Raw genomic sequence first — 71,794 nt, forward strand, 5'->3', positions numbered from 1 at the left:
ACAGCAGAGGCTCCTGGGTTCCTGATACCCGGAGAAGGAGGTGGCAGAAAGAAGCTGGAGGAAGGCTAGGGAAGAACTCCAGGGACCCCAGTGGGCCAAAGGGCTCCTTGATGTCCCCCCACGCGTGGGTAGAGAAGAGTTTTGGCAAGGTCAGAGAACAATGGGCATGTAGGTTCCACTGCTGGCACAGACCTTGAAGCTATGTGAGTGGTAAATAGGTCTATCAGCCCCATCCACAGCAGGGGCAGGAGCTGCAGTCGGAGCCAGAGAGTGGTCTCTGCATCCCCAGCTCTACTCTGCTTCCATTGCCTGATCCCTGTGCTGCAGTCCATGGGACAGGGCTAAGTTAAAGCAGGTATTTGACACCACAGACCTTATTTCACTGTGTTATGAAAAGTCACATAGGGCAGTCCTTTTTTCCTAGGCTCAGCATTCAGAGCAAACACACTGCTGTAATCTTTAGCAAATACATTTTTGCTTGCACAATAAATCTGTTCAGAAATCACACATTTCCATTCAAACTAGTCACTAAAGAGTCACGTGTTGGGGCCTATCTCTGCTTTGTGCTGACACTGCATGGGCAGAGAATCATGATCCTTCATGAAAACATATCCCCAGTCTTGAGGCAGGGCTTGGCTCGGGGTCACATAAGACTCATCCACATTTCATATCATGTTTCCTCTTCTTTCTTCACCAACCAGTCTTGAAATATGTCACTTCCGTGCCAGCAGACAAACACAAACCACAAATGCATGCCAAGTGGCTGTACCTATGCTGGGAAATGAAATGAGCCAGGGAACAGTTAAAGGAGGAGCACTGCAAAGCACATCCTCTGTCCCTCTGGCTGAGCTCTCACTCTCTAGAGCAGGAGGGCAACAATCCAAACCAGGACCATTCCCTGGCCCAGCTGCTTTTCCCTAGCCAGGGGCAACAGCTGGGAAAATGCTAGGTGATCCCAACCAAAACCATGCCATGCCATGCAGGCACTAGCAGGAGCTGTCACATACCACTGCCTGTGTCCTGGCACTGGTGAGATACTGCCAGAGTCCCCAGCTGGGACATTACCCAGAATCTGGAAGATACTCAGTAAATGTCTTGTCTGTGAATGCCTTCTGTGAGATTTTTAGGAAAACCACAGAGGCTTTCTAAATCCTTGTGAATCCATAAAATGGGGAAAACAAACCCCACTGTATGTCTGGGCTGTGGAGGGAGGACAGAGCGTTTTCCAGCTCAAAAGTAATAGGAAAACATGACAGGACCCTGACTGGACAAGTGGGCTTATCCCATTGTGCTTGGTAATTTTCATTGGAACAGAGAGCAAACTCATTGAAGTGAGTAATTGATAATCAGAACGGAACTTTGGCCATTGCTTTAAATTACAAATGAAGCCAGTCATCTGCACTTGAAATAGGTATCTTTAAGATAAACAGGAATATATAACTTTGAAATATAAAAATATTTTGCCATATTCTGAAATAAAGTGTTTAGCATTTTGTTTCTTACCGGTATATATCTTTTTTCTTCTTTAATTTGTGACAGTGAAAGATGATTATCCATTCTATTTTTATGACCTACTTATTGCTGCTATCAGGAATGATATCAGTAAATGAACTTCAGTAAAGACAGACTGAAGTTTCTTATACTGAAGGATCTAATAAATGGGGTGGAAAAAAATCAAGAAGTTGTTTTATTCAGTGCTGTGGATTTAAAGATTTTTGAATTCTCAACTCTGATTCTTCTAACTGTCCAGAAATATATGGTGACAGACCTGTAGCTGGGAAGAAACAAACCAAAATACATGGGATGAAACAGAAGCATAGAGGGAGAAAAAGAGGGAAGGAGAGGAAAAAAGAAGGAGGGAAAGTAGGCGAGAAGAGGAACCCACACGTGGGCTGATGCTCTCTCAGGTACTCAGGCGCCCACCTTCCTCTACAGCATTTACAAGCCAGCAGCTCAGCTGGATGCAAAGCACCCCTGATTTTCAGACTTCAGTGCTGGACATCCTCCAAATTTTGCAGCCCATGTGTAGAGCTACTTAGAGATATGTATTAGGAATGCATGGTTTAGCTACAGTTCTTCCACCTACCTGGCCTTCCCCTTACAGATTAGATGTCCATTTAGAACCTGAAAGGAATATACCACCAAGGGCTGTATTTCCACCTTCAGCAAAGCTCTAAGTGCAAGGGATGTGTTGTGGAAAGATCTTATTTTCTGATGGGCTCCCCAGCCCCATCAGGGCTTTGCCTCTGACTAACATAAATTAGATATGTGTAGGCTGTCCTTTGAAACTTGTGCACAAGACTGTTTTGTGACAAAGCTTCTGAGCAGCACTGAGACTTTTGCAAAGGCTGGTGTATGAAAGACTTCCAAATTCATATACTTCCTGGGTGTGGGAAACCATAAATGCATCCTCTGCTGCCATGTGTGTTCACAAAGCTGCAAGAAGAGGGAGAATGAATGCTTGACTCCAGGTGAGAGTCAGCTGCAAAATATCTGTTTTTCCGTGTGGAAGGGTTGGCTGAAGAGACGGTTAAAGAGCAGTATTCCATGACGTCAGTGGTGTTTATGATGTGGCCTTTAATTACCCTTACCAGTAAATCAGTGTGTGCACTTTAGTACCACAAAGTAGGGCATACTTCAAGGGAAATAATAGCTCTGCTGATTAGCTAATGAATATGCTATCAGAGAACTCAAGGAGCCTGTCCAGTATTGCTCACTTTAAATAATAATGCTAATTAAAAACATACTGCATGCCTCAAATCCACTGCTTAACTTTTCAAACAATGAAATTCTCACAATCATTCTTTAAATTATCTGTATTTATTGATGGAAGGATGCTGTCCTCTTCTCTGGCTGCATGTTTAATTCATAGAAGCAGAACAGTACACACAGAACAGAGGAGTGAATCTAATCTTATCTATGGCTGGAAAATGAACCTCCCTTCTCCCTAGGGCTGGGGAAGCCCTCTCCAGATGCACACTGTCCAAGCCTGCTGGCTGAGACACAGCCTCACTGCTCACGTGTCAGGGGCCACCCTACACTGAGGGTGACACCCCAGAGAAGCAGTGTTGGTGGCTTCTCCTTTCCCCCACTCACCTCCTGATGAAGCTGAAGACAGCGTGGCTAATGAGCTTAGGTGATTAAGAGAGCTCAGATATCACTGCTGACTCTCATCAGTGCTTCTACCTTGTCTGCCTACAGAGCTAAGACCCCTCTCTGCTTAGAGGGGTTTTACCTAAATGATCCATTTAATCTGGGCTACATTTCCTCTACACATCCCCAAACTCATGAGGAGCTTATGGGCCAGGATATGCCCTTCTAGAGGGCTCTCTTTAGGGGGCAGTTGTCTTCAGGACAGCCACAATGCCTGTGGGTGTCTATAAACATTCTCTGATGCAAGCAGGGCAACAACAGATTATGCCAAAATTACTGGAAAACACAGTTTGGAAAATCATACATTTCCCTCAGCTCCAATAAGAAGTTTGCTATCAGAAAATCTACAATAGAAGCTATAATAAAAAATTCATTTTCTCAACCAAAGAGGCTCTGCAAAATGCTTGTATTCCTGTCAAAGAAGCCTGGCTGTAATGAATTTTTTTTAAACTAGATACTTTCAACTCATTAATTTAGAACAGCAATTTAAATATCTTCCAAAGCTTCTGTTGAAAGGACTTGATCTTCTGATCACACTACAGCTTCTGGTTCATCCTGCTTTTCTTTTGTGCTGCAACTGTCCTTAATGCTGAGTCTTCTCCCTGCAAAGGTATATTCCCACTGCCTTCCATTTCCATGCCTTCTATCAGTAGAGCTCCACCTGATCCTTACTACCTCATTTCCCTCCCACCCACCCATGCTGATTAGGTAGCACACACATTTCTTTTTAACCACAGGGAGTATCTGGTCTCCTTTCAACAGGACAATTTTTGCTCAAAACTGATTTTCTGGGCCTGAAGTGCAAGCTGTCTCAGAAGCAGACGTACAGCTGGGAGGGATATGGAAGATCTCAGTGTAAATCTGTGGGAATAGAGAGGCAAGGGTAAGATTTCTCAGAATTGTGTATGACTGAAGGCTCAGGGTTAACAGGTCACTCCCACAGGTTTCCCCATCAGTGGAGCACAGTGAAACACAAGGGAAGCATCCTGGCCACCTCTGAGGTTGCCTAACAGGAGCAAGAAAAGTAGAGTGTACACCAATATCACAGTGTCTCTGCCCATAACTGCTGTGAAATATGAGTTTCCTTCAGCTTTTCTCTGAGTTTTTGTATGTGGCTCATTTCAGAAGTGCTAATCCTTTGCTTTAGATAAGGAACTGCTTTGCAGTGTGACAGATTTGATCCCGTTGCCCAATGCTGGAGCAAGGGCTCCAGTTTGTATCCCCAGCTGCCTGCACAAGGATGAGGACTGGTTTATACTGGTTTATAAGGGGGACAGCACACAGTTGTCAGTGCCTCTCCATGTCTTCCCTGATGAGCTCTGATACAGAGAAATTTTAGCATCATCTTGTTTACCAAGCCCAAATCTGCTGGAATCTGTGTTTGAAGTTTCTTACTTTTGCTGAAACTTAGAAAGACAAGCTGTTTCCCCTGAATTTCCTGCTTACACAAAGCTTTCATTTAGTCCCAGAAACTTTATCACTACCCAGAGCAAAGCAAAAGACTGGATAACAAAGTGAGAGCTCTAACTTTAATGATCACTGGCCTCCTTCCACCTAGAGCACATTTAATCCTTTTAAATTCTTTTTTGAGAAGTTGTCTTTTAATTTTCTGAGAGTCTCTGTAGTATACAGAGTAAAATTTTTCTATGCCTATTCTGAGTTTAGCCACATTTTTTAATACCTTGAAGGTATCACTTGGTTCTTGCAATAAGAATAAACATTTTATTAGTCAAACTTCGAGCAATGTTTTTTTTTCCCTTTGGTTAAAATAATAATACTATTTTTCAGCCTCTAGGCTCTTGCCTTGATCTGGAAAGAAAAAAAAAAAGACATGTCAAAGTTACAGGAAACTACAGAACATTACCTTATCATGAGGAAGGGAGTATTGCTTCTTTAGGACCCTGTTTCAGGCTGAAAGGTTTCTAATAGTTCAAAATAAAATCGCATCAAATTAATCTTGTGACATACTTCATTAGCTGTGAGAAGAACAGAGGGTATGCCTTATATCTTGTCCAAGTCACGGAAAGACCCAGGCACAGCGTGCGCAACTGGGACAGGTGGGTCTCCCCAGACCTCACAGGCACCACTTGTCACCTCTGTCACTGATCTACAGGGGGCTCATCATCCCCACTGTTCCATTGTCAATGACCTTCTATTCAGGTAAAATGGAATAATTACAGGCAAGTGTGGATTGTGATAGAAAAAAGGCATAGAGCAAAATTTTGAGAAAATGAAGAATGAAGACACTGCGCGCACACACACACACACACACATACACAGAAGATGAGGATCCATAGCTTGCTAGAGGTCCTTGCAGGTTCTTGGTCCTGATGCCCCTCGAGTCACTGTGAGCAGAGGCTGCCTACCAGCAGCTCCTCATGATGCTGCAGCTGAGGCAGGGCAGATCTCCCCTCCACCAGGCCTCCTTGCTTCTCCCCTCCCCAGAGCCCTGGCCAAACACACACATCTCTGTGCCAGGAAGGATGCTCCTGGGAGGCACATCTGCCAAGCTTGTGCAAAACCCCTTCAGAGTGGGAACTCACCAGGGTCTACCTGGGTGGTTTGGGCTCCTCTCTACTGCAAAGGGATCAGATACGTGACCAGCCAAACAGACAAAGCTCATCCCCTCCCTCTCGTGCCACAAGACTGGGTCCTCCGTAAGCAAGGCACAAAAAGCAGCACTATTTTAAGTGTTATTTATTCCCATGAGAAGAACAAGTAGAATTTGAGTTCCAGTTAAGGTTCAATGCACTAACTAAACCTCCCATTGCACTCTTTTATTTTTTTCAATTGCCACATTTGTGAGGTGACCCACACACCTTTGTTCCTTCTTCAGGCTCTGATCTTCACAGCATTGAAATGTCACAGACTAAAGACTAAAGACTGCCATTTTCAGAGAAGGTTTCCTTCCTGCTTCTCCAAGAGCAGGGGCTGGTCAGCAGCCCCTGTGTCTGTGCTGTGCTGTAAGAGGGGACAAATTTTCAAGTCTTGTTTGTTCAACTCTGAAATTTTTCTTCTATGGGACTCAGGATGTATTTAGGAAACAGTAAAGATGCAGGACAGTTTTGGAGAGGAAGTAGGATGTTTTAGATATGCAAAAAAATAATTACTTATGCTGAAACTGGGTCAAAACACCACAGTGTTTACCACGGCTCTCAGGAAGAGTGCCATGGGTTTTTTAATAACAACAAAAATTCAAGATCTCAGCATTGGGTCTCATCCCAAAAAGCAATATGGTTTCAGACCAAATGGAAACTAATCCAGCCTATAAATCATGATGCAGTAAATGCAACATGCTCAGTCCTGAACCCAGTCACTTTTGGTCAGCTAAGGCTGATCTTCCAGACAGCTTTGTTGCAAAGGCAACAAGAAATTGAGCACTAGTCTTCTTGATACCACCTGCCTTCCCTTCCCTTCCCTTCCCTTCCCTTTTTCCCTTGCCATTGCTCCCATCACTAATTATGTTCATTGTTTCAGCTGAGTTATATTATTTTTTTAATTAATCCAGCTTCACCTTCTAGCCACTAGATTCTTTCTCTGCAAGGTCAAAAGCCTCTTAGCACCTATCATTTCTCTCCATGAGGGAATTTACTACACCCGTCACGTTTTAGTCTTCCTTTAGATACTCTAAGCTAACTGGTCTTGAAATTTATCAAGACCAGATATTTTCCTCAGTTCATAAATCCTTTTAGTGATTCTTTTCCCTACCTTTGCCAATTTTTAAACACCCTTTTCAAATGTGGATGCCAGGTCTGGATGTAGCATTCCAAAGTAAAATTGCGTCCTTACTCCTACTCACTATTTTCCTGGTTATTTGTTCAAGGAGTACATAAGCACTTTTGGCTACAACATTGGCAACTCTTGTTTGATTGCACGTCCACCTAGGCATCTAAATTTACAGATCAAAGGTTGGACTTGATGATCCTGAAGGCCTTTTCCAACCTAAATGATTCTGTGATTCTGTGAAATTCTACTCCCCTCTCCTAGATATACCAACTTCCATCAGATAGCTTTGAGGAAATATTAAGAAGTGTTTCCAAAACATGTTACAAATATGTAGTGGAGGCCTCAAGCCTTTTGCAACATATGGAGCAGAAGGCACATGAAAATGCTCCTCAAGCCTTCAGTTTCCTTCTCACTGGCCCACTGCAACAACCCTTGCCCTATATTTAATACTGAATTCAGTGTATTTGACAAAACCCTGGAATGTCCAGTGTATACAGACTTAGAAACTGGAGGATCTGTGAGGAATGAAGTTCGTGACAGATGGATAAAGGAAGATCTGGAGCTGTGATTACACAGAAAGAATTGAAGTCCATTTTGAGTTTCTGCAGCCTGTGCTCAACTAAGGCTCTCAATAGCAAGGACAGTATGTCACTCCTAAAATCCCTTTTTCTCTCAGAAAGGAGCAGAATTTATATTATTTTTGTGTAGGAACAGACACTAAATCACCTGAGTTCTATATGGCAAATGTTACAGAGCTGATGGATGGCTTTGTCTAGCTCTACAGCAGCAAAACAAAAATCAGCTACTTTGGCTCCTCACTTCACACCCAGATTTTTGCCCTCTGATCATTCACAGGAAACAAAACCCAACTGCAGTTCTGGAAAGAGCCAGACACCCTTTACTCCCTTTGGGCAGCCTGTCCAAGGCTGGTTCTCTTTGCCTGGGGTGGTTCTCCAGAGCACCAAGCCAAGCCTGGCAGCTGCACCCACTCATACCACACCAGCACACACCCTCACTGCCTTGCTGAAAACACCACTCTGAGCTACAGTAGGGACCTCGTCTTATTTCAAGAACTTTGAACAGAAGAAAATATTATTCTGGATGAGGGTGTCAGGAATACTACTAAAACAGGACCTAGGGAAGATTGGAGGCCAGGGTAAACACACATGGACGGGAGCAGTCTGATCTTGAGGGGCTACTCAAGCAAATTTGAGCCTTCTAATATTGCTTGAGTGGGGACTCTGAAGCAGATGCCCTGGGACATTTGGTATTTAAATTTTACTCTTTCCAGAGAAAAGGTGCTAACAACAAAAGTGGCCATATGCCTTTTCCCTCCACCTCCAAAAGTCAACTCTCAAGCTTCATTCTGGCACTAAAAAGATGCTCTGGGGTCCACCTAGCTTGTTCAGCTTCACTAGTAACCAAAACTCATGGTCAAGCTCTTTGCTCTTTTGCAGCCCAGCCCAGGGCTGTCACTGCAGAGAAATGGTGATAAGTGAGGAAAGCTTTTGGCCAGGCCATCCAGCAGTGATATACCGGCAATATAAGAGCCAGAGCAAAGTCCAGCTCACACACTCAGAGTTGTGCTGGCTCAGCAGGACTAAAATATAAAATAATTCTTTAAAAAAAAAAAAAAAGCTTTATTTTGTCTAGGAGTAGCAGCTCCAGCAATCAGTACATTTGGAAAGCAGATTTGGTAAGCATGGAAGTGTGTTCTCGCAGCCTTTTTGTATGTAAAATCATAACACAGAACCTGGCTTTAAGGTCCTCAGCACCTTTTCACTAAGCCAACATAGTGCTGCACCCCCTTTGACTCTTACAGAGGGTTGAAAACCTGACAGTTGTGCTTCTGGTCCAAGGAGGCAAAGCATTCCTTTCTTGATTTTTTTTTTTTTTTGCTGATAAGAATTAATTGGAAACACCTTCCCTCTGAAATACTGGGGGTTTCTAGCGGATTTTAGTCTCCTGATATCACCCAAAAGAGCATTTTCATCCTCTAATCCAAGAGGAAGGTTTTCACATAGGGCATCTTTATATACCCCCTGCAGGACTTACTGTCTGCAGGAACCACCCTAAGGTAGACCCTGGGCTAAGGTGGTGCTGAGAAGGGAGCAGGGCCTCCTAGGAGCCCTCTGAAACAGGAGCCACAAGGTTCCAAGGCAACGTGGCGTCCACAGGCCACCAGCAAGAGCATCAGCAACCAGATAACATTTCCTGCTGGGTCAGCAGCCTGAAACTGGAACACGCTGGTCTAAACCTCCTGTTCTATGGTAACTCCAAGCAATGCAGCTCTGACACGCCCAGCAGGTATGTATTATGTGCTAAGCTTTTCAGAAATGGCACACTGAACATCACCCCAGCACGAAAAATGGAAAAGAAAAATAGAAACAAGAAAGGTTGCTGACCCTAGCTAAGGTTGAACACTGCAACACCAGTTAGCAATAGCTTTTTCATCCATTTAGATGCCGACACTTGTAAATCACAAGTGGCATTTTAGCCAGTAGATGCTTCAAGAGGAAAGATATCCACCTTCTTGTCCACACCTTTAGTTTTTCAAGCCTGGTGTTTCTCTGCATGGCTCAATTTGCACTCAGATAGGTATTTGTTTCTGTAAATCACCAGATCCAAACCCACATGGCCCCAGGGCTAGCAGGGCTGGGGTATCTGGCTACATTAACCCACAGGTACCCAGGATGTGAGGTGGCCCAGCAGTGAACATGGCATGACAATGCTGTCAGGAAGGGTAAGTGATCCCCACTCCTGGCTGGCCACAGGAGTCCAAACCCCAGGAAAGGCTGAGCCTGATCAGTTTTTGCTAGGATCAGTTTTCCTCCTGAGGCTGGGCTGCTGCATTCATCCCACGGTCCTCACAAACACCTAGGTGTAAGGAGGCAGCCCCAGCTGTCAAGTTTGGAAAACCAAGAGGCAGATTCTCAGCTGGTGCAAGTCAGCATAGCTTCACTTCAGGCCAAGGAGCTTCCCCAGTTAGCCCCAAAAGAAGGTCTGGCCAAGAAAGACAAAGGAACACACTGCAGCCACTCCATGGGTATGGAGGTTGGGCATTCCCAGTCCAACAGCACTGCTGCCATAGCTGGAAATCACACCTGGCAATTAGTCTGGCCCAATGATCTGAGCAATTAAGAGAACCAGTCCTCAACCAGTCCTCAGAGCCACCAAGTGGAAAAGGTTTTCCACTTTTCTGAGTAGCTAAAATTCTCCGTCTTCTCTTCTCAGCAGCAGTGCCTTTAGTTTTTGCTGCTCTTCACCTTTGGCCACAGGAGGATGCCAGCAAAGCACTCAAAGCCTCTGCCACTCAGCAGTTACATCTGTAGTGGGCAGATAAATAACATCCTGATATTTGCCTACTCAGGGAACTTGGGTGACACCCTTTAGCTATGGTGTGAAGGGCAAGCAAAACAATAATAGTCCTCACAGGGCACGGGCTCAGTTCCCCAGACTTTCACCACAAAAGCCTCACGTGTGCCCATGAGGAGCCTGTGTTGGTAGGTGGAAGCCTTAGTTTTACAGATCATCAGAAGGTGTAGTGAAGGGAATTGCAGAAAAGTCACACAGTGCAGACTTAGACAGGCAGAGCAGGCACCTCAGCTGGAGACCTTCCTTGTAGCCATCAGACACGCCACCTGTACCAGGTACATTTCCATAGCTTTTAATGCAGCTTAACAATGGTGCTGGAGACAAAGGAAAAGGCACACGGTACAGAAAAAAATATCCTAAAATGATACCCTTTTATTTGTAAAGCTCTGATGAAACAACTTTCCAAATGATGTCCCACTTAAAAACCAATGAAAACCAACCTAACTATGCATCAGTCACACTATACAGATTGCATCCTACATTTTCAAGATGCCTAGATATCTTCTGTAGTATTTACATATTATCAGTTAGGTAGTAAAGTTTCATTGCAATTTGTTTCTTTCCACCACACTTACTCAATGGCAAAAAAACTCCTTGGGCATGCATTTGCATTTTTGTACAACACTTTGGAGCAAATGGCTAGGGCAATTTTCCTGAGAGAAGGCTTGTTCTTTGAAACTCTTGCTTTAACAACTGGAAATACAGAAAGTGGATGCATTTTTGTTGTGCTAAAAAGCCTAAGGATGCCTAGTTAAGTTTTTTCTTTTAAATTATTTACGTACCATTAAGTTAAAATGTTTACATTCATTCATTCGTATAAAAACCGTTGTTAAATCTTATGCAAATGATTTAACACTGATTGCTGCAACGCAAATTGCACTTCTTTAAAAAAATTATTGTATATATGGAAGAAAAATATCTGATTGCTACCCTGTTTACAAATTTTGACTGACTCTACACAGTTCAGCCAGGAAATATGGACTTTCATCAATCTCAGTCACAGTGTACTTTAAAAGTTATATCGCAGTCTTGAAAAGTGAGTAAATATTTTAAACCAAAAAACACCAATCCCAAAATCTCCTTAACCAACTGGACCTTGTGGGACTTGTACCAAACGTTGTGATTTCTTCCAGGGACATAGCTGGGCTCTGAAGAGCAGAGCAAGGCACGCTGAAGATGGAGACCACGGAAGGAGAGGTCTGACGGGGCGAAGACATCAAATCTTCGGTGCAAGAAGTCTGCGTCAGCTCAAGCTGTAAGCACTTCTGACACTCATTAAAAAGTATCTCACTATCTCTGGTAATTAAAGTCTTTGCTACTCCCTCCCAGACACTTCCACCAAATTCTTAGGGGAAAAGGCGATGAGAGAGTGAAAACAACTATATAATCAGAAAGGCAGCGCTGCTGGGTAAGTTGAGGATGTATTTCTGGAATCTATCAATAGGTGTGGGTTTATCTCTTCTTTTTTGTTGTTGTTTTTTCTTTTCCTTTTTTTTCTTTTTTTTTGAGGTTTTTTTTGAGGGGGGTTTTGAAAGGTTTTTTGAGAGTGTAAGGCTGCATTAGCTATCCCCGGTGGGATTTGCTTTCCCTACATTTTCTTGCATAGATGAGGAACTGGATGCTTTGGCAAAGCCTCTTTCAGAAGTAGAAAAACACCTCTGCCACCAAGGCTCAAAAACTGTTTCAGAGGAATGGTCTTTGCCAGCACTGTCACTGCCGCTGCCGCGACCGCTCCGCAGAGGAAACCGCGCGCAGACGTCTGGGGGCTGCCAGGATCCAGCTTCCCTCCCAGCAGGTCACGCCAGAGCCAGGGCACACCAGGGATCCTGTCTCACGGATGCTGTCACTTCGGCCGTGGAGCTCAGGCTGACTCCTGTGTACAGCCCGTCTTGACCTGAATATTTAAGGTTGCTGCTTTCGGGACTGGTGCTCTCTCCTGGGCCAGACATCACCGACGAGCTCGCCTGCAGGGAGGGGCAGAGCAAAGAGAGACTCATTGAGCAGGTGAGAGCAAAGACAGATTCATTGAGCTTTGCACACACTGGGGCGCGGGTGAGAGCAGAGAGCACAGCGGGCCTGAAGCACAGCCATCATGGCAGGATTTCTGTACAAAAACAGGGTTTGCCCTCTGCTTGCCCCTGTGCCTTGAAATCCTGAAACAAAAAAATGTCTCAGCATGAGCCCAGCCTCCCAGCCCTGCTGATGACAGGGATGTCTGTGCTTGGAGAGGTAGAAATGAAACCATGTGATCTGCAGAAAACATGGAAATCAGCTCATGATGAAGAAGGAAATGTGCACGTGTCCCACTGCCCCCTACTGAAAAGACATACTTGCCAACACCAAAAATGTGATCCGGCAGTGGTGGCAGCTCTAGTTTTTCAGCCCCATGGGAGAAGCCCAATACATCCTAATTCTCCAGGAGGAGACATGGAGCACCTTCTGGAAAGCAGCTTTCTTTGGGCTCTTCAGCCCTTGAAATGTTTAAAATCATTCCTAACCCTTGAAAACACCAGCCAAAACCACTTTATCCCTGTAGGACTGGCCACTAAAGGAGATGCTCTTTTAATCTTCAGTGGAGAAACACTATGCCTTTGAAGCAGGAGTATTTTTGTTCTGCTGACTGCACAAGACAACATGCAGGGAAGCTCTGGTAGGCACGGAGATGAACCCCTGAACCACACTGGAATCAGTCCATTTATTTTAACAGAGAAATGGAGAGTTAAAAAGACAAAGGAACAATCATTTTTTCCATGAGGCTGAGCAGATCTGCTAAAGAGGAAAAATTCGCAGTGCCAGACAGAGAAGGGGCAACATTTTCACCTGATAAAGGAAATGTTTAAGAGCTGACTTCATGCAAAATTAACTCTTGGATGTGTCAACTTTAAAGACTTAATTTACTTGTTAATGGATAGTCTTTGGATGAAATTCCTTAAAAAAAATAGGAAAGAAAAAGGCTGTCCTAAACTGTGACTGCAGAAGCTTCCTGCCTGCTGTTTAAGTACGAAGTATACATATTTAATCATTTTACAAGAGTAGAGCTCTTGGCTCTCCTGGAGCTGTGCCAAGCGAGCAGTCCTGACATAGGAAAAGCAAGGCTTCATTAATTCAAAGGTAATTTCCAAATGGTGTGGAGCAGGGGTCTTGTTGCCGTGCTTAACCCAGGGAAAACCTTGCCTTCTGAAAGAGATACTCACTGTCAGCAGTCATTTTTGTCTGAAATAACCTGGACTCCAGTATTTTCTCAACCTTTTATTAAAATGATTGACCAACAATATTCTTCCACCCAGTAATCAACCCTGATCCCGCTCCATTAGGCACTACACAGAAATGCAGAGAAGGAAAGAAAAAAATAAGGTGTCCCCCAAAACCAGCTGAAATATCTCTAAGCCTGAGAAATAAGTTTTATCACTCCCTTGAACACAGAGTTGTCAATCAGTGACAACGAATCTCTCTATCCTCTTTCCCTGTGACTGTGCATAGAGAATTCAGTGAAGCAGGTTCCATGCTAACCTTTGTGTACAGTCATGATGTTGCATCAGCCTAGCCTTTCAAAGACTTCCTTTTCTTTCTAATCCCTCAAATATTTCTGTTAGCACAATAGATGTAATTTTTAACAGCTTCAGTTTCCCCCAGTTGAAGAAGGGTTTAAATTAGTTGAGCAGTGTTTGCTAAACCTGAGCTAAAAATACTAGGAAAGTGCTTTGAAAGGTTCCCATTTGCCCATATTTGCCACTGCTGTTCTGGTAGGCAAATATCTTATCAGTACCTGTTTTTTCCAGGCTTGGAAAGTGTAATTCACCTTTTCCTGATTCAGCCCTACAAAGGTGGGGTGCAGGGACCCACAGTTTCCATATGGGGTTATCAGGTACCCCTCCCTCGGGCACCCCAGAAGGGAGGACATGGAGGCACGTCCCCTTTGAAGACTGCCCATCCCTGCCTGGCCAAGGCCGGATTCTGGCTCTGTTGAGCCAGGACGGGCAGGACCCGGGCAGCACTGCCAGGCCTGGAAACCCCACCCCGGTAACGTCATGACAAATCCAGGCAGCTTGGGCAGCTCCCAAAGTGAGACATGGAAAACAAACTTTGGCTCATGAAAAGGACATGACGGAATCACAGTTCTGTTCCTGAGCCTCCCTACCTTTGCTCTTACTTTTCCAGCTTGAAGGGATGAAAGATGACAGAAGTTGCACTTAGTTATTGGAGGACTTTTTTCAGCTGAAATAAATAAGCTGAACAATGCTGATGAATCAATGGGGTCTAATTCATGGCTACCGGCTCTATCTATGAAAAGGTAATGCCTTTATTTTTATTGGTGAAATCTGATAATAGCATAGATAATCAGCTGAAGGTCAGCTTTCAGAGGAAAAAATGAATGAAGCCCGCTGGGAAGAGCCTGCCTCCCAAACAAGCAGAGAGGTGTGTTTGTATCTGCAAAGGTTCTTTTTACCCAAATCAGGAGGAGCTGGTCATGAGTCAGCCCCCAGGCAGGTTGTCTCTATGTGAGGTGGCCTTTCTGTAGAAGATCTGCCCACCATGTACAGAGGAAGACCTCTGCCAGAGCCACAGAGATAACTAGATTGCACCCAAACCTGCCATCAGGATTTAGGGGCAAATTAACTTCCTCAAAAGCTGCTCCACATCAAAACCAGGCTGCTCAGGCTGCGCTTGCCAGCACCCAGGGAACAGCAGCAGCAGCAGCTCTGGCTGAAAGACTCCTGCTTTCTTCTACCCACTCCTTCCTGTGCCATCTGCCCACCACAGAGAGCAGGGAGAGGGGATGGACACTTTCCCCTCTGGCCTTTCCCCACACCTCCGCAGCCACGAGGGAAACACGCTGGGCAAGGACAGCTGGAGGGGGTGGTGAAGGGCCTTGAGCTAGACCTTTGGTCTATCAGATAGACCTTTGCTCTATCCACTTGACACGTTCAAAATGCTCCATGAATTTTGGACATTACATTGAGTCAGCAATAAGCTGAGTGTCAGCTGAGACTCTCTTCCTCCTCAGCCTAGTTTACTTTCGCAACACTTAAATGATATCTACAGTCAGTTAAAACACATTTGCAAAGAATTCTTCCACACAAGAAGTGTTGTGGCAAACTGGTGGGGTCCTTCATTTTCTAGCCTCAGCCTCCCTGCAATAACTTCCATCCCCACAAAGAGCACGTTTTCCCAATACTATCACTCCCTGGAATCCAAAGAGCAAGTCTTGGCACTGCAAAATGACAGCTTTTTTTACTGATGTAACGACCCTCTTAGTACACAAAGCTGTCATTTCTTGCTAGTCCAATTGATCCTTTTGTTTATACTGCAGACGTGTAAGTTTACATATCTTCTAATCTCTCCTTTGTATTATAGCAACATAAATCTGTGGTTAATACTTCATTAATTTCCTAAGGGAGGCAACTTCCAGCATGGCTTGGAAAACTGATGACCCACTGCTGTCAAGGGCTGTATGAGTAACTGGCTTTATTGCTTTGGCAATAAAACAAAACCAAGCAAAAGGTATGCGTCCATGTGCATACAGAATTTTGGGATAGAAGCAAAAATACTTTTTCTTTGCTTTTCCCCACTGAAACAAAAAAGCTGGATTGCTTCCTTCTGTTTGATATAAAAATGAATGCCTTTTTTTGGACACATATACAGAGAGCAAAGAAAATTACTCAATGTAAAAGAAAAAGATTCAGTGTATGAAACTGAGTGGGGAGAAGAAAGTAGCTTCCCATTTTGTCCAGGACTGAGCACTGATGCAGAAGACATAGGAGACCAAGAAAAATTTAAGCTAGAGTCTAGAGTATCATATCTCCCAGCATACTGCCCTGTCTGCCACGCTCTTTGGTATTTTAGGTTGCCATGTTCCTCATGCCTCCTGTTGATCTTATTCCACCTGGTGTAGATAAATATTTACTCATACCAGGACTGAGGCACCGTGTTCCCATTTTCCAGGTGAAAGTCCTACCAGCCATGCTGGTGAGCCTTTCTCATGGAAACTGTCCCAACGCCTACAAAATTATTCCATACAATTGGAATATTATCATCAGATAATCTGAAGGACCCCTGGACATTCAATTCCCCTATATCCAGGTGGTTAGCATATTGTTTTAAGATGTTGAATCTCTGGTTCATCCAGACTCTAGGACATACTATGGAGGCTGATTTCCCCGTAGCCAGCATGAATGTCCTACCAATTTACTGCCTAAACAGGAGCAAACGACACCACCTCTAATCAGCTCACTCTTCTTCTGACAGGAAAAAAAAAAAGAGAGAAAGCAAATGCAGGAGAAGCCATTAATCCAATCCACGTCCATTTGTCCAGCATTTTGGAGACAGTTAAAACTGCATTTTTCCTCCTAGCTCACCACATGCCAAGGCTGTCTCAGTCAGCTCTCCCTCTCCCACCCTACAAAACTGAAAAGCCAGTCCTGAACCACTTCTCAAGGGAAGTAAGCACTAGTATTTCCTCCTAAGTTTTTTTGTGGTGTGAGGTTATGGTCCTTCTGAGAAAACTCCAAACTGGAGGCAAAGGATACAGGAAAGTCTTCTGAAAGAAGAGTTCCCCTGGTACTGCTGAGTTTTTCTGACATCAGTTGTGGCTCAAGGAGCCTCCATGTCCTGCCATAAAAAGTAGATTTTTCAGCAGGTTTCATCATGCCTTTATCCTAATAAGGGAATGAAGTCCTTCTGGTTATCACACTTGTTGGAGCCCCTGCATGGAAATGGATGGGTTTGACTGCAGACCATGCCCTTCATTTAGCAATTTATTTGGTGGAGCTTTTCCCTGTACAGTTTCAGCAGCATCAAAGGGAGAGCAGGTATAGATGCAGATGCAGGCTGTCTGAAACCTTCAAATCTTCTTTTTATGGGGACGTAAGGCAACTTCATATATCATGCAGCTGGACCCTTTCCATATTAGTAACACAGGACACCCAGTACTTATACTGCTTAGGAAAACAGAAATAGGCCTAGATCCTAGATCCAGATGTGAGTTTGGCAAATAGCCCCTTTACAATGGGACAACGAAATATCTCCGATCCAAACACTTCTACATTTTGGGATGTTTGAAATCAACTTTGCCCCCACAGCAATTCATTAATCGTATCACTTAAATGTTTAAACTTCAGCTAGAACGTAAAATCAACATTTAAGGTTCTTGCTAATTTGTCTCAGAATTGGCATAATATAAGATTCCCTTCATGAAATGGATAGTCTCAAAGACATTGCCAAGAGTAATTGCTGCCCTACTCTTTTTCTGCCCTCCCTTCTTTATTTTACTTTAAAAGAGATAAAGAAAGGTAGGGCAAAAAGTGAATGTTACTGACACAAATGAATTCTGCTGAATTTCATTTCCATTAGATTTCTACATAACTGGAAACTATTTTGGCAGCCTCCCACAAAAGGCATAATAAATTGCTTTTGTACCAGTAGAGGAATTCGTCTTCTCTGTTTCATTTAGCAAAAACATTGCTGTGAATTTCACACAACAGTTTCTAAAACGTCATCAAATTTCTCTGCCTAATGTCAATTTGGCATTTTCCCCCTCTTCACAGAATAAAGGCTAGAGAAGCAAAAACAGAGCAAAACAAAAACAAGTTGCCATGCCCGTTGTGTAACGCACAGGGAACAAGCCAGGTTTGCTATTCAGGCAGGTGCCTGTTTATCAGCAACATCACCAACACCACTGTCAGGAATCAACATTGGTCTTTTTAAAGTGGCCAAAGATGACAGAGCCTGGATTCATCCATCTGAGAGTTTGTTTTTTTCCTTCCAGACATGAGCTGGAGAATTTTATTCTCCTTATACAAAGCCATTGCCTATTCTAGAAATAATTACAAACCTTTGATCTACCAATAGGTCAACTCAAAAGGAAAAAAGAAAAAAATAATCAAGAAAACAGAAGTCTAGCAGAGCATCTTTGCTTCAGCATGTGATCAGGTTACAGGCTGCCTTGCTCTAAAATGCTGACATCCCTTAACTCACAACAGCTTAAATGGGCTTTATGAGTGCACAGTCCCTTCCATAGGATTTAGACCCTTTAGAAATTATTTTGCATCCTTTGCAGCTAGTGTTCATGTTCCTAAACTAAGTCTGGGACAACAGGAGCCCATCTTAACAGCCACCATTTTCTGCTTTAAACTTCCAGCTTCCCAAGTCCTCACCCCTTTGAATTACAGATGCTTGGGCAACGCCAGAAGCCTGAGTGAAGAATGTGACCATGCCCGTGACATATCTTGACAACTGCTCCCTTGAAAATCCTCTTTTCATTCACATACATCTGGGACTGGGGCACAGAGTTGGGAGATCAGTAGCCCTTCAAAAAATTTGGGATGGACTCAGAGGGATGCCCATACATCTGGTTGCCACTGTAACTTCCTCTCTTCAGCACATGTTACAGCCCCTCTCCATCACTTCCACTCACTAGAATTTTTCACAAGGGGGTATTTGCAAGTGCTTTGCATATGCAAGGCACATCTGATCAAATCATGGTGGGGAAAAGGCTATGCAGATGTTACCATGCTGCCTGCTGGATATAAGGGGACAGATTTTGCCAGCTGTTGCACAGGTGTCCTCTCCCAGTCTGATCTACCATAGAAAAATCAGGGAGAACTGTAGTCCTGTCACTGGGGATGCCATCATGTAACTAAGAGCAGCCTCAGGGTCCCTCCTGGGAGTTGTTCCTTGTTGCTAACAGTTCTCAAGGAGTCTTTTAGCCCTCAGTCCATGCCCCTGCACCCCTCTCCTCTGGTACCCACACAACTCCATCTGGCAAAACCATATTAAAAATGGTACTACTAAAATTATAACATAAAGATTATTAATAATGTGTTTGATGTGCCCTTCTAGGGAGAAATACCACAGAAAGGAAGTCAGGTTTTAGCCAGCCAAGAAGGCAGCAGCATAGTGGAAATGAGATCTCGTCTGTATGGCCTCTCCTTCCCCGAGCAGCACACAGCTGTGCTGCCACAGTCTCGGCTGGGATTCCATGTCTACCTGTTACATAAATCTCACCACATTGCTCAGGATCACTGGTACTGCTCAAGGTAACGCAAGGAAAATTTAAGGAAAATTTGGCTACATTTTTTCCTTTGCAAAAATCAAGGGAGAGCCTAAACAGTGCATAGTAGTTCCTTGGGGGAGTCTGAAACCCAATTCTGAGACTGCAACAGTTCACTTTTCAGTTAGGGTTTCTCTTTTTTTTTTTATGTGATCTGTTTATTTTACTGGATTGACAGGGTTTTCTCTTGTCAAAGACAAGCCTTTTTAGTATCATCCTAGTCTCACAGGATCCAAACCCAAAATCCAGTGCCTCTGAAAATGGGTGGCCCTGTCAGTCCACAAACAATCGCATTTGCTAAAAAATGAGTTTTTCTTCCCCTTGTACAATGAAACTTTGTACATCAGAAATTAAACTATTGAAAGGAATTTGAATGTAGAAAATCCAAGACATACTGAAAAATAGCTATTATAAACAATGTCTTCTTTTCATTAATAAAGAACTAAGGAAAGCCACATTAGAAAAGTTTCTCAAAGAAACGATGTGGCAGATTAAGGGATACAGAAGGCAGAGAAGTGAGTGTGGATATGGATAGGTACAGCCAAGGGGTTAGAAATTAATCTACATTAAGCTTCACAACTTTAGCAGTAGTATTTATCACACATGCTGAGTGAAGAAAGGAAGTTTGTGATGGTTGGAGTACATGATGTAAAATAAGGATCAAAGCAAAGCAGGGGATGATCAGCACTCCTCGGGTGCTCCTCTGGAGCTTGGTGCTGCCAGATGCTGAGCATCTGGCCCCTGAAGAACCCTCTGCGGGCAGAGGGCTGAACCCCCATGCACTGCAATCAGCAGGGTGCTCCAGCCTGGCTTCAGCTGAGGTTGGATCAGGGTTTAATTGCACATTTTAGTTTAAAACAAAAGCCTGTATGATTTACTTCATACAGCAGGATAATGTTTTTCTGGATTTTACCCACTGAGATAATGCATTAAAAAAAAAAAAATATATATATATATATAAATTGGCTTCTTGAAAGGATCAGTTGGGCATGTTTTATTGTCTTCTGTCCAAAAGAAAACCTCTGAAATGAAAGAACCTGAATATTTAAAAACAAAATGTCTGTGGTTAAGCTGCGGCTAACTATCATAAAAATTATATAGATCTTAATCAAGAAGGTTTGCAAAGTACTTCAGCTTGTCGTTCTGTTTACAGCTATATGTAATATCCTCCGAAAATCTTGTTCTAGTATCAGCTAACAAAACTGGAAAGTTTGTTTAGATTATTGTTCTGCTAGATAAGATAAAAGCTGTGATAACATTGCCCAGTGATCAGCCTGCCTGCAGACAGACACTCACCCCGGAGGCTGCAGTCTGTGCGCCGGGAGAAGCGGTTTTGCTACAGTCATCTGAGTTGGTAGAAGACGTGGATGTCGGAGTCATAGGAACTGCAGTAGTACTGTTACCTGGAAAATTGGGAATTGCTATTAAAAATAAATATTTTCCAGACAGAGAAGAAAAAAACAAGACAGCTACAAACTATTGCAGCTACTCTTTCTTATATTTTATATTTACCGGAGCATGCTTTTGATTTATTTATATTCTTAGGTTTTCGCTTCCTCGTCTGAATTCCTTCTTTTTTCATAGCAAGAGGCCGAGGAACCTGAAAAAATTAAATTTCCACACCAATCACAGAGTTGCATAGGTACTGTAATCAAAAATCAAAATGCACTACAAGATCAGATGTTGCAAATGTCTGTATAGCAAGTTAATTTTCTGTGTTAGAGTACAATTCTTGCTATTAAAAATAAATATTTTCCAGACAGAGAAGAAAAAAACAAGACAGCTACAAACTATTGCAGCTACTCTTTCTTATATTTTATATTTACCGGAGCATGCTTTTGATTTATTTATATTCTTAGGTTTTCGCTTCCTCGTCTGAATTCCTTCTTTTTTCATAGCAAGAGGCCGAGGAACCTGAAAAAATTAAATTTCCACACCAATCACAGAGTTGCATAGGTACTGTAATCAAAAATCAAAATGCACTACAAGATCAGATGTGATGTTGCAAATCTCTGTATAGCAAGTTAATTTTCTGTGTTACAGTACTAATTCTAAAAAATATTTGCATTTTATTTGGGCAAAACAACAGTTTGATTCAAGGGGAGTCATAGCTGAATTAAGACAGCAGGGAAACTTGTTTTATCTATGCAAACGTCATAATTTTTTCAACCCCTCAATCAATCCACAGGAAAACACCACAGAATTAGGGAAAACCAGCATTATTTGGCAGTAAGCCATAAGAAATTAAATTGGATGGGGTATATCTGATCCTTGATTTATTATTCCTGTCAGCTAGGAATTATCTCCACTGCCTGATTCTAGAAAGAAAAAATGTGTATGAGAAAAAAAAAATCATCCTGTGGACCAGCTTTGCAAACCAGATCATCACAAGGAAATGTCTTAGGACAGAAGCTTAAGAGTAGAAGAATTGACTTAGTATTTGTTCCTATGATCTGCCCATAATACAGCTTTACAGTATCTAAATTTATATTTATAGGGATACATTTATATTTAAATGTGCTCAAAAATCATCCTTGTGTTCATCACAGATAATCACACTACAAAAACACTGCCTTAAAATACATTTTAACACCAGTTTGAGGAAAGATAATTTGTGTGTTGTCTATCTCTATTCATGTGTATCTCTATAATATTTAAACCTGTAGTATAATTTGCATTTTATTGAAGGCTAGACCACATCTCAATCATTCCTAATGCTCTTGCTCTTCAAACACTTATACTTGGTTGTAACGCAATCCACAGGGGTCTCACCGAAAACACGCTCTATCACATTCAGGACAGAGCTTTTTTTCACTCTATTATTGCCCAGCAAAGGCTGAAATTGCCTTTAAAGTTTTTCTGGTGTAGCTATGGCTGGAATTACACCCTTTTGCTGGCATAGCTATGTCTGTCCATGAAAAACTGTCTCATTAAAGGTCTAGGGATTTTTTTCCCTACTAAAGAGCTGGTTTAAATCCCAGTGGCAAAAGCACCACTGCTGCTCATCCAGAGGTGGTTTCTTTATACAAATCTATTGAGAGAGCTACAGTGGCAAACACATAACTAGTCAAAAGCATAACAAGCCAAAGTGGTGCAATCATTTTCCAACGTCACACATTTTTCTGTTGCTCTACGCACTTCGCTGGTGGATTTTTGGAGGACCACCCCTTCCCCAAAGCAGCGTCAGGGCTGGCAGGGGATATCCCTTGGTGAAGCAGCCACTCACCCCATGGAGCTTCATGTAGAGGCCGCAGGCGTTGCAGACGGGCTCGCCCTCGGCGTTCCTGCGCCACAGGGTGGTGGTCGTGGTGTGGCAGTTGGCACAGGACAAGCCCATCCGCCGCGACGAGGGCTGGGTGGAGGCAAGCACAGGCAAACACGGGTGTAAACAGGTGGGCAGCAGAGAATGATTTACGTCTTTATGGTTCGTAAAAAGTCCTTTAACACATGGCGGGGATGGAAGGAGCCTTTTTTTATAGTATCTGTCAGCAGCAGCCCAAAATTAGAACAGAATTATCCTCATATCAGAGTGGAAAGACAGTGTGAAGAGGTACCGAATATCTTTCAACCCTGAGCAGTTGCAGCAGAGGCAAAATTCTCATCTGGGAGCTGGTGACCAGAAATCTGTTCAGACCACCAGGCACTGGGTCTTTTTCCAGCAGGGCAGCTAGGAAATATCTTCACTACAGGTCCAGTGAGCTGAACAGAAGGCACATCCCTCCCGTGCTGCCTCTCCAGCCCGTTCAGTGCCTTCACCCCTGTATGGTGGGTGAAGAGGCTGCTCTGATCCTGCCACTGATATTCCTGACTCATTGGGAAAATCAGCCGCTTTAATCACCTGCCCTCGGTGGCACCACATCTGGGGAAAACTTTCCTGGGCATCCCAGGGGTAACACATACAACAGCATTACTTTCATAAAAAGATCTTTTTATCATCACCCATTTTATCCTCATACAAAAAACCGGCGTGCCTTGGGAGCGTGTTTTACAGAGCAGAGCCTCCCTCGGCCAGCAGAAAAGCTGGTGGGTGACAACAAGGTTCCCACTGCAAACAAGCCATTTATGACACTCTTCCGTGGAGTTTGGAGCCAAGATGAAGCAACTCTGTATCAGAAATAACCATATAACCCAGAGCTTTATGGCTACAGGCTGTATATCATAAGTGAAGGCAGTCCTCATAAACATGTGAAATGAAGGTGAATGGGTTATAAAAGTCCCTGTAACAACTGATCTCTTTTACGTTCATCACAAGCAAAGAATTCCAGCTACATCATAAATCTAGTCTTTTTCAAAGTATCGCATTGTCAAAAAAATACAAAAAAATCTGTGCCTAGCTCTGTGTCTGGCAGCTGAACAAGTTTACACGGAGAAGTCAGTTTTAGAGGATTGCATTAATCTTATTCTGACCATAAAGTGCCCATAACTGAAATTACTAACTTAAGGGTACAATGCCCTTCCTCTTGAATCATTTACTGCTGGGTTGTTAGACATAACTGGGTCACCTTTGATACCACAGGGCTGCCTGCCACTGGGGGAACCGATAAAAATGTTTTGAGAATGAAGAATATTCCAGAGTAATAACTGAGTTTCTTGAATATTGTCTTTTTGAGTGTCTTTAGCAGTAAGCCATCATTTTACACCACAGCTCGGAAAGAGCTCCAGATTAAATACAAATTTTGTAATCTTGAATCAGTAATCCATTATTAACTGCACAGAAAAAAAAAGCTAACCACCCAGCCAAGTGTTATATAGGCTGAAGTACACAAATACAATTTTTAGTCTTAAAAATCCAAGTATCATGAAAACAGAATTTTTCACCTAGTTATTAAATATGTACGCACACAGCTCTCAAATTATGCCCTCAACTCAATATGTATTTTATGTGATCACATTGAGTAAAATAAAGCTGGTCATAACACACATGCTTCGTTTTCTTTCTCTGCAAGTGAAATGCTGTCAGCTGTTTCACTCTGTTAAATCTTTCTCTTTCCTATGCAGCCTGGTCTGAACCTTCATACGTTTTATTCCAATAGCTTTTGCTCATTCCCGTATCTAAACAGACATGGAGTTTTGGCATGTTTTGAAGCTAAAATGACTTTTCTGATGCAGGAATTTTATCAGAAACTTTGGGGCAATCTAAACATGTTTAGCGTTTTCAAAACATTTTCCCTTCTCACCTACATATTTCCAACTGTATGAACACAGAGTCACGGTTGATTTATAGTTATGGCCAGGGTACTCGGTAGGGATTGTTACACAAAGCTATTTCACAGTTATTTCGCTGAGGTGTCAGACTGAAATCGGGCTGTAGTTTGACTCTGCTTTAGTCTTCTCACCCCCACCCCTCCCTCAAAAAAAAAAAAAAATTATGAAAAAAAGGACACAGAAATGCTAGAGCAGGGTGTCAGCTACTTGAAATCTGCCTTGGGCCAGGGTGCCACAGCAAGCTGGGCTCTGACGCTTGAGACAATCGGCAGATCTGGCCCCTCCGCTGCCTCTGTGCCCGGTAATGAGGTAACACCTTGTGTCATGAAATTTACCGGACGACCAGGTAGGAAAAACAGACACCCAGCATCAGTAAACCTCTGACTTAAAGTTAAATTAACTCTTTGGCTTAAAGAAAGGTCCTTAAGCAGAGGTGGGTTGGTTCCCAAGCGCTTACTGTCTGCTCCGATCATCGAGTGCTTGGGTCTTGTTTCCCCTCGCTCCCCTAAGAGCACTAAATTCAAATGGCTGTGAAATAAAGAACAGTAGGTGTTTCAGCCCAAGCAAAACAGGCATGGAGCAAAGCAGCTGGCATGATTGAAAGGGGTTTGAAAGGCTGATGGGTTTGATACACTGTCTCCATACACAAGGGTCCAAACATCAGCTTGGATTATAGTGGTGTGATTTATTGTGGCTCGCCCAGTAACAGCCATTACTGAGGAGCGTATTCTTTCTGTCTGCTGACCTCCACCCAGATTTGCTAAACATAATGTGCAGTTCCCGCTTGTTAAATTTTCTCCTTGCCTATTCAGTGCCAGCCTGTGTTATAAACAGGGGTTCTGGTTTGTACTATTTATTTCCCCCCCTAGTTTTAGGAGTATATTTTTAGAAAAATTGCCGCTCATTTCTTAGGAGTAAAACAAAACAAAGGCTATTATCATTGTTTAAACAATTGGTTTTCTTTGAATTATATACAAAACTTGCTTACATTCCCAAGGATCGAGCTCTCAGCAAACAAAGCAGGTCTGGAGAAATTCCTAGCCCTCTGAACAAACATTTTCCAACCTTGATTTCTTTTTTTTTTTTTTTTCTGTTGAAATGTCTAGTATCACCAGCACAAATTTCTTCCAAGCCACTGAATCCCCCTCACAGATGGGGCTCATAGCCTGAAAAGCCCGGCTGGCCTGTGCCCGATATGCAGCTCACAAGGGGGCAGAGAGAAGTTTTGCCAGCTCAGAGAGCCTGGAAGTGGGTCCGAAGCGGTTCCCAAAAGGCTGCCGGCCCTGTCACCACTCACTGTGACCAGTTTGGCCTCCAAACCTGATCAGGAGCCCCACTACAGTTTTGCAGCCAAGAGGATCACCAGGCTAATACGCGGCTAGTTGCTCTCCCCCGTCTTTGCCCCAAATTTCTCCCTCAGTACAGCTGACTGGGGGTCCTTTGGGCAAAGCTCCTCTGGGCCCCCTCCTCCCTCCCTCCCTCTGTCCCGACTCACCACTCTCTTTTGGGGCTTGATGAGGGGCCGGCTGAGGCCGTTCATTTTGGTGTAGAGCCCGCAGGCGTTGCACAGGTAGTTGCCGGTGCCGTCCCTCCTCCACAGCGGGGTCTGGATGGAGCCGCAGTTGACGCACTCCCGGCTCTCGGACAGGTCCTCCAGCAGCTCTGGGGGCAGGAGCAGAGGGGAGAGGCGGTGGGGCACGGCCGCGGAGCCCGGGGTAGCCCCGCCGAAACCCGGGCCCCGGAGAGCCAGCAACCGGCCCTCGGAGAAGCGATTCCCCGGCAGCGACGGCGGCCATGCGGCGATTTTTTTCTACAAAATCCCTGGGGTTTTTATTTTCCTTTTTTCCTGGTTTGTTTGTTTTGGTTTTGGTGTTTAGTTTTTTTTCCTTTTTTTCCCTATTTATTTAAATGTGCCAGGCCCGCTGCCGGCCCCCGGAGCCCTCGCTCTCCGAGCCGGTGCGCCCCGGACACCGGCCCGCCGAGCGCTCAGCCCGGCCCGCCGCCGCTCCCGCCGGGATTTCACCCTTGGGAAGTTCGGCTGGGGTCCGCTCGAGGGGCGAAACCCCCTCCGTGGTGCCCACAAGACGGAGAGGGAGGTGCACTCGCCTTTAGAGGGGAGCAGAGTGGGGAGCGAGGCGGCTGTCAGAATAGCCGCTTCCAGAGCCACCCTGGGAGCTGGATGTTAGGAGCTTCGTTTTGCCCAGTATTCCCCAGGGTCGAAGCTTGGCAAGAACTTTTCTACCCTAACTCTTATTTTAAATGCCTCGGAACTAGTAAAGCTTCGAGTTTAGAGGCAGCGTTTGGGGCCCTGGTGTGCCAAGGCAGCGAGGGGCAGTGGCCGCTTCGCCTCGGCTGTTTGGTCAAATTAGAGCTGGTTTGTAGGAAACAGAGGAAATGGAAAAATAAGCGGTATTGTGCCTCCTGCTTTCATAGCTACTGAGCACTGAGGGGAAAAAAAAAAGTATAAAAGCACGGTGGGGGGGAAAAAAGGAAAAGTAAAAGAGAGAGAAAACCCACCTATAAAAGCTAATAGTTGCACCCATGTGAATCCCTGTTCTGATTCACCTCTCCATATTTCCATATTTCAAGGAAGGGGGGAATAAATACTTTATATAGACTGTGCCACGTTGGGCAGAAATAATAAAAGGAGATATTTGGATTTTCACAGCAGCTTTCGAGTCGAGTCTGGGAATGTATGTTTCAGACTCAGAGCTTCGTCATTGATTTTTTTATTTCCTCCCTTTGCTACCTGCCTAAATTCATCATTGGGTTATTCCCTAACGTTTCACTGCACAGCCAAAGCCAGCTCGTAAAGGTGGAGCAGCTTCGGAGACGGGGCTGCGGTGACACGGCGGGCACTGAGCTGAGAAAGATTCGGCCTTTTGGCCCGCACCCTCCCAAACACGCTCCTCTCCTCCCTTCCTTGGCGAATTATTAGGCGCTAAAGAGGAACGGGCACACGGCACAGCCCAGAGAGCACAGTTCAACTTACGTTGTCAGCTCCTAGCTCTTAGCACTTCGCTAAGATTTATTAATCTTTGCACTAAAAGCACCATTGAAGACTGTAACCAGAAAAAATGTTTACGACGTCAAGGACGCTGGAACTTAAACAGTATTTCGTCTCGGCTACTTATTTTATAGCATTGCCTTTGTGCCTGCAGAAAGAAATTCTGACGTGACAATATTTCTCGGGCATTTTCAAATATTTTTCCCCTTAGAGAGTGAGTACTACACTTATTTCCAAAGAAAACAAAATAAAGTTTTAATTTTAGATACTGTTTTAGCCTCTCTGAGTACCGTTAAGAAAGCTTTATCAAACTGTCTAATATTTAGCCGCAAAAAATACATTTCGGCTACAATTTTTCCACAATTTTGACACGGGACAACGCGTAGCTTCGGCTTTGCTGCCGCGTTTTGCCTCACAGGAGCAGAAAATTCTCCCGGCCCTGGAGCTCCGGGCTGCTTCGCCCCGCGTTACACCGCGTTGTGGATGCCCTGGCACCCGTCCTTTCCCTCGTGGAAAGGCTAATCCCTACCCCTCCGGCCCCCAGCACCGGTGGGAGGGAGGCACAAGGGCGGGAGAGACCCGCTGGAGCAGGGGAAGCTGCTGTGCTCCTCGGCTGCCTTGACACTCCTGCCTCCAGCACCCGGCAGTGCCCGGCTCCTTCACGTCTCTGCTCCTTCTTGCTCACCCCTCTCCTCTCCCTGCCGTGGGATTTTCCAGCCCCACGTCTCTCCCGACAAAATTTAAAAAAAATAAAAAGAAAAAATTAAAAACACGAATGATTTTTTTTTACTCTCCATCACCTAGTTTCACACTATAACTTTTAAAAGTCCAGCTTAAAACTCAACTTTCTTGTTACCCTGAGATGTGGCTTCTCCTATCACTGCTACAACTGATTTTCTTCCCTCTGTCAGGATATTAAACACCAAGTGGGAGGATTAAAATAATTAAATTTACAGGGTGTCATCGACAGACAGGAGGAGCATTGTGTGTACAGCCCTACAGAAAGACAAAAATCCATGGGGTAATTTCTGCAACACTGCACTGAAAGAGAAAATCACGGTGCCTATAAAATATATGCACCTGGTGGGTAGTTTATGCTTAAAGTGAATGAGGATCAAATCTGTGTGCATACACATATTTACATAAATATGTATATATACATAATAAATATATGCAGAGCATGTATATATAAATACATTACACAGCCACACACACCTCTCTATAAACCTCTATTTATATATACATAGATTTATTCTAAAGCTGAAGAGATTGCAATAATCGTTAATCTTTCTACCTCTGACTAAATCATCGCAGCTCAAACTCCACTTTCACAATTGATTTAATGACACCGAGAATCTCCTTAACTAAAACAAAAAATAAGCATGGGACACCTCGGAAATGAAAGCAAAGCCCCATCAGGAGATGCTGTATTTTAGCAGCAGTTTACAAATCAAGTTTTCTCATTCATATACGAGATTTTGCTTCGCTGATTTTCTTTTTTAATGAAGCAGCGAAGTTGTTTTATAGTTGAAATAATCCAAAATGGGTTAAGTGAGCCCCTGCAATTTTCCTCTATGATACAAGAACGATTAATTTGCAGTGAATTTGTCACCGTTTCTTGTCCAGATGGCCGCATTTAGGGAAAGCAGGAACGCACCGATTTGGGAAAATTAAAAATTAAGTTTACACCGGGCAATTCGTTTCGGCATCTTTGGGTCGGTAACCCCGGCTGCCATACCCCAAACAACGCCGAGGTGTATCTTTCCCCTAACTCAACACAGACGGCGGGAGCTACCTCCACTCCGGACCACGGTCCCGGGACCGCCGCTCGCCAGCGAGCCCTGCCCGGGGCGGCCCCGCCGCCGCTCCCGGAGCCCCCGGCACCCCGCCGCCCCTGCAGCCCGGCATGCGGCCACCCTCCCTGCCCTGCCCTGCCCGCGGCTCCTACCTGCGCTGGGTGCCCGGACGGGGATGGGGGCGGCCCGGCCCTGCAGGCAGTGCAGCATGGAGTTCTCGAAGGGCGCCGTGGGCCAGGCAGGGGCGAGCTGCGGCCCCACGTAGGACGTGTAGGGGCCCGGGTAGGAGCCATTGAGCGGCCGGGCCAGGGGGCTGTACTGCTCCCTGGCGCCCAGGCTGTTGCTGTAGGCGCCGGGCTCCCGGGAGGCCCCGTTGGCCACCGGCGGGCTCGGCGAGTAGGGGAAGCGGCCCGAGGGGTGGGAGCCGCCGCCGCTGCTGTACGAGGGGCTTTCCGCGGCCGGCTGGGACCAGACGGCGTGGCCGCCGCCCGGGTGGCTGGGCTGGGCCGCGCCGCTGCCCTGCAGGTAGGGCAGCGTGGGCAGCATGGAGCCCACGCGGGTCGTGGGCACATAGACGGGCGAGCTGGGCGTGGAGTGCATGAAGCCGCCCGGAGATCCGTCGTAGGGCGTGGGGCCCTGGGCGGCCGAGATGGCGAGGGTCTGGTACATCTCCTCGGGCTGCTCGGCGCCGAGGGCGCTCAGCTTGGGGCCGCGGCTGGACCAGATCAGCTTGTTGGTTTGGTCTAAGTCCGCGAAGAGCAGGATGTCCTCCCAGCCGGCGCGGCCGGAGGGGTGCGGGGTCCCGAAGTGCACGTAGGGGGCGAGCAGCGACCTGCCCTCGGCGGCGGGGGGCGGCCGGTGGCTGCCGTCGGTCTCCGGCCGAGGAGTCTTGGAGGATCCGCGTTCGCCCTGGGAGCCGGAGGAGGAGGACGGCGAAGGAGGAGACGGGCGCGGCTCCCTGGTGGCGAAGGGACAGGAGGAACCGCCGGCGTCCGCAGCGCACCGCTTCACCGCGCACCAGCCGCCTTCAGCCACGGCCATCCAGGTCCCCTTCTAGCCGCTGGGTGTGGATGGGGAAGGGCGAGGAGGGGAGGAGGAGGAGGAGTGGAGGGGGGGATCCGCAGGGCAGGGCGGGGAGGGAGGACACAAAAGAGCAGGGAAGTGGGGGAGAGAGAAATAATAATAACAAAGTTTGCAAACAGGACAGCCCGTCTCCCTCCCGTAATGAGATTCATCAGGGCTTATCTGGCCCCTCTGAGCGCTTAATCAGTCATGTCGCCTCGGCGCTGTTGTCCCTCGCCCCGGCGGAATGGGATCAGGCAGCCCAGGTCAAGACGAGCCGGGAGACGCCAGTCCCGCGGGGCCAGGGCTGCGGCTCCGGCCCCGCTTCCCGCACGGCGGGAGGGCTGCTCCCCGCTCCCTTCGCATCCCGGGATGCGGATTTGAACGTGAAGCACGCCGGGGCAAAGGTGGGCGTAAGGGCGTGGGGACGGAGGGGGGCGAGGGGGCATTTTTCCCTGTCTCTGCCCTTTCTTGGCTGCTGCCGTTGTTATGATTATTTCAATGAATGAGTCATTTGACTCGGTTCCACCGAGAAAACAATTAGTAAGGCGATCCCTTTAAGGTTACTTCGCCGGAGAGCGATGTTAGCCCTTCCGCGCATCGCCTCGCTTGTTTGCCTATTTCCAGCCCAAGGTCACGGAAAGGAGGAGGAGGAGGAGGAGGGAAAGGCCCCTGAGGGACGGGAGATGCGCACGGGCCGGGCCCGAAGCGTGCGGGGCGCGGACCGAGGCCGGGCGGGGTGTGCCTGCCGCAGGGGCCGGATCCAGCCCCGGCTGGGCACTGCCCCGAGCCCCCGCACACCTTGCAGCGCTGACACCCGTCCCGAGCCCAGAGGTGCCAATTCGGGGCTGCCGGCATGAGCAAGGCCGGACAGACAGACACAGAGAGCCCCGTGCCCAGCCCCTAGGGCAACGGGTAGAAAGCGAAAGGGGACGCAGAGAAGTGACAGCAAGAGAAGGCGAGGCTCTCCGTTCTCAGCCCACCTCGGGGCACTCCAGATAACCACAGGCACAAGATACAGGACACACACACACTCAGAGCCCCCTCGCAGATAGGCACCAAATACGTCTCTCCCTCCTGCGAGATAACTGGAAGATAAGGCTCGGGCAGATAAGAGCTGCAGGCAGCGGCATCGGATGTTTGCCCACGCATCTGTCTCCCTCGGGCTCCCCCAGCCAGGGGCAGCCGCCGCCGCGCCGCGCTCCCCCCGGAGCGCCCGAGGGCAGAGAGGCAGCGGCAGAGGAGCGAGAAAGGACAGGAGAAACCGCGGCGAGGCAAGGAAAGAGAGGGGCCAAACCTGATGCCGGTGCCCCGCATGGGGCCGGGGCGCGGGGCCGCGGCGGGCGGTAAATCCAGTGCGGCGGGGGCGAGCGGCGGCGGCGACTCCGGCGGCGGCGGCCGGCGGCTCATGTATAAAAAGGAGAGAGGAGGCGCCTCTCGCAGCCCTGCCGGAAAACTGCAGGCAGCCGGCCCTGATTGGGCTCGGCCAGCCCTAAACAAACACGGGGCTCCGCAGGGGTGCCAGTCCCGGGGCCAGCCGGGCCGCCGCAGCCCCGGGGGCGGGGGCGGGGGGGCACCTCGGGGCGCCCACAGCGAAGGGGCGACGGAGCCCCGCTCGGGGAGCACGGACGAGCAGAGAGGGCTGGCTCTGCCAGATACCCCAGCCTTTTTTCTTTACCTTTTTTTCGTTTTATTTTTTTTTTTTAATTTTATTTATTTATTTTTAACCCAGAAATAATACAGCCAGATACCCCAGCCTTTTTTCTTTACTTTTTTTCTTTTTCTTTTTTTTTTAAATTTTATTTCTTTATTTTTAACCCAGAAATAATACGCACTCTTCCCTCCTTCCTGGATATTTTTTTTAATGGTGAATATTCAACTTCTGTAAGGTTTTTGTTTTTCTCCGCGCCTCCCGGCATGTCAGCGAATGTCCCCTGGCAGCGGCCCGGGGGGAAGTGTGCCTGGCTTTCGCCCTCAGCAACAGGCGAACGCATCCCTCCATCAAATCTCCTTAGTTTGTGCTCGTCAAAATGCGAGCTAGCCGAGATGAAAAAATGTGGCTCCTCCTCGAGTTGCCCCAACCATCAGGTGAAGCCAAAGCGAGCTGTGGGATGTGTCCATCCCAACAGCTGGCGGTAGGCATTTTTCCTCCGTTTCTTTCTTATTACCCCCCCGCTCCTCAACCCTCTTATCTCAGCTGTGTACAAACTGATATGGTACTTAGCAGGAAAGTGACTGGAAATTAAAATAACTTCGTTCACCAGAGGTTATCAGCTGGATATCTGTCATCATCAGTTTGTACAGAAAGTCATCTGCGGCAAAGGGCTGGACTAGAGCAGAGCCGGGCTCTCGGCAGCCGGCAGGCATGAGCCCTCCCGACGGGAGCCGAGCCCAAACCTGCTGATGCGCTCTGCTGTCGCTCCTGGGGTAGGCACGGCTTTTCTTTCGGTCTTTCCAGGCTCGGTGAACGGGAGGTGAAGAATTTGCAGTGCTGGGGGTACGGTGAAACGCTGGCTGTAGCGAGCCGCTCTGCCGGCGTGGGTGAACCGATTGTGACTTGGAAGTTTCTTGTGCGCGTTAATTTTTGTGCTGTAGCGCGGCAGGGGTTTGATCGGAAAGCAATCACTTCCCAGAGAAACCGTTTCTTTATTAAATGGTATGATTAAAGGTGATACTTCTTTCTTGTCAGTTGTCTCTAAATAATATCGTTAAATAATATCGGTGACCCCGCAAGGCTGAAGTGACTTTTTTTTCCATTTTACTTTTAGGTGTATTTTAGTGAGTGCAATAATAAATAGAAAATAAGTTTTTGCAAGAGAGGGCAGTGATTTGTTTTCTGCCCGGCTCGTCTTCGGATCCTAGCTTGAAACGTAAAACGTTTTTGCCGTGGTTTTTACCTGCAAATGAGAGACAAGAGCAGTGCAAGCCGCGGGAGTGGATGCCCACGCCGCTTCTCCCCAGCTTGGGTGCTGCCACTAAAAATTTCTGTGCTGAAAAGCGCCGAGCTTTAAACCTCGCCTTTCCTTTCAGTCTTTTGCCCTTCTCCAGTTAAACAGGGGGTGTTTAAAACACGTGTAAAGGTGGACATAAAGCGACAAATACTCTGAGGTTTTTTGGTTTGGTTTTTTTTTTTTTTTAAAGCGACGGGCTTTGCTCGCTGGGAGGGGTTTGCCGGGGCTCATGCAAGCCCATGGGGGGCGGTGGGGACCCGCCTGGGCCCGGAGGGTGCCTGCCCGAAAGGTGAGGATGGCTGGGAGGGACGGCCACGCTGGCCTGGCAGGCGCCTCTTTCCCTGGCTCCAAAGTGACCCGCGTTTTACACTCAGGCGCCTTGGATTTTTCCCTGCCGATTAGCCTGTTTACGTTATAGCCGGGCCACAAGCTTCATTTTATTTCCTCCGATAAACACGATAAGAAAACCCGGCTTAAACTGGGAGCAGCGTGGGAAACCATTCCCAGTCACCCCTTTCCTCTCCACTCCTTTTCGTTTCGGGTTTTCTGTGGAACCGCTCAAATCATACACTCCTAACTCTTCATTACGTCACTCCTCTCCCAAATCCCGCTCTGCTGACGTAGCTTTCACCCCGGGGCTCCGGGAGGCTCCCAGGTATCTCCTGCACCATGCCTGGGTCAGGTCCCGGGGGTGCAGGGGCAGGGACATTTTTGAGGGCAGGGGTGTGCTCAGCTGCGGGAAGGAGGTGCCAACGAGGTGACCACCGCTCCTGGTCCTTGTGGCCAAAGAGGGAAGAAGGCAGATTGGGGGAAAAAGAAAGTTTCGTATCCAATTAAGGCAAATTCCCTCGCGGGCACTTCAGTCTCCCAAAAAAGGGTTGGGGGTAAGCCGTGTGCAAGCGCCGGGCTGTTGCTCCTTCCCCCACTCTCGGGTCTCTGCAAACGTGATTCCCTTACCAGGGATGCACTGGGGAGGAGGGGAGGGCTCGGTCCGGCCGCGCCCTCGCTGTCCCTGGGCCCGGACAGTCTCGGGAGCAGCGGGCATCCCCCCAAGCCGGCCCGGCCCCAGCGCTCCCGTGGGCGCCCGGCGGCTCCGGTGCGAGGGGTCACTTTGGTGACTATCGCGGGCTGGAGTGTATTCTTTTCCGAGACGTGTTTATGTAACTTAATGTACTTTAGAAACTGCTGGGGAGTTTAGGCCGGGCTGATAAGCGCCGCGGTTATTACGGGCGACGTGCCGGCACCTCTCCCCCTCTCTTCTCCCCTTCGCTTATCCGCGCTACCTAAAATATACTTTTATCAAGGCCACCCCTCGATACGGACTGTTTCCATTGCCCAGCGGCTGTGACATTGAAGCGGACATATCGATCGGGGCACGGGCGGCTCTCGGGAGCGCTCAGCCCAGCCGGGAGCTGCCGGCCGCCGAGGGCTCAAGCTCCCCCGCAGGAACGGCGGCAGCAGCCGGCGGAGCATTCCGCGTCCGCCCGGGAGGAGATGGATTTCAGAGGGATAGGGGTCTTTGACATCAGCCCTGTTCTCGGTCGGGTGGGAGAGCCCGGGGAGCTAAGGGCAGTGGTCAGCCAAAATTGACGCCCAAAGCAGCAGGATCCCCTACACGCCACAGCACGAGCAGGGCGGGCACGGTGAGCGTGCCCTTTGCGATAGATCAGGTGTGTCCCAGGGTGAGGACGGACCTCCAAACTATCAATGATGAGGAGGGAATTTTTTTGCTTTCCCCGAAATTCCTAACGAAGGGCTGCCTGGTGCTCAGAGGCCGAGCCCCAGCTCCAGCCGTCCTGGCCGCAGACAGCAGGCTGCGGGCCCCGTGGAGCAGGACACCCTGACCCGGCTCGCAGAACCTTGCCCGCTCCCTGCCGGCCGCTCAGCTCCCCCCAGGCTGAAGCCGTGCCCGGCGGCGGGGAGCGGGGCGGGAGGATATTCCCCACTGGAGTCAGCGGCCTCCCGGTCAGCTGGTGACCTGCTGCTGCGTGCTTTTGGGTGATTTCCACCGTGTCTTTAAACACTTGACTCTCAAACAAGCATCAGGCAGCAGAGACCCCGCACGAACATTTATGCAATACGTGCCCAAGTGTGCGCTTTCTGTGTAGTTAGGGTTTTTTTGTTGTGTTGGTGTTTTTTGTTTTTTTTTTTTTTTTTTTTTTTTTTTTTTCGGTTTTGGGGGTTTTTAAAAATAGCGATATGTAGCTTCTTTTTATTTGCCCTACCTCCAGTCTCTGAGGTCCGGCTAGTTAATGATTTCGGCCTTAAAAAATAAATAAATAAATAAGATCAATCAGCAAAACGCGCGGAGGAGGCTCCTGTCGCCGCGTAACCCGAGTCCCGGAGCCGGCGCTCCGCGGTTCCCGCACGCCGAGCCCCAGCGGGGCTCGCAGGATGAGCGGATGCCCTCCAGCCCCGGGGTGACCGGGAGGCAGCCGGGACCCACGCAGCACCCTAAAAACCACGGTTTAGCTGCTTCTGTCCAGCAGGCGCATACACGATTTTTCTCTTTCCAGCACATACGCAGGAACTTTGAAAATGAGTTTAGGATTATTTTTATTTCTCCTCGGCCGTTTTAAATGTTTTGGGAATCGGTGACTAAAATGGCCTAATTCTGACCGTTTTATCAACGCGCACCTCAATGCCCTTGCTAAAAAGCTGTGGGGCCGTGTTCCACTCACTGCTTGCGGGGATGAATATTGTGTATTATTTTTAACCGCATCGCCCCTTTCTGCGCACAACCGTAGATAAATCAAGTGCCTCGACTCTGAGTGCGAATCGCCTTTCACACCTAGTGAAAGAACTCGTTTCGAGGCAACAGGGCCAGAAGGAAAGGCTCCCAGCCTGGCTCCCGCCGCCCCGTCGAGGGAACAGGGAAGCGGGGGGTGGGAGCCGCCGTCGCCCGCGGCCGCGGTGGGAGCCGAGCTCTTCCCGCCGCCGCCTCTCCCGGGCCGGAGCCGGAGGGATCACTGTCCGCTCCTGTCCGGGCGCTGGGCAAGGCTTTCAGGGCTCTCTTCTGCTGGATCTGACAGGAAAACCCGGGGAAAAGTTTCTTGCTGCGAGAGGTCGTTGAGGGAGAGAGCCGGGAACGCGGGGCACGGCGGAGCCGCACTTCTCCTCCCCAGCGCTTCAGAGCCGAGCTGCTCCTCATGCTCCCCCCGTTCCCTAGCACGGATGTTAGGCAATATCAAATCCGATCTGCAATTAGCTATCCTGCCTCCGCCCCCACGCCCGCAGCACAGAGTTAATTCTTTCTCACTTAAACCCACCCCTCCCAAAAGAACTCCAACAAAAACGAAGCTAAACAAAACACCTAAAAAAAACCCACCCAACCAAAAAAAACCATCACCGATTGTTCCCTGGAACGGTTGTCGCCACCGTGAAGGAAAAAATATTGGTTTCTGTACGCATCGAAACCTGCCGGGAAACCCCCCACATAGCTGTCTTCTTACTTCTCTGTTCAGGAAATAAAGGAAACCATCAGAACAGGTCACAGTCTTCCAGTGAAATGTTTTCCACAGATCAAAATGAATATATTCTCTTGGAAGCATTTTTCGGGAGTAGCTCCGTTTCATGCATGCCCTCGCTGAGCTCCGGCGGGGCCGCTCCGTTTCTCTTGGCATGGTGGCAACCTCTCGCCTTCCCTTTTGGAACCGCTTTCCCCGCCATTTACCTGCCTGACCGAAATGTCTGAGAACACGTGCCAGTAATAATCATAATAAACCCCCAAACAACGACATTCGTAATCTTAGCTAAGCAAGACGCTTCCCTCCATCCCAACTAATAATGTTTCACCTTGCTGCTTTCGTGTGAAATGTCAAAGTCTGGGGACTTTGTTCCTCCTTGGAATGAAAGTAGATTTTTTAAAAGTTAAAATAATATCTTCCAGAGCGAGTCTGACCAGTTCTGTACATGCAAGCGCTACTAGATTGGAAAATCAAATCAAAACAACCACATCACAGAATGAGAGATTTCAGAGTTAGCAGCTCGGGGTAATTAGATAGCCTATTAATAGCCTTGCTCCTGGCTGCTATCAAAAGTAAGTGGATGGCTCCTGCCTCGGGAAGGTGCGAGCAAGCATGCCACGGGAGGTAGGATGGAGACCGAGGAGGTGGGGAGAGGTTTCCAACGAGACTTGTGGGGCCCCACGGACAGGCAGAATGCGTGTACCCCCCTTGGCGTTGCCTGTCATCCCCGCAGTCGCAGGCTTCTCCCTCCTTTGATAGATGGAGGTGTCGGAGGCAGTCGCGGGGGCAGGTCCCGGCCGGGCGGGTCCCATCCCCATCGGCCCGGAGATAAGCGATGCTGCTAATTCACCTCCGGCGAGGCGACGCCTTCGTTCCCTTTTGCTTTTCTTACCGTCCGTGTTAATGGCTTCGCGGACACAGCCCTCTATTTGCAGCTAGAAGTATAAATGTACACGTTCGACGTGGGAATACCGCAATTTCCATTTCGCTCATGTAATCACTGCCAGTGTTTATCCATTTCGCCTAAGCCTCCACGACAAAGAGGGCGTGCAAATAATCCGCACTTTTCGATTACTTTAGGAAAAGGTTGGGTTTATGCATCCGTTATTGCTGCTCGCATTGAATTTACAATTCAATAGTAAAGGACGCCAGTATCTGCAAACAGGCAAAAGAACAATTTAAAAGCCGATCGTCCCAAAACTAGGTGGCTGCAATATTGTTCCCCTGCTGGTATTGATTGATTTTAAGAGGTCACAGATGACTGAACTTTAAAGAGTCAAACGACTTTCTTTTAATTCCAATTAGATGAGCAAGAAGTATCATAGTCCAGTATACCTAAGGGTTTTCTTGCTGTAATTTCTTACATTTTTAACATACACATATTGTAATAATTTCTTCTTTTGTCTTTCTTGATGGACAAAATAGTTTGAGTATTAAAGATGGAACACAGTAACAAAGGAGATAGGAGTAATCCTGATGTTACTGAGGTTTGAGATTTTTTTTTTTTTTTTTTTTGTATTCTTAATATGGGTAGAGTTAGCAGCCTTTTTCTGAGTAAGCAATTCTCAGAGTAAATAAATGTGTTGTATAGAGTGACTACTATTGCCAAGGGGAAAAAAAAATGGACCTATGCACTTTCAATAAACTCTGAAGAAAATACTATGCCACAGTGTTATGGGATAACTTCAGAGAGTTGCTAGCATTCATCAGTAACCAGGATGATACCTGGATGATACATTTAGCATTTGCCAATGACAATCAAACATAAGCCTAGCAGCACACAACTTTAATATTCACCTCTGAAGTAATAACCTAAAACCCCCCAACAACACAGTTTTAGTATAAATTTACACAGGTTATTTGCTTTGTAGCAGTACATTTTCTTTGTAATGTTACTGTAGGCTGGTTTGGTTTTTTTTTTTTAATAGGGTGTGTGAAACGGGGCTTACAAAGAAGCCCTGCTTCTGTGTCTCTGCTCATTTATCCAGATCCTAAAAATGTCTAAGGCTACTAATTTGGCTGAAATTTGTCCTTGTTCACAATGACTTAGACATGAAGAGCCAGTGTCACAGCCCTCCATGGAAACACCTCTTGCAGAAATAAACCTTGCCAGTGGTGCACTTCTGAGGTTACCAGCAAGAATTGTGGCTCGGCCCTTCAAGTCATGATTTTTACTTCACTGAACTGGCTTTAAGCAGATTCTTATACAAACTTCAGATGGATATTTGGTCAGCTAATGCAGAGTTTTCTGCTATCACAGCTTGGAAGCTGTTGGTCCCAAACAAACCAGCTCAGCAGCTACCATGAGCTCCTATAATGAACTAACAGTAAACGTAGTGTAAGTTCTCTCTGCTTTTTATGCCAGGCTCTGTCAGATTTAACAGCACCTCTTTATGACACAGATGCCATGCCATTGGACACCAAAGATGGCAGATCCAGCTCCACGGGCAGCACACCCTTAATTCTGGGGGCCAGTGACCCCAGCAGAAAGGACAGCCACGAGCACTGACATCAGTGGCATCTCATGGCGTCACAGATAAATCCAGCAGAGGTGGGGCTGTCAGAGCCTAGGAGTGTTGGGAGATGAAAACTCAGCAGTGCTTAGCTGGCTGGAGGGCTTTTCCCTGGCTATTTTCAGCTTTTCCCCAAACGCCCCATAGGTGACACCCTATGCAGTGCCACTCCCCACAGATCACCAGCTGGGCTCTAGGGACACAGCTTTACCAACCAGTACTTAAATCAAGCGTTTCAGCTTCTACACTAAACCAAACTCTTTCCCTCCAAAAAATGTTTTATCGATCAAAACATTTCATATTATCCAAAATTAAGACTTTTGTGTGGTTTTGGAAGTATTTAGTTCTTTAAAGAAATTCAACTTGTAATTGAATATGCAACAAAGTTCATCTTGAGAGGGCACAAAAGGTCCTCTGTATTTGTTTTTTTTTTCTCTTTCAGTTTGGCAACAGGCTCACATCTGGAGTGGTAGGAAAGGTCTACTATGCCTGGACCAGAAGCCAAAACTTCAACATCTCATCCTTTCTCAGCCGCCAGAAACTACAGCAAAACCTCTAGTTTTCTCCTTGGTCAGCAGGGCACAGAGAAAGCAACAACCCCTGAGCTGGTTGAAACTGCTGCCTGTGCTCTGGGTTGAAGGCTTTAAACTTTTTTACTTTAAAGGTAGAGGCTTGCATGAATATGCTCCAAGATATTTCACTCACGGAATTGGAGAGGGATGTAACTCAGTCTGAAACCAGGATTTATGCTGCACTCTTATTTTAGTTCCTACTGCCTAAGAGAATGGTTACTTCTCAAATCACAAACTGTGACCTGTGCTAAGTTTTCAGATTCATTTGGTTTTGATAGCTTCAACAGAATTGTTGAATAACATTTCCTTCAGCAGGAGTTTTCCAAACAAATTTTCTTCCATTTCTGCTTGCAAGAAGTGGAAAGAATGTATTTTCCTCGTGCCTGCTTGGAACTACATGTACCTCTGAGGTCCAGAAGGTGACATATCTTTCACAAGTGATTCCCCTAGCAAGCATAGAGAGGAGAAACTAATTGTTGTGTGCTGTAGCTACCAGGAGATTAAAAATAATCTGTGCTGAAATAAATTAACAGTTGCTCAGCATTTGGACTTGTGGAGCACAGACCTGACTAGGTTGAGCCTAGGGAGAGAACTGGAAAGCAAACTTCTCAGCTGGAAAAGGAGATCCCCTAAATTTAATGGCGTTGGACCAAATGAACAGGAACACACCTGGAAGACCTTGGCTGAATGCTAAATGTGAGTATGGACCCAAACCAACACTTTTTCCATGTGTCAAAAAGACACTGTTTAATGGATTAAATTATTTTGTCAGTCCTCCATTTGGAAGGCTAAAACCTGCTGTGCAAAGCTCAAGAAGTAAATAAAATCTGGTGATGAAGGACTAAACTCTGATGGGAATTTTCCTGGAGGAAGTCCTGCTGAAGTTGACCTGCTTAATTAAAATGCAATAAAATGCAATTTCCTTTACATCATTACATGCTAATGTCAACCTTAGAACCACAAATTTGTTGAAACCTGAGCAATAGAGTTCACCTGTGGTTGCCTCTTGGTAATAAAAAAATGTAAAGAGATGATTTTAAGGAAACATGTTCATATTTAAAAATAAATTTGGTGGTCTAAATGAAGAGTACTGATATTACTAAAAAGGGCAACGACTTAATTGTTTTTGTTGATGTCAGTTATCCATTTGTAGGCCATCAAACTATCAACTGGGGTACTTTATTGACTGCAATATATACTGGATATGTGCCATATTATTCAAGAAAGACAATACACTGCAAAAACAATACAGAGAAGAGGTAATTTGTACAGAGTTCATGAAACAATTATATAATCTAATTACAAAACTGACTCACTATGTCCTTGGTTCTATTTATTAGAAGAGAATTGAAGGACATACTAAACATACTCAGAGTCTAGGAATTTAAATTGAAATCCTGCCTGCACACCCAAGCATCCAGGAACTGATGTGATCCAGAACATAGATCATGAGTCCCAAAAGAAGGATGCCTTGATGCAGGACTCAGGATACAACTTCATTTTCCTGTGTGATGGAAGTTAAACTACCGCCCCATTTTCCTGAGGAGTGCTTTGGAACTCAGTCAATATCACAGAAAAGCTTTTGATCATGTTAATGACACACAAAAAGAAGTGTAATTAATGATTTATTTCAAAAGGTGACAGCAGTTTGAAATCTGCTCCTGTTTTATGTGTTTCACTGGTACAAAGCTTCTGGAGAAATGCATCAGGAACATTTGAATGCAGGTGAAGGTGTTCCATGTTCAAGCAGAAGCAAATCACTGAGGTGCCTGAACATGAGACATCGCCAAGGCTTTGCACATGTCACTCACTCACAGAGAAGATCATCTCAGCACAGAAATGACCAAAGCCTAAACAAAATAAGTTGCTGAATTATTCTGTGAATTTTCATGTTGTAGCTGCGCTGCAACTGTTTGAACACTTTTCAGATGTTTTTCCTTTTAAGGAACATATAAATATTTCCTTTCCTCATCCTGTAAGAAACTTTATTAAATAAAATCTGGTTTTGCATATCTTCTGTTGTTTTTTATTCTTAATTTACTGTGCATTCTGTGTTTGAATATATTTTAATGGGTGACATCTAAACATACCATAGTAAATTGTGGAGGAGGCTAGTATTCAGAATGATTACAAGGAGTATTTGTTTATAAAACAGGAAAAAACCTCAGTGTCTCTTTATTTGTTTTTATTAATGGTAATGCTGGCTTGCATGCAATAATTTTTGTATGAAAGCTATGAGAATCTAGGAGGCAGAATAGCTAATGGAGAGCTGGGACACCTGCGTGTAATTTTGAGGTAGGGAAGTCATAATTCTGCATATTGGAAGGTACAATTCTGCAGCACACTGCCCCTGGTGCAATCCTGGCTCCAGAAATCCTCTCCCTCTGCCAGGAGGGACTCTTCTGCCTGGAGGAGTCACTCCAGTGCCAGCACAGCAATCCACTGCCTTCTCCCAGCTGTATTAATGAAATTCCTTGTGGGACCACACTGGAAGAAAGACCATTGAAGTGATTACAATTAAAAATAGCTCTTCCTCTGCTCCTCCCACAAAGAGTTTATTTTTAACTTCCATCACTTCAGTGTGCTGATTTAAGCACTGCTCTACACGCAGTTGTTTTGGCACAGCTGAGGAGGTGACAAACTGCAGGCCAGAGGTGGGAACAAGCATCTGGGGCAGGAGCTGGCTGCAGCAGCTCAGCTGGCAAAGGCAGTGTATCATGGGACTATGGTGTGATAGTTCACTGTATGAACTTAAACTTTGCCTTTCCTGAGTGTTTCCATAGCCATGAAGCATCTCTGCTCCAAATTCCCAGTACAGGAGAGCCTGTCCAGTGTCACTTTCCTACCCCAGCCTGGCTCACTTACATCACAGATTTACAGCCATGTGAGCTGTATCACTGGGAAATAGAGTGTATGTGAAGCCTCAGCTGAATCCTGAGGCTGATGCCCTCAAAGACATGTAGATAGCTAACTTTCAGGCAGTGGGAGGCTTAAATGGACAGGGCTAGGAGCAGGCATAAGGTCAGAGACCATGCCTTGGCCATAGGACAGTGGCCACCTACCCACCCACCCACCCTCCCTCCCAGGTCTCTGCTCATAGCACAGACCTTTCATGTTTGGCTTTCATGCAAAGCTTAATGTTGTGTGGGGGACTCAGGACTGAGACAGAACTTCTGGCAGGTCATTTGGGCCATGATATAGGATTCTTCCATCTTTTCTTACAGCACAGGGTATGAGTCACTTGCTGAAGCCTTCTTTCTTATCTCTCCAACTTCTTGACATTTTACGGACCTCAGGCTATGGTGGCCCTTTGACTTCTTCTGTCCCCTGCTTTTGATTTTGGTCTTTTGAGGACTTGAAAGCCATGACCTAATTTGAATTTTTGTTAACAGCTGTATAAGTGAGCACTTGGGTGAACTTGCACAGCCTTTAAGCAGCCAGGAAGTCAGATAATATCTAATCTTATCCCTGTTAGGGTAAAAGAGTGTCTCTAGCACGCTATTGACCAATGCTTTCTAGAGCAGACATCAGTGCATCATGTAATCTATCCTACAGTTCCCTCTACTAAAAACAATTATCTGACTGGCTCACACGTGAAGGCATCACAGCATGACATCATCTAGAGCACACTAACCTCAGAGGAAGAAATATCAATTCAACTGAGTCTGGAGCTCTCCTTCAATGCCTCAAGTACTCACTTCATGCATCACAATCTGAGTTTTGAGCCTCCCCCATGCTCACCAGACATTACTTTTTCTTCCAGTCTTGAACCAGGCTAGCAACCCAGATGATTTTTCTAATCATAGCTGGCACTTCTGGCAGATTTGATATTTCAGTGTCAAGCCCTTCAATAAGAAGACCTTGTTGGCCTTCAGAAGCATAATGCTTCTCTTCTGCTCCATGCACACTGTTTCAGAACTCCCTGAGGTTGTGTCCCTGAGACCCTCTTGTAATGTAAATACATTTAAAACAAAATAACATCACTACAGCTCTAAAGTAGCACTTCCACGGCACTCTTGATGGCATAAACAAAATTCTGAATGAAAAGGCAACCTTGAAAATCATCTAGCTCACAAAAGTATGGTTTTTGTGATGGAATGGGGCAGCCCAAGCTTGGCTGAACCATGTTGGACCACAAGGATCTCCAATCCTTCAAAAGCTTGGTAGAGTCTTAGTCCTTAATTGTCTGCAGAATTAGCCTTGAAACAATTTCTTTAAAGTCTCTCACCAGTTTCAATAACTTTACCTTCACTGGAGTATCCTTCTCTTTGCCTGTGAACCTCAGTCGTGACTCTTCTGTCCTCACTTTGCAAAGTCGAAGAATCAAACAACCTGTACAGAGTATATAGAATATATATATATGTATATAGAGTATACAGAGTATATAGAAACCACACACTCACTGTGGAGAGCACATTACATGGTATGTAAAAGGTTTAAAAGATCATTACACTTTCCTAGCAGTCTTTACATATCCATCTGGTTGGAAGTTATTTCAGAGAATACTCATGCTACTCAGAAAAAGCCATTATCAAAGCCAGCCAAAATTCCAAGAAAAAAAATAAAAAAATAAAAAAATTAAGGGGCAGGCAGGTAACTAATCCATTTTGAAGCTGTCAGGTTATGACCTGAGGAATGCTTTCACAGGAAGGGCAAAAATGAGGTTCTTTCCCTAATGAGGAACAACACAATTATTTAAAAAAGGAAGGATAAATGACCAACATTCAGTTGCCGGCACAGAAAACATCCCCAAGAAGAGGACTGATCAAATGTAGTCACAGTGGATGGCTACAGGCTGCCAGACAGGCAGTGTTGACTCAGAGCTCCCACTCCTGAGCTCCCTTTCTCAGTTGCAGCTTATGTAAAAGACTATAAAGGAGGAAAACCCATGAAATAATGAAGATGAATGCAATAAATAGACCTGAGCCTGTCTAGTTGTTTTAGTGGTTAATGCCACTAGAGAAACCCTGCAGGGCTTTAAGCAATTCTTAGTGATGAAGATTTATGAAGCCCTTTTAAAAACTTCATTAAGGGGTCAGAGAGATTTAAGTGGCCTCACAAGCTCTGCACTAAGCCAAGAGATTCACTTTGCAGAAACTCAGCCAAAGGCAGTGAGGACAGAGCCGGCTTGCAAGGGCTCTTCACACACTCTGGGAACAATGCTGAGTGCCCTGTGCAGGACAGCTTAATGCTGAAGTCCCCAGCAGGGCTGTGGCCACTAAGATGGTTAAAGGAAGCTGCTTAGCAAAAGTATTTCCTCTGAATAACGTTAAGGCCAGCACAGTCTGGTAAGCAAGCCAAGTCTGTATACACTGCTCACATAACTTTCTTATTTCAGTTTCCCTCAGATTGTCTGAAATATTGTAAAGCTTTTTTCTTTTTTTTTTTTTTTTTGTAGTTGGGATGGATTTTCCTTCTTCAGACAACAAGTGCTGCCTGAAACCAGAATCTTACCTTTCATACTGATGCCTTCAAGCAGTTGTTTAGGACTGTGATTATTTAGATATAAATAGCAGTGCTCATTAATTTAGCAATCACTCCCAGCTACGAAAATGCAAATTGAGTTGGCTTATTTGTGTTTTTCAGAAAGAGAGAAGGTGGTGGCGGTAGGTGGGAAGGGGAATATTCCCCAGGTGCTGCTGTTTATCACCTTTTTGTCTCACCCTGAGCCAGGGAATGTTTCAGCTGCACCCTGCAGAGCTTTGCTGGGCTCTGTTCCATCACCACTGAGGAGGGTGTGCATCACACACCCCTTGTAAAGTTGGTTCTTGGACCGACAGCTTGGGTCAACCCCATTAAAAAAATAAATCCTGGACTTCTTTTTAGTAGGTATGCAACAGAATAATCTCTGGTAGCTGGGAAAGGCAGCAAACTTTGACAGAGCAAGAGATGAAGGCTGCTTTTGTGGCTTCACAAGTAAAACTGCCACTCCCTTTGGCTTGCTGGAGCTGCCTGGCCGTGGGGAAGCAACCATGATGGAGCAGGCTTCATGATCTGTCATAAAATTCAATGTAAACTGAAGTAGAACATCTCCTTCAAAAGCTGTGTTTCAGCTTGACTGCCCACCTAAACACCCTTGACTAGGTACTTATAACCTGATATTCTGTACTTCTTATGGCTTGTGGGAGGTGCCACAGAGCCTCTGTGCCTGGTGAGGAGGAGAGGAGCCAAAAGAAAGAAGGTAAAAAGAGAAAGAGAGTAGAGCATGGAGAAAGGGAGACCTGAAAAATCTTCAGCAGGAAGAGAAATGCTGCGCTGCACCCTCAAAGACCTCCCTCACCTCACATCCCATCCCTCAGATCTGCCAGCAGCAGGCTCGTAGAGAAACCTCTTCCAAAAAGGCTGGTTATTATCTCCAGCATGTTAAACACCTTGGAATCTAAATGCATCCAGCATTAATTGAAGGGAGCTCCTGAATTTTTGCAGTGCTTTGTTGGACAGAGAATCTAAATAATGGAATCAACTTAACAACTAATTTTTAGGATTTTAAGGGAGCTTTTTCATGGCAGCCCTCATTCACTTTTTACATTCACAGAGCTTAAAGCACCTGCTTTACAGTAAATGAGAGGGATGGGTGGAACCCCACCCTTGTGAACAGGGCTCCTCAGTTAGATTTTGTGGCAGAATGGCTCAGGTCTGAGGTAGCCCCTGGGAAGGCTTGAATTTATGAATGATTCCACAGGCAACTCTCTGCTTGAAATCAAGCAGTAGCAATAGTTTCCAAATAGTTATCCAACAAATGATTCAATATTAATGAACTGCATAAAGAACTTTTATCTACCAGTACCTCCATCCTGCAGCTTCTCAGTATCCACATTTGAATCCAATAGTTTCTGATGTGTTCCTGAAGGTACCAACAAAGTCAGGAGGTGTCTTCCCATCTGCAGGAGCAAGCACAGACCCAGGAGTGAGTGGATTACCATTATGGCTGGCAGGAAAGAGAAGCCTCCCTCATGACAGTGAGTCACAAGATTATCGCCTTGACAAGGAAAACTACAACAGAAAAGCCAACTGCATAATATCCCAAAGAAAGCAATTAAGTGGTTTCATTGATAGAGGTTTTGGATGAGCTACACACTACAAATAACAGCTTCATTCAGGCCATTTTGATGACAGATGCTACAGATAGGAAGAGCCATGACAATTATGTTTTGCCATGGCATTTTGAGAAACTGGGGATCAGGAATTTTTCCAGAGTGGGAAGATTGTTTTGCTCCCTGAAGACCTTGTTTTGATTTCAAGCACTGCTGAGTCTGCACTGTTGCTACATTTTTTAGATACCTTTTTTATTGCTCCCCTGATTGTAGGGTGCAGGAAGATTTCTGCAGTAGACAAAGACTCTTCTGAAGCACATGCTATAACAGCGAAAGGAATCTGCTCCAGACCTTCCGTAAATACAGTTAGCTCACTGTATCTCAGTGCCTCAACATGAGGAACATTGTTCTTACCCTATTGAGACTGGAGATAAAGGGAGGCAAAGAGAAGCAGGGTGCTTCAGGCACCCAGTGTGTGAGTTCCCGGGTGCCAGTGTCACCCTGGGTGCTGACATTTGCCTACACAGCCCTGAGATGCAGAATGGTTCCTCCCTGATGCTCCTGTGTAGCTATTACCACTTGTGAGATGCCACTTCCAATGGCTCAACTATGAGAGTAAACCTGGGTCTGCTCTGCATTGGCCAAAGCAGGCAAAACTCTGCCTGCCTGCTTTAGGGTGACTGTGGAGAGTAAAAGCACTTGGGCAGCTTAACAGAAGTGACAGAAAACAAACTCACAGTGAAGTGTACCCTGATCCTTCCTCTGGAGCTATATTCCTAGTCTGTCAGAGTAGGAAATGTCTGAAGTGACAGGAATCCATGAATCAGGGGGGCATTTTCCGTTGTTACCATGGCGTGGCTTTTTTGCTTGGCTTTTTTGGTTTGGTTTTGCCCCCCCCCCAACAAAACAATAGATGTCACAGTAAATTATTTAGGGATTCCTAATGATCCCAAATTAGCACTCCTAAACCTTCTGCTTGTTTCAGGTTTGTGAGTAAAACAAAAGATAAACCAAAGAAATACAGTTCTGAGTTCCCTTGAGTCAACAGGAACCTTGCCAGCACTTGATTTTTTAAAATCTGGTTTCCTCAGCTGAAGTAGTCATGCAAAATTAGCAACCTCAAGAAGGAAAGTGCAAGTTTGTGTTACTCCTGTTATACCCAAAAGTGGGTTACATTACCCATCAGTTCCCTCAAGCAAAACCTGCACACCTGGGAAGCACTGTAATTTTTCTTTTTGTCTCCCTTTGATGAGACATCAGAAACAAGTGAGCAGCAGTGTTTGCTGCAAATTTCCTTTTGAATGTTGTCATGGCTTTTACCTGGGGGCTGTCAGCCCAGCCACCTCATCTTCCTGCAGAGAAAGGAAGGAGAACATTACCCTTCCCTTTCACCTCCATGTGGGAAGAAGCCACAGGGAAAAACCGAGCTGTGTCACCCTGGATTGCTGTGACCAGATTTATCAGGGAGCTTTTCTTACTGGAAAGCAAAATGCTGTGACTGCTCATCTGTTTGTGCATGCACCCTGGGCTGTGTGTGGGAAATGGGGTGGGCAGAACCTCTCCTGCCCAGCACAGTGCTGTGTGTGGTTCCCCCTGCAGAAGAGAATTACTTTTTCTGTGTATATTCCACATATTAAACATGCAGAATGAAGAAGATTGAGGGTCATCAAAGCACAGTTTCCAAACAGACTTGGTTCTGGGGGAGCACGGAGCATAAGCAGGACTGAGAGCATCTGCCAGTGGCAACCACCTCAAACTACTGCGTGGCCCCAGGTGCCACCTGCTGCACTGTCTGGAAGGAAATGGGGTATTTCATGAAATGAAGGGAAAAGTAAACAATTCTTCAGGTAATGGACTTCAAATACACAAACTGGGATGCTGTAAAGAGAAATGGAATATTTTGTCTCCTTTGACAGATGGAAGGTACAGGATCCACCAGAAAAAGCTGGAGAATTGCCATCACCTGTGCTCCTAAAAGGAGGTTAAACACTTTAAGAGAAGTCAAGACACAGCAAAAAAAGGATTTTGTGTCCCTCTAAGATCCTTCCCTAGAGAGTCCCTCTGTGGCTCTTCAAATGTGTGATTATCTGCATCTGCCAGTGGACAGGGCAGTCACAGGGGAGAGAAGCTGCTTTCCTCAAACAAATGATTCATTAAAAATCAGCAACCTACTCCAGGAACAATCCACTATCAGTGTTTTGCCTCAAACTTAGTCATGAAGCCAAGAGGAGTTAAAAAAGGAACGACTGTGGCACAACAAGGAAACTCTTTCAATCATTAAACCCTACCAATAAATACTGGCTAGCGCTGGAACAAATCTTTATATTTCTAGAAATTATTCTAGCTGTGGAAAATATAAACTGTGTCTTCCCTGCAGACACAGCCAAAACTAATCAAAATACTCCTCATAACACAAAGGAAATACCTCTGGGCTGCGATAAGGACTGTGAATGTGGCTCTTTTACGTCTCCACTAGCTAACAACAATAAGATGGCCCGGTGGCACTGTTTTCAGCACGGAGATTAATAGCCAGGGAGAAACCGAGAAGGAGAAAGTACACTTTCAGTTTTCTTTCCGATGGCTAATTAAAAAGGCCATATCTGAAGGGAAATGCTGTGGAAATGAGAGCTATTTGGATGTGCCTTCCCCCATCTACTATCACTCTGCTTTGTGAGGAATGCTTTATTAGTGCTAATCTCATCTCTGTGCTTTGACAGAAGTTACAGTTTCCTTCCTTTGCAGCCGCTAAGGCTCAGTTCTATTACAGGGTTTGTTTAATGGGAGCTTTATTATTTTACTAAATTACCTCATCTTCTGGGAACAAACTTAACCTTGCACTACGAAGCCAAATGTCTTTTTAATGATGCAAGTCTGTTTGGAAATTGTGCTTTGATGACTCTCAATTTTCTTCATTCTGAATGTTTAATATGTGGAATATAGACAAAAAAGTAATTCTTTTCTGCAGGCCTTCCTGGTCCACTATTTAAAATCAATTTGCTGCAATTATTACGGTTAAGACTGGTGGGAAAAAACATTCTTTATGGTCAGGGACCAGAGAGGAGCCCCTCGCATCTCTAGGGAACCCATCTTCAGTAAATTGAAAAATTATACAGGATTGATGCTAAAATACTCCATATTGAAATGTTTAAATTCTAAGATAACATAAATCTCACTCCTATGTGCATTTTGGGACGCAGCCTTCTTGTGCTGCTTTGAGACTCAAAGAGAATTTCTGAGTAACAATGAGAAGCTACCATTAACCCACATGAGACTGTGATTTGATCCAGAGTTTGTAGTCAGGCCAATGAATGGGATTTTCTAGTACAATCTGTAGGACAGTGGATCTCCTGGATCCCAGTGAAGCAAGGCTTTTGCTTACAGGGCAATTGTCTGAGTACAGAGGGTAAAGCAGGGTACTGGCCTATTTTGTTAACATCTGATGATGTACAGGAGAGGAATTACTGTGTTGGTTCCTGGTTGATTCCCTCCCAGATGCCTGTAAGTTGCTGCAAACCCACACAAAAGACTTCTTGACTCTAGAAAAATGTGTGTCTGTGTTTAGGGTGTGTGCAGTTTGGGTACTTCTGAGGCTGTATTGCCCAGAGGTCACCTCTGGGCAAAGCTGGGGGCAGTGTTTTCTGTTTGTGTCAGACTTGAGTGGGAAGAAATACATGAAAATCAAACAGAAATATGCTGTTTGCTAGTGGGGTAGATACACTGTGATGACCTGTGTATTTAGGAATATTGTTAAAACTTGTGAACTTCTTTCCACGTCCCCATTCAGAAAAGCCCTGAATTGTCCTGCAGTAGGAGCAGAGGTCTGGGCACTGCCTCCACTCACTGAGCTGTAAGACCCACACAGCCAGGCACTGTCCCTTCTGTGCTTCCTGGAGACACTGAGCTGCTGCACACCTGCTGCCTGTGTGCACACACGTGTCCCTTGCCTGTCACCTGTGAGAAAAGGTGCAGGCCTCTGGAATGGTTAGGGAATCAGCACTGGAAATGTTGATCCTTTGGGAAAGTGGCAACTTCTTCCTTGCAACTCCGTGTCCAAGAAAATTGTCCTGAAAAAAAAATGGGGAACGTGGGCAGGTTGCTATCCCAGAATAGCTCATCTGGGATGCCAATAGGTTCCCAAGGAAAAAAAAGGTACCAGGACCAGATAACAGGCTGTGCAAATTGTTCTGAGGGCTCCAGACAGCTCTTACCTGCATCTGGTGTCAAATTTTTTTCCACATTGCTGAGGATGTAAAAGCAGGGTTGTTGTGAGTAGGTCACTTCAAGCACAATTTTCATTCTGCCTTTCTCACCCTATGAAATAGTCCTGGCATATCATATGGAAACAAATTCCCTAATGGCAGACACAGATTTAGCACTAGATATTTTATTTGTTGTTAGACATTCAAAATCAGCTAAGAATCACCCAGAAGAAAAACTAAGAGTTTTGGTACCTGTTTTCCTAATCCTCAGAAGCTGCAAAACTTTTGTCTGAGCTCAGATGAAGGGAACTGACTCTTTCCCTGGATGCTCTCATCAGACTCTTCTACCATAATACATCCCAATCATTACAGATCAAATTGTTTATGCTTTTTCTTGGTGCCATGCCAATAAAATCACCTCTCATTCTCTTACTGTAGTTTTTTATACAGAGATTTCTGCACTTGCCCCAAGGAATGGTAGCTAGTTGACCTGAAAAGACCACATATAACCAAGTGCTTCCCCACCCAGAATCTTTTTATTCCCTTCAGCTCCCCCATTCCTGTAATAGCCCTGAGTTCCCACATTGTTATGAGTCTCTGAAAACTCCTGCCCTACAAAGGAGGATGGCCAACTTTCCCCTAGGCAAGCTTTCATATGTGTCAAAAACTTTTCCAGATGAGAGCCATGGGACAACACAATGCCGTGGGCATCAGAATGCTGAGGGAGGAGTTCTGGCAAAAGTTCATGGTTGGGGGATAACAGGCATTCCCCACTACTTTCCTTTGAGATGGGGATGATTTCAGTGTGGACTGGTTACAGTGTCATTTAGCCATGTTAGACCAAATCCACTGTGCCAGTTTTCTCCCCCCAGCACCTGGGATTGCCCAGGATCCCCGTGCCAGCGCAGCCCCGGTGTATCTCTGAGCTGAGCATGGCAAGAGCCTTTGCCTTGCACAAGGGCTCCCCTTGGGCCCTGAAAACTGCAGCTTGACCACCTCTGCTTTATTCCATCTCTGAGTGTGGAGTGTGAAGACAAAATGCCCACAAAAAGACACTGAAAGTGCAAAATATATTTTACATGCTAAAAAATATATGTATTTTCATGTTTTCCTTCTCCTGTCCCTCAGTTTAGCTGTGATTCTACCACTATAATTTTATGTCACTGCTTGGAAATTCAGTTGACAGACAAGGTCCTGCTGTGCTACTAAACATAAACACTTCACCTTCTTGTTATGTTAAGCCTTGGCAGTACTTTTTTTCACCATTTTTTTTTTCCTGCATGGGAATGCAAGCAGCTGAAGCCCAGTGAGAAAACATGAAAATAGATTTCTAGAAAAGTACCAAAAGGGCTTTACCAGCATGACAAGTTGCTTATCAAGAACTATTTTAGGAACGTGAGGAAATGAAACTTTGATGAGAGGGGTCCAAGAGGGAAGATTTACTGAGGAGCTGAAGGTTCAAAGCAAGATGACAGCATGGCTATCAGGAAAACTTCTCTGCACCTGTTTCTCCCCCAGCTGCCTAACCATACTTCCCCTCCTTTCTGCTGGCAGCTGAGCAGCCGAGATCTGCATCCTCTTTTGTACTAATCCTCTCCACCGTCTGTCTGGAAATGTTTGCCAGTCAACTCATCCCCTCCTCCTCCTCCTGAGCACAGACATAAGACGTAGTTTCTGATTTTAATGCCCAGCTGTGCTCCAGAGACCTCATATAAATCCAAGTCACACTCTTGGAGAACAGGATCATAGCCTGCCTCAGTTTCCCAGCTGTAAGAGGAAATCCATTACAGCTTTCTTTCCTCTGCATTGCCAGTACATTACCAGGTGAGTCACCAGGCTCCTCAGCTGGTAGCTCCTTCCTTAATCTAACATCAAGTGAGCCACCTCAGCCTCAGCTTACAGGAGCTGTCCTGATTTAATGGTGCCCAAAGTATGTCCATTGTCCATTATGCTGTGAGTCACAGCTCCTTTAAGGATGAAGTGCAGTCTCTCCCTGTGCTACTGCTTTGCCCATGGGCACTTGGTAAGGTCTCCTCCGAGCTGCATGGCTAAACTGTAGATTTCACAAGCAGGAGTCCTGCCTTCCTCCAGCACACTCCTGCTGGAGAAGTGCCCAAAGCTCTCACTTGCTGTGCCAGATCCCAAGATCCAAGAATATTTAATTTCTGCCCTTGTGCTGTGATACGGCAGCTGGAAAGGATGGTCTTGCTGAAGTCAGCAGAGCATCATACGATGTCTTGCTTTCACACCAAGAATTATTTTGGAGGCAGTTTAGGATGATGAAGAAAGATGCCTCATGACACAGGCACAAGAGAGGCTGATCTTGGGACGTGGCACGTGGGAACTGCCTTGTGCAGGCTGGTGAAGGGTCATGGGCAGTTTGCAGAGGAAAGCAGACCCACCCAGAGGACCTGGTGGGATGTCCCCTCCTCAGCCACAAGGCAGGGACACCAGCACATCTCTGCTTTGAGTGGTGAGGACCTGGTACAGGCCTTCCTTTGAAGAATGGCTCACTATTTTGACACTTGTGCTGCAGCAGGCAGAGAGGGCAGATTTGGCTTCTGTCTAAGCAAAGTGCAGTTCTCCCTGAACTTGAATTATATCCCATAATGATGGATTTCAAATAAAGGATGGCTCACTTAGCACATAGCCAAGGAGCCCCTATCAAATTCCCAAGCTTTTCCTCCTCCCCAACAATGAGGAAATTGTTTTAAATGAATCTTATATATCAAGCTCATGACTTCCTTAAAGAAAATTCTTTTAATTTTAACATCCATGGCTGAAATGCCATTTTCAGTGTATGAGCAACGTTGAGGACAGAGCTCTCTGCATCACATTGAGTTACACTTTACTTCATTTCTTCAGATCTGTTCCACCCATGTCCTCCCTTTGCCATGGTTGTTGGTTACTGTAGGGATGGCACAGGTAGAAAGGGTAGTGGATTGCAGATGAGAGGCAAGACACGGGCTATGCACCTGGAAACTTTAGTCAGACTTTCAGTCATGTATTTTCTGGTATAGAGTGACACTATGGTTTTCAGTAAACTCCTGTTACTGTTGTTGTTACCTCAGGAGCACCAAAGGACTCATCCCAAATCCCAGGCTTTTTGAACCAGGGGGTACAGAGGGATACAGAGAATGTGCTACAACAGTTTCTAGTATGGGTTACGTGCATAGTGCACAGAAATGTAGAACACCTGGATGTATGTAGATAAATAAGCACACACATGTTTTGCACTCATATGTATCTTTTGTATAAGAATGGTGTATATATATATATATTTATATATATATACATATGTTACACACCTCTGTAGATGCCTCCTACCACTGTACAGCCCTCTGGGAAGCAGTACTGTGCTCTCACTGCCTGGCCACTGTGAATAGGTTTTCAGTGTATCCCTTGTATTTTCCACCAGAGGGACTCTCTAAATTTTGGGGCTCTCATGCCCACTCTCCCCATATTTGATTCCACAATCAAAAGCTGGCTTTGGCTGATCTCTGCTTTTGGCATCTCTTTTGCTTGGACGGGGAGCTCGGCCTGGGCAGAGCCCAGGTGATATTTTTGACTGCAGTGATATCTTCAAGGCATCATGCCTTGAAGGCTTGCATCACAGCAAGGCAGTGTTTTTCGCTGAAGAGGCACCCAGCACAGAGTAGATGCTGTTCCGTCCTCTGTAGAAAACTCCTGGGACAGCAAGACCAGCTCTTGAAGCTTTCACCCAACAAGCTTTGACCCTTTTTGAAAAGGCTGCGTTTTCCCAACAAGCTTTGACCCCTTTTGAAAAGGCTGCCTTTTCCCTCTTCCCTTCCAGCTCTCTCAGCAAAAGGGCTGAGGCTACACTGGTGCTGTGGCACCAGGGCCCAGCACCACGGCACTGCAGCCACCCTGTGAGTGCCTGACGGGGTCGGTCGGCGCTCGGGGCCGAGAGGAAACCCAGCACCTTTGCACACTGGAGCCCTTCACAATGACTTTTGTTGCTGATGGCGCATGTTTGGTTGTACTCGTTAAATCTTGTTAAACAGGAAACAGGTTTCGAGGCGAGAGGGTCCCAGAGAGTTCAAGCTCCCGCTTTCAAATGTTCTTACAAGATGCACAATTGGCACCGACTTACAGGAAATGTTTAATTGGAGTCGGAAGGCGCTGGCTCCGCTGACCTTGTATCGCATTCCTCTGGGTGCTCCTTTCACAATGATTTTCACCTATAGCTTGAATCAGTGATTTATTTATACCAGCCAATGGTGAGTCCAACAGCACCGAGGGGCTGAGCGGACCGGGGATGTGCAGTGAGCTGAAGGGAGGAGCAAGCAGCGAGGAGCAGTCTTACGGCAGAGAAGGGGCTGCCGCAAGCCCAAGAGTGACATATTTATGAGTCCAGTATCGGTTGCCTGCACTGATAAGCCATGGTCATTAAAGGAAGGAAAAGTCACCTTTGTGTATATAAAATATACAAGATTCATAGTCTGAAAAGACTTGACAGGAAAACATTAGGTAAATAAAGGATATCCCATAAAGCATAATGTGAAAATTAAATTACCTCATAAGGGAGGAAGGTTGTCTGTCCCAGCAGTGAAAGTGAGGAAAAATGAAATTCCTCTTTTCCATCTCAAAGCTGATTTGGCTTTCGGGTTTTGGGTGGACCTAGACACATTGTTACTGATGTCTATAAAAAAAACATTAATGTCCATTATGTCAGACGGGAAATGCTTCAGCTTCCCATAAATTTTCACTACATGCTTGCAAGGTGGTGAAAAGCATCTTAAGCATTGCTGCTCTTGGTGGCCAAATAACAGACGTACTATCTCGGGCGAGCTGGACTTTCAATGTTGTTTTTATCAGTTCTCGCTAGATTTTATTTTCATCTGATTTTGGGAGCTGTCCTAAATCACTTGGAAAACTTTTCTGCCCTCCTCCCCAGACATTTCTTTTCTGGTGAGTGAAACACATCCAAGATCCACCTAGTTTTGCTTTAACTGGTCAGTAAGCCTCCAAAGCTGAGGAAATGTTGAAATATCAGGGAGAGGCAAAAGGAGGAAAATCGAGAGGGCCGACTTATTACACTACTCAGCAAAAAGATAATGGGGGGGGGGGAAGAAATTAAAAAGAGGAAAAGAAAGTTAATCCAGTATTTAAGAAGTCCATAATTTTAATAAAGCAAATTTTTAAAATGTATTTATATTTTTACATAATGATCAATTTCGCAAATAAGAGGTCTGCTAGTGACTGTCCCCATGGAAGTATGTTGGCCTTGCATACAGGTGGCCAACAGGTGAGTTTGGAGTCTCAGCAGCAAATCTCTGCAGCCCTCAGCCCCTCTGAGGTTTATAACTGAAAGCCTCACTGATTCCCAGGGTATTGTCACAATGTTTTTGTTGGGAAGGAGCTGACCTGACCTGAACCAAGCCAATCTCTTTTTTATTTCAAACCCTTATCCTGAAGACACAATTCAGTGATTAGGTAGACCCAAATCCAGATTGTAGCCATCATTAAAGTCAGCTTTACTTTTTCCCCAGTAGAATTCACAGATCAACATCTATTTATAAATGTAACTGTCTACTTTAGTTCTCTCTCTTCATGGAAAAAGCCTAAGGGAAGTCACTTCCCCAACGTGCTGTGGGATTTTGGAGGACTTTAGCAAATAGCACCAGTTCCTCGGGTCTCTGTTCCCAGGAACATGTACCACACTTGCTGAAAAACACATTTAACTTCTCTGGTGCATCAGACAAGCACAAATCTCTCTGGTGAGGAGTCAGAGGCCCAGGATGTGAGAGCCCTTATTCAGCATAACCTGTCTTTTCCACTGGAGGTTGCATCAACACCTCTTCCCACCAATTCTTCTGCTCCGGGTCTTTCCAGGTCTGGGTCAGGTTGCTGTCACATCCCATTCTGACTGTGAAGTCCTTTGCTTCCCAGGAGCTGACAGTGTCCTCTCCAGAGCACCTTCAGCCCTTCAGGACTCTGCACCAGGAAACAGTACTGAGTATTGGTATGGGTGACCATTAAGTAACTGAAGGGAAGAAAAAGAGCAAGAAACCTGTGCTGGGCAAACTGAATTCAGTCAGTGAGGGTGCAACTTAATTATGTTTGCAGACTAGTAGTCTAATGGCATCACTTTTGCACATCAACATTAAAGAATTGTTGGAATACCAAGCCATAAAGAATCACCATAAAGATCTCTCCTCCCATTTTTGGAATGCCCACATTATAGACCCATGGTGTTAAACTTGGAAGTTTCTTTTCCAAGTCAAAACAAACACAGGACTTTCTTGGCAATGAATGCTGCTTCAGTGACCTCCATTGGTCTGGCTTTTACCAGACAGGGCCCTCACTCTTTTGGAGCTGCCTTTTCTTTCCAAGTGCATGGGAGGAGGTCCCTTATCTTTATCATATATCTTCAAAAGGTGCCTCTGAGCAAGGCAATCAGTATCACAGACAGGTTTGTGCTTAGGAAACTGTGACTAATGAAGCAATAAATCACTGATTTGCCACCTCTGGAAATGCAGTTTAGTCCAACTCTGTCACCTTTATCCACAGCCTTTGGGGACATTCCTTTATTTTAAGGGGTTTACTTTCAAAACTCTGCATGTGATCCCCCCATTAGATAAAGAAGGTGTGATCCAGAAGAGAGAGTAGTTTTGCAAGAAGCCTGCCTGATGAGGCAGCTTCATTTCATTTGATTGGGGATTTTTCTCTTATTCACTCTTTTGCCCTTTGCTGATGTCTCAGCTCCCTCTCTAATAAATAACTGGTCCACATCACTGAAGCACTGCACATAACTCAGAGCAATTTGTTACTGTTGGCAATGTCTGTGCAGCAGGGGCCCAGGAACAGACCAGCATGGAAGCAGTCATACCTCCCACTCTTCAGGAGCAAGATTTCTGCCTGATTACAGAAGGGGTCATTAGTAGGACAATGCAAAGAAGGTCACATACAATTCCCTCCACACAAATTTGCGTGTGCTGCAAGATACTCACACAAGCTGCTTTACCCAGGAGTATCTGGCTGGAGAAATTGGTTCTGTGATATCAACACCACAAATATGACAGGACATAAAAAACCCCAATACATATTCACACTAACTGGGCACAATTAAAGTGTTTGAACGCTTTATACAGCCCTGGGCCCAGAGGATAGCTTAAAATACAGAAATTCCTCTAGAAGCAGTGATATAATTAATCCAGTAGTCCTAAGGTCCTCCCAAAAGTTAGATTATAAACACAGTCTCCAAACAGTTGGTGAGTTGTAACATTAAGAGTCATGAACAATTTAAAAAGGAAATGAGAAAGGACTACATGGTGGTTTTTTACCCCCTGCCCCTCATCTGTCTGCTCTTCATGAACACTGAGCAATGGTGAGTTGTAACATTAAGAGTCATGAACAATTTTAAATGGAATTTTAAAAGTCCTTTCTCATAAGGACTACATGGTGTTTTTTTCCCCCTGCCCCTCATCTGTCTGTTCTTCATGAACACTGAGCAGTGCAAAGAGGACAGTTTTTCCTGGTGTGGTTATTTTGATGCACCCTCCACAAAATACTTATCTGGTAGTCAAGACACAAGGAGAGAGGGAGTTCCAGGTTCCTGCCTGGAATGGAAGAGCTCAGCTGTTCTCTGCCTGCAAAGGGGTTTGCGGGTTAGCTAAGGGCACATGGCACTGTGCAGGTGGGACACCTACTCTGTTTCTTCTTCTTCTACTGAGGAAGATCATGAGGGTTGAGGGAGGAAGAACAGCATCTTCTGGTCTACAGAAAAAAATCCTTCAGTCCTCATACATGTCAGCTGCTGCAGCTCAGCAGGGCCTTTCTGAGCTTTCCTTTGTCCACACACTTAGGAGCACATAGTGCTTAATGCACCTTTCCCACTGCAGTCACATCCCTTGGGAACCCTTTTAGATGCCAAGACATGGAGGGAGAGAGCAGAGGGAGCATTATTTCTGTACACGCTCGGGTCTCTGTGGATGTTAGAACTTGAGTCTGGAAACCTTGGGGCTCGATGGAAGAGCATCAAATGTGAGTTGAAAAATAAGTCAGCAGGGCAACTGGAGGGCAGCTGTGGTTTGCTGGGGCTGCAACATCTGGGCTCAGTGGCACCCACCGTGTGCCAGTGTTTTACAATTTCAAAGCTCTCTTATTTGTTTCTGTGGGAATTTCAGGGAAGTTTGTTATTTGCTGTTGGGTTTGTGTTTTTGTTTTGCTTTTTAACAAAGCGCCTCTCAAAAGGGTATGCTTTCCAAAAAGGCATTGTTTAAGGTAATAATACAGGAGGGAAAATGGAGGATGTGGGGGAAGGCAGGAGAGAAGCAAAACAGACAGAAAATCCCCGTAGCTGCTCTCAGTAGAAAAACTCTGGGTCTATAGGGTGTGATGGGTTAAAATCAACAGGGCCTCCTGGGAATTTTCAGACATGTTTCATGGAAGACCATTTATCCTGGGGAAAAAAAAGGAAAAAAAACCTCAATTTTTTCTTGAAATATTATGTTGTTGTTTAAGAGCACAGGAGAGCAAAGCAAGGCAGAATATCAGGCTCTCAGAACTCTCATACCCAAAGCACAAAGATCTGTGGCAAACTGGATTTTGGCTATGGCCACACTAATGACTGAAATAAAGGCCATTTTCCTGGCGGGGTTACAGGAGCCTTGAATGAAAGTCACAGATAACCTAGGACCTCCACCACTTGTCCTTTGGCAGAACTGGTTTGCTTATTTCTGAGGAGGCAGTTGACTGGAAGAGGTAAGTTTTAAAACTTAGACTGGGGAAAAGAAGGTGATTTGAGCTGCTTGGCTCCAAATACAGCAGAAAGCAGCAAATGGAAGATGAGGGAGCAAAGAGAAATGCCAGGGCACACCATGAGTCCACTTTGTGAGCAGAACAGCCGACTTCCTCCCTTGCATGCCACCACTTTGGCAGATTTCAGGAAGGGCAAGAGCATAATAAATGGCTGTGCTGATGATGGACACTGCCCATGTCAGCCATCTGTGGATGAAAACAATGCACAACAAGCCTCCTGTCTTGGACATCAAGCAGAAAGATAAACTCTAATATCAGAAGGGACAGGCAGAATATTAATCACCCCTTTAAAGATTTGTCTTGAGCAGGGTATGATTAATGCTAATATGCAGGTACCTTAAATAATGCACAAGGTTCAGATAGCCCTGCTGGTTACCAGTTAATTGCATGAAGGCAATAACAGGCTTTACTTGAGAGCTGGTATTAAATTAAAATTATTTGTTTTACCTGGATAACTTATATTGGTGACATCTTATTGGGCAAAAGGTTGAACCCAGGCAGTGTGAGGTGAGAACAGGCTTCACAAGATGGTGGCATTCCCCTCACTCTGGATGTTTCACAAACAGCTGGGTACCTAATAGGGTCTCACAAAGGAAGGATTTTGTGGGGTATCTCTCCACCTGCATAACACTTATTGCAACCATGAGCCTCTGCATTAGTTGCACAGAAATAAAACAGCTACTCACACATGCAAAACTCAGACACAGCTACTTGTCTTGCTGGATCAAGATACAATTTCTTGCATCTCCAAAATGGAACTAAATGGAACTAAAAATCACAAGTTCTTATGTGATTTCCAGTACTTCCCATCTCGAGGCAGGCTACAAATCCTGCTTGAACATTTCATGGTGCTACACCTTGCAAGCCGGCTCTGGTCAGATCCAGCAATGCCCTCCTTCCTTAAAATGGAAAATATTTTATGTAAGATATATATGCACATGCTAACTTCAAGCAAAATAAAAAACAAAAAAGCAAAAAAACAAAACAAAACAAAAACAAACTGGAGCTTGGTTCGAGTCTGGGCTTTTAGATTAACTCTGCTTACTGGCTTATTTTTGAGCTGTACTCATGTTCCTTCTCTTAACATGCTTATCCTTTCCTTTTCTTGCCCAGCATTTTCAGACCTGCTAAATCTGCACCTTTTTTGTAACAGGTTTCTCTGGAAAGAATGAGCCCCTCCTCCTGTTTCCCCCTTATCCCTGTGTAAGTAACATCCATCACTGTATCAGCACCTGGCTGAGCAGCACTAGGGAAGGATCAAGGTATTGCTTCCTACCCTTGACAGGTGTTATAACAACGCTGAACCACCTCAACTTATAAAACTTTCCATTCTACAAACCGCTGCACAGACTTTTCTTCTTGCTATTCCATCCTCCCTGGAGACTTCCTGGCTCTGCTTGTGCCAAGGCAAAAAGCCACTCACACTTCTGCAAGTACAAAAGCCAAAGACAGACTTTCCCCATCTTGCACAGTGTCTAGAGGAGCCAGTGAACATGACCCCAGCCTCAGGGGTCCTCTGTGATGGAGGCATTGGCGTTGTCCCCCTGGGATAGGCTCAGTCTGAGGCATGGTGCTGGGAATCTCCCCACCAAGTAGGACTGTACTTGGGCTGAAATAGAAGACCCAGAGCAGAAAAATAACCACACAGAGGCACAGGAGTTCTTCTCCCACACCAACCAGTTAGCTCTTCTCTGTGGAGGGGTTAACCCCCATATGCACTTACAGAACTTACTTACACAAGCAACATCATTGCTAGAACTAGGAAATCAGGACTGAATTTGAAGTGTTGGGATGCCAGTTTGGTTGTGGATGAAGTAACAAATGCCAGTGCTAAGTAGAAGCAGTAATGCACACATACAGAGCACAGGCACCTCAGAGGGTGATCTTCAGAGAGATGCCTGATACTCTCCCTCTCACTGCATTCCTCACTGTCCTTTGCTGCCTCTTACAAGCATCCAGATTAAACTAGTTTAAAACACTCCTTGCTATTAAATCTCTGTGGCCATCAAGTAATTAGGACAATTAGCTGAAATGAAACATCGAGATTTCAAGCAAATGGAATGAATTCTCTCCCTTGGGATCCAGGAGCTGAGATGTTGTTCAAAAGTTCTCAAACATCGAGATTTCAAGCAAATGGAATGAATTCTCTCCCTTGGGATGAGGAGCTGAGATGTTGTTCAAAAGTTATTTCCCACATGGCACATTTTCTGTTAGCTTGTAGCTCAGAGACACAATGCAGCAGGTCATTTGTCCAAGAAAAAGAGGAGCTCCTTGGACAGGCTGCATTTTGGGACTCTCAACCTCATGTGCATTCTTTCCTTTAGCAGTGGTTTTATCTTCATGCAAATCAAGCAATTACTGCTGACTGAACCAGTAGCCCAGCACAAGGATTATGCTTGGTCTACTCCTCAGGAAATGCAAAAAAATTTGCTTATCAACCTAACAGTGTGTAGAGAAATCATAAGAGAAGGCTCCTGGGGAGGTGAGAAACTGTACTATTTCTAAAATATTTAATATTATAATGTGTTATTCTACATATTCCCTTTCACATTGTTTGGGTCATTTTTTGGGTGTTTTACTCCACACCAAGCAGCACTGTGTTTAAGGAGTAATTTTGTACATCCTCTTGCATTCAGTTGATGTGGAAAAGAGCTTATAAGAGCTTTTCCATGTGGAAAAGCTGCAGACTTGTGGCCTCAGAAGCAACCAAATAGTTAAATATTGACTGGACCTGCTCAGAGGTAGAGTGACAATATTTCTGACATTCCAAGGCTGACAAGCTGGTGGAAAGGAACCCAGCACAGCACCAAGAATTAGTTTTTTCTACTCTCCACTTGCATTCCTGCTGACTGAAAGGTAGAATAAGAGACATTACAGCAGCCTCTGTCCACCGGAGACATCCTTCAAGCAGAGGAATCCTTGCAAAGACTGCCTTTAAAAAAAAAAAAACCAGCAACAACAAAAACAAAACAAAACAAAAAATAAACCCATTAAAAACCCAACAAATTCATTCCTTAATTGTGATTAGTGGTTTAACTTAGTTTGGCTATAATTAATAAGGCAATTTCAGGCATCCATCCCACAGAGATATGCACAGCTTCTTTGACAGTGGCACCAGAACTCCTGTACTGGCAGAACATGTACTGGCAAAAGTGCTTTCAGCAAAATCCAGAGAGAGAAACTGCAAAAACAAGAGCAATAAAATAAAACCCTAGGCAGAGGATAAAGAAAAGGCTAAAGTCAGCATTTTATCTGATAGTCTGTCTTCAGGAAATGCCTGTGAAAACAGTTTTGGAAAGTAATAGCTGATCTGGCTTCAGATACTCCCTGAAATAAGAAAGGTGCAAAATCCTGGTGCCATTTTTTTTAGTGATTTTTTAAATTGTTTTTGGATGTTTTTTTAAAGAAAACAAAATAGCTCTCACCAGAAGAAAAGTATTCTGCCACCCCAGGAAAGGCAGAGTGCCTTATTATGGGTAAAGTATTAGAAGATACAAAGTTGAGAGGCAAATGAATCACATAATTCTAAGTGCAAAAGGAAATAAGTCTGCATGAAAAATGAGTGAATGGAAAGGGATAGACAAACACAAAGAAGGTCACTATGGTGTTGGAGTGTTTACCTAGTGAGGCTCTTTCTGAATCTCTGAGTGCCATCATCACAATTTTCCTCATTCTCAGAATTTTTATGTGCTTTGTTTGTTTGTTTGTTTTAATTGACAGACCTGTGAATACCTGAACCTTGATCTGTTCTGCTGCATACCTTCTCTTCTTCATTCACTTGAGGGCATGCATTCTGCAGGAGAGGGAAACAGCTGGAGAGCTGGCAGGTGTCATACTGCCACTAAAGACAAGAAATGTGTCTGAAAAGGTTTTCAACTGTTATGACATCCTGCCTCACCACTCTAATTAAGCAAGGCATTGTAATTGTTACTCCCAAAAGTGGGCTTCCCTTCATCCCTCACATTCACACTTACTCAAAACATATATGACTCTTGGAATGGCAGTGGATTTGATCTCATTCTGTCAATAGCTTTTTATGGGGACAGAAGTGCAATGGAGCCACACATCTGCAATGCAAATGACATCCTAAACGTGTCTCCAGAAATCAAATGCACTGCACATGGGAGCCCTGACAGAGGGCCTGAGACCTGGGAGCAACAGAAATAGCACCAACCTCACTGTCAGCACCCAAGGCCCTGGGGCAGCACTACCCAGTTTTAGGGTCACACACAAGCAGGCATCTTCTCCTTCAATTTATGGTTTATTCTCCATTGGTTTAAAGACAGGAGAAAGCTCCTGAGGAAGAGACACGGAGAGGTGCCCTTGTGCCTGGAGCTGGTGGAGTGGTGTGCAGGGAGGATGGCTGGAAGATGCTGCACCTCCTGGCCTACTTGGCTGAAATGGCAGCTCAAAACTCCAGGCTTCCCTCAGTTGTGGTTTGTGGCTTATGGTTTCTTGGGAGGAGGGACTCCTGAGGCGGAATAAGGGAGCTGATGCTATAAAACAGGCTGTAAATCACATGTCAACTTTTATGGCCAACGTTCGTACTTGTAGAAGCATCTTCCAGATTGCTCAGGCTGTTGGGCTGTAGGATGGCTCTTACTGAGCTGGGCAATATTGGGATTGTGGAAGCAGATCAGACTCCCTGCAGACAATACTGGGGTTGGGACCCCAGCAGGTGGACTGGGATGGGTGTTTGGGGGCTGTAGAAGCACGTTCATTTTACTCAGCTGTAGCCAGTCCAGAGCCCCTGAAAGTGTCTGGTATATTAAATGTTTGTAGGCTCAGATACTGGATGCAGCACACCTGGAAAGTGTACTGTAGAAACCAAGTGGCTGCCTGCCATCTAAGTCAGGCACTCCAGCATCCATGTCTTCCTCACATCTGGTGCCAGAGTCAATCAGCCAAAGCAGATGCTGATCTGATATAACTGTTACTGGCATGGAAATGGGAAGGGAACCATCCCAAATAACAGCAAAGTTAATATCTCTTTAGAAACTGCCTAAGTAAATAGATAAACACAATAACATAATCCAACCAAAAATTAAAAATTATTTCCCTGAACAGCAGCAAGTGGAAGATAAGAACCAGCTTTTATCAAGTCCAGAGGCCTTCTGGACAGAAGGAAAAACAAGTGGAAGATCAAATGGATTGTGGGTCAAGTAAAGCACTAGGCAAAGAGGTTTGAGCCAAACCACAGGACACATTTGTCAAACTCTTAAAAAAATAGAAATGAAGGATCAAAGCAGAAGCACTTTGCAAATATTAACATTTGTCACCTACTTTTACTTTTGATGTGCTTCATTTTGAAGACATTTCTCCCTTTTCTCTCTCTTTTTTTTTAACAGGATAATCTAATCTTTCAGTACACATACTTGCCTTCTTCAAAAGAAACACAGGGGCAAAATTACTGAAACATGGAAGACTTTAATAAGAACAGAATAAAAGAACCAACATATGGAAAACAAATATTAAAAGTATATTAAGCAGCAGTCCAGGGAAATGTTGTTAACACTGTAGTCAAATATTCTAACATAAAGGTTTTGGTAGTTTTCCCAACAAAATACAAATGAAACAATAATTCCTTGTATTGCTTCACATTTGAGTGGAGGAAGAGCATTCCTGTAGCACTTGAGTCAGCAACAAAGTAAAGAAAATCACATTAGCACCAAATGGATCACATTCATTACTGATCTGTAGGTATTGTTTTGGAGATGCTACCCCATTGATTACCAGGATCAAAATATCATAAAAAAAAAAAAATAAGGCAAGGGAAAAAAAATGGTTGAAGACTCTATGGAGAATTTTCAGCTGTGCGTTTGTCCCTGCTACACCAGCGAGAGGAGTCCTTACTCAGTGGTGCACTGATGCTCCTGTGAGACTGGGTTACAGCTTTGTTTTCTTCTGCCCTTCAGTCAGAAGGTTTCCATGTCCCCACTGACATCCTGAGCCATGGGACTGCAGAGGGAAATGGCCTTGGAGGACCTTGGGCCTATGTTGAGAGCAACCCGCTGCACACTGAGCCGTGGCGACCTTCTGCGTGCTGCGGCCAAGGCGCTGCTTTGCACGGCGCAAGATACACAACAACAACAATACCTCAGGCTGAATTTAGGAAATTCGGTAATTGTCAAGTGTGCTAAATCATCTTTAAAGCAAACACTCTTAAAAGCGCAGAGATAATGTTCATTCCCCCGGGACGAGGCGGTAGCAGGGAATAGCGAGGCTGTGGGCAGGGTTTCAAAGCAGCTCCGTCACACTGGGCGAGATAGTGCCGCCCGCTCCCGACGGGATTTCTGAGACTGCTGGCACCAGGGTGACAGGCCAGCAATCGTTAACAGGGGAAGTCTGTCTGGTGCCTGCTCTTTGTTCCAGCCCCACTTTCATATTTGAGAACCCTTAGTGTATACTTTCTATTCACAGCAACATTTCAGCCTGTCGCAAGTGTGGCCCCTGTGATTATAGTTAGGCAAATACAGCAAGAACCCACACATGCTTGAGCCCTTCAAAGTATCTTTTTTTCCCCCCGCTCAGTTTCCACTTGTTAATATTTGACGAGTCTGTAGTTTGAACAAGTACTTCCCAAATATATTTCAGCTTTCAAAAAGAAAAAAAGAAAAGCCACCGAACGTTTACGGTGTTCAGAGCATTTATGGCTGAAACTCGTTCTGCAGGTTCAGCCATCTGTCCTGCCCATCCTTGCACAACCGTTCTCTTGTAAAATGCAGTTGGCCTTCTTACTGGGGAATGCTCAACACCCCTGGCACCACATTCAGTTCCTCGATATCCCACCAGGATGACTTCTTGGAAACACTAAAAGCAAGGAAGATGCTAGGAAGATGAGGCTCACGATGCTTACAGCTGCAGGGGAGAAGAAGGCATTGAAATGTAGATAACAATCTCTTAAGGGATCCACCTGAAGGAAGGACATACCCAAAGCGAGGGATTGTGATCACCTCCCTAGAAAGATGATGATGGGATACATACTTCTGACTACATGAAAGGGAATTGCAGTACCAGGAGGAACAGCAGAGATGGGCCAATGTAAATGTTACTCAGATTAACAAGTACAGTAATTGCCATTCCTAACTGCTATCCACATAAAAGAGCTTGTCAAGGGGACATATTCCTGTTATTCACCATTAGGAGAAATTTCACAGAAGCTGGAAAACACAGAGTTCCAACATCTCCAACTGCTGCCCTTCCAAGCACTTTACACAGGCTTAGCACAGGTGACTCAATGGGATTTTACACAAAGGCTTCTTCATTCTGCTTCTGGCAGCATAAAGCATTTCAAAGAGGATATCAATAGTACTGTTTTTATAGAGGCTATAACAATTGTTCTTATGTGAATCTGTTCAACTGTTTAAAATCTCCTTAATCCTATGACTGGACAAATGTGAAATCAGAGAATTTTACAGACCCAGCTTCTTTTTTTTCAGTCATGCACATATACCAGTGCTGGATTTCATATTTCTGTATATAAGCCCTGTACATTGATATTTTTTTTTCACCAAGATAAGAAAACAAGACTGCTGTGATATTATTAACAAGGCAGCCCATTTTCCCTGTGAAGAAAGTTCTTCTTAAAAATAAGATTTATGATAGATGTAAATAATTGTGTGTCCTTAGAAATTATGGGTATTTCTTAGAGTGCCAATATAGCCCTATTATAATGACCTTCAACAAGCCTGAAAGGCTTTTCCATGAGCAAAGAAGGAATATGTGGGGTTTATCTCACAGTCTGTGTAATTACACAGACCTGCAGGAACTGCAAAAATTATGTGGGAACTGCAGTGTATGACAGCAACTCTACTTTCATATTTGCCTTGCTTGTAACTGGAACAAAGTTACTTTAGGTGAAGCTCAGTCCCACTACAGCAATCAAAAAGTTCTGATCTCACAGGGTCACGAGGGGAAAAAAATGTTGGGAAGGCTGAAAATGGGAGAGAAAGTTTTTCTAACAGGTTAACTTCCAAAAAATAAATATCTAAGGTTAATAACATTTATTAGCAGTGTAAGTTAAGAGTTTGAATCAAGAATTTTTTTACCAAATTTGTCTCACTTTACCATAGGAAAGCTCAGAACTGCAGAACCCTTCAAAGCCACAAAGAAAAGCCATGGCTCTCTGTCCTTCCTAATGGCTGTTACACTGCTGTTGAAGGCACACAATCTCACAGTGCCCCTGAAGACATCCTGGGTGAAGGCACAGCTTAGTTGAGCTGAGTTTTGTGTGGCCACTTAAATAAGTATAAAATTTTCCATTATTTTCTTCCCCTTCTTCTCACAGGCCATGGATGCTTCCTGTCCTTTTCACAGACTGTAGATGTTAATGCCACATCTCCATTTTCTCTCCTCTGCTATCCCTTTTTCCAGGTGCCCCTTTACTTTCATACATGCTTCTTCCACTCTACCTTCTTATCTTCTACTTTCCCACTGGGCAGTCACAGTTGGAGCTGTTTTGTCATTTTCCCCCTGGAAGACATCCCTCTTTCTGCAGCACATGGAAACATCACAGCTTTCCCTTCACTAATAATACCTCACCAGCTCAAGCAGGCTAGCAGAGGCAACCTGCAATCTCTTGTCTATAAGGCCTATGGGTGCTGCCAAACGACCTCTCTTTGTAGCACTTCTTCCTCCTGGAAATGCAACCATGGAACAGTTAACATTTTCAAAGTGTAAATCAGGCTCCTATCTTGGATGCAACTGGTACAGTTGGAGCATGGTCGGTTTAAATCAGCTCATAAAATGAAAACTACATAATGAATGAGCACAGAAAATTGACTTGGCAAAACTCCACTGCAATGATTTGTTTTCCAAAGTGCAGCTGATTTACAGATTTGAGGTCTTCATTGGTGCTCTCTAGGTTTAAAGCAAGATATTTCAACAAAAATTATAGCTGAAGAGCTGTTCTGCTAATCCAGGAAATGTTCTGGGGGTGACAGTAAATGCTTGAGGTATGTGCGAGAGGGCTATGTCCCAGCTGGTACTGTTACATCTCTGCATTAAGCAGCCAAGCCAGCAGAGTTCCTGGATTTATTGGCTTTCCAGGCCCCTGCCCTGCCCATGGCCCCAGAGGCATCCCGCTACTCCAGCAGGCCAGGCATGGCTTTAGCTAGATTTCTGTAAATTCCCACCAAGTTTCCACCCCATAGCTGGAAAGGGCACATGGAGACATTGCTGGCTCGGTGTGGCTCTCACCTACCCAGCCCCAAAACCACCCCTTTTCGTGGGGGCTGGGTGATTCCTTGGAGGGCAGAGGAAAGCCTTCAAGATCTAAGCCATGAGTAACAGCCCTTGGAGGAAACAAATGCTAAACAAGGCACTTCCTTGGGCCTGCCAGAGTTTCTTTTAATAAAGGGAGAACAAGATCTCCATGTGCCAGCTCCTGTGTGTGCTTTCCAACCCCAGCATTTAACTTTCATCTAATTCCTGAGCAAGAAACCAAAAGTTCTTGGAGAGACTGACCTACTACATGCTTTGTCAGTTGTAATGTAAATCGTATTCCTTAATAAACTGGAAAGTGACTCTGTTGTGATGACAGAGGAACTGGTAGCTGACACCAAGTGGAATGTCTGGCTGCACACCAGCCATCTGTGGACGATGCCCACAGGCATTTAGGAGCTCTCCAGGATGGATTTTTTTTTTCTTTCTTTCTCCAGCATGAAATTAGATGATGGAAATTTGAAACTACTTAAGACATAACAAGGTGTCCATCAGAGATAATGTGAGCAGTACAACCCTACAAATGTCAGTGTCCCGAGTATAAGGATCTTTACCCACTGTGTCAATTTGAAAACCAAATCAAGAACACAAGGGAAACTCAGCAGGATGGACTGTGCCCTCCCTTCAACTCCTATACTGCAATTAAGTCATCTGGCTTAAGAATGTGATGAAGGAGGATGATTTGTCTTTTAGAGGATGTGATATTAGCTTGGAAAGCCATGGGGATGTTTACTAACAGCTTCCTCACAAATAAAAATAGGTTAAAGAGTTTATTAAACATTCAAACTTTTTTAGATTCAAACTTTTTAAAACTTATTAAACATTCAAACTTTTGAGACAGACTCAAATTCTTGTTCCATGTATGATGTGAAGAATGGAAAGACAGAAGCCCTTCTGCTGTGGGACAGAAAGATGGTTTTGTTTCTAGCATACCTGAACTCCAGAGCTTAGGAAAAAACAGATATTTCACATCACTCATTTACCTGGGTCTAAGGAAAGAGAAACTTGAAAGTTCTGCCCAAATATTCTTGTGACCAGAAATACTGACAGTTATCCAACCCTCCTCAGGAAGCTGGGAAAGGCTTGAAGAAGAAGAAGAGCTTTCACAGGACAGAAATTGGAGGAGACAAACTCAAATTATCCAGACATGACTTGGCTGCAAGAGGGGGTTGGTCAGAAATGTAAATTCAGAGTAAAAGGTGTAAGATTTTCAAAGGGGCATCACAGTGCCTTGCCCAGCAGCACCTGGACCTTTGTGACACGTTTTGGTGGTGCAATGCCAGCAGGATGTCCCCACTGAATGGACAGCAGGTAGGAACTGGGAAACATGGCCCTTGCTAGTTCAGCTGGGCAAACAGGGCTGGACCTGCACCTTCCCTGACACAGAGCACCTGCCCAGCAAGGCATTCAGAGGCTTTTTTTTTTTTTTTCTACAGGTTTTTTTTTGGCAGGAGAAAAATAAAATCCTTCAATTTTTCAGGACTTTTTTCTTCCTCCATTTTTTAGCCCTGACTTCTTTCAGCTACAAGTTATTCCTGTTTATGCCATGTCCATGCTTTTCTTTTCCTCACAAATTGAAGTGGAAAAATTTTAGAGGAATAACAAGAAAATTCTCCAAGAGTTCTCTTTTTCTGGAGATTAATTCTGAATTTTTTTCTTCCTTTATTTTCATTTACAGATTTTCAAGCTGACCATTTTCTCTATCAAGTCTTGGAAAGACTTGATAGCTCCTAAGGGTATGTGAAACCAAACTCATCACCCTGATTCTTAAAAATCCTCAAAAGGTCAACATTCAGCAATGCAAAGCGTGAGACTGTTACTTCTTGCATTTGCACATCATTGTTATCTACTCAAAACTGTAGCTGAAGGAAAGATGGGGAAAACCACAGGGCTGAATTCATGTGGCTACCAGGGAAAATTTGCAATTGCCTTAATGTGGATAATATTTTTTTTGTCAATGCTTGCAGGGCAGTGTAAAGGGGCAGCTTGGCTCTGTATGTGTATTCACATAGAGAAGCAAGTTGGTGACATGAACAGAAGTTTGGGGAGGGGGGGGAGTTTGGGGGTTTCTTTCTTCACTTTTTTTTCTTTTTTTTTTTTTTCCAATAGACCTGGGCAAAGTTTTGTGTAATTTTCCAGTGACCTTGATTATGCAATTGGGTATGGCTGCTGCCCTAGACGACATCAAAGATGCCACTCTCATCAGGTGGCAGGCAGCCCTAGCCAGGTGAGGGACACTGCGAAGGCACCGGGCAGTGCCAGGGGCAGACGGCTCTCCAGCCTGCCTCGTTTAATGAACTTCTCCTGGGGAAGTTACAGAGCTGCCAGTCATAAAACGCACAGAGCCATCATCAGTTAGATGATGATTTACTGCAAATTAACTGCGTTATTTATTTCCCCTTTCAAACAAGGACAGGAAGGTCCCAATCCAGAAACAGCACGTGCTTAACTCCAGCCAGGAGCTCAATCCCCACTGAAGTGAAAGGGTTAAATTCAGCCCCCTTTGAAGTCAGCAAGGGCAACCCTTCATCTCAACAGGGCCAGCTCTTCCTCCCAGCGCTGAGCGCTTTGATGAATCCGCGCAGTAACACCCAAACGAGGTGCAAAGCAACATCCTCGCTTCCAGGGTCCCTCCCTGATGCCGACACAAGGCTTTGGAGCCAGGCTGGAGCCGGGGCT

At 45.2% G+C, this 71,794-nt stretch overlaps 1 protein-coding gene across 1 annotated transcript; it reads right to left on the minus strand.

Annotated features, from left to right (window-relative positions):
- Nucleotides 1-10,606: 10,606 nt before the first annotated feature.
- Nucleotides 10,607-31,968, minus strand: GATA6 (GATA binding protein 6). Its single transcript, XM_039730122.1, has 7 exons — nucleotides 31,671-31,968; nucleotides 29,464-30,371; nucleotides 26,004-26,170; nucleotides 22,530-22,655; nucleotides 21,130-21,217; nucleotides 20,600-20,706; nucleotides 10,607-12,218 (listed from the first exon to the last, which is right to left on the minus strand). Exons 2-7 carry the CDS (start codon nucleotides 30,350-30,352, stop codon nucleotides 12,051-12,053), a joined length of 1,545 nt encoding a protein of 514 aa, XP_039586056.1. The 5' UTR covers nucleotides 30,353-30,371; nucleotides 31,671-31,968; the 3' UTR covers nucleotides 10,607-12,050.
- Nucleotides 31,969-71,794: the final 39,826 nt, after the last annotated feature.

Source organism: Passer montanus, unplaced genomic scaffold (assembly GCF_014805655.1).
Source record: "Passer montanus isolate IOZ18808 unplaced genomic scaffold, ASM1480565v1 scaffold70, whole genome shotgun sequence".
Taxonomy (NCBI): domain Eukaryota; kingdom Metazoa; phylum Chordata; class Aves; order Passeriformes; family Passeridae; genus Passer; species Passer montanus.

Coding starts and splice junctions, on each gene's coding strand:
- GATA6 (XM_039730122.1), bottom strand. CDS start 30,352: ATGGCCGTGGCTGAAGGCGGCTGGTGCGCGGTGAAGCGGTGCGCTGCG. Junction 22,656..26,003: donor TCAAGCCCCAAAAGAGAGTG/GTGAGTCGGGAC, acceptor GCCTCCACCCAG/CCCTCGTCGCGGCGGATGGG. Junction 21,218..22,529: donor TCTACATGAAGCTCCATGGG/GTGAGTGGCTGC, acceptor TAATTTTTTCAG/GTTCCTCGGCCTCTTGCTAT.